The 72,089-nt window shown below is 37.0% G+C and overlaps 1 protein-coding gene across 3 annotated transcripts; it reads left to right on the forward strand.

Annotated features, from left to right (window-relative positions):
- The first annotated feature begins 613 nt into the window (after positions 1-613).
- On the forward strand, positions 614-45,871 carry LOC131078083 (uncharacterized). Of its 3 annotated transcripts, none has more exons than XM_058015726.2 (6): positions 614-1,432; positions 1,770-1,931; positions 2,152-2,202; positions 44,708-44,771; positions 44,971-45,227; positions 45,385-45,871. In XM_058015726.2, exons 1-6 carry the CDS (start codon positions 909-911, stop codon positions 45,410-45,412), a joined length of 1,086 nt encoding a protein of 361 aa, XP_057871709.2. In that variant the 5' UTR covers positions 614-908; the 3' UTR covers positions 45,413-45,871. The 3 variants fall into 3 exon arrangements, with proteins under 3 accessions (XP_057871709.2, XP_057871707.2, XP_057871708.2); XM_058015724.2 differs by having other exon boundaries at positions 618-1,432; positions 45,374-45,871; XM_058015725.2 differs by lacking the exon at positions 2,152-2,202 and having other exon boundaries at positions 620-1,432; positions 45,374-45,871.
- The last annotated feature ends 26,218 nt before the right edge of the window (positions 45,872-72,089 follow it).

Raw genomic sequence — 72,089 nt, forward strand, 5'->3', positions numbered from 1 at the left:
ATTATTTGAAAAATTATAAATCTAATTTCACTTTTAGATTGATGATGTCAAATAGAATCAACTAACACCAAATATAGGATATTCTCTTTAAGCAAGGATTCAACTTGCTACTCATTTTGGTTTTTATTCTATCAATAATTAAGACTGCACCTGCGAATTTATGCACCATGTTTGCTTGCTGTGTCAACTTGTCAAAGTGTGTGATTTATTGTTTTGAAAATAGTGGAAAACAACCTGTAAAAGTACGAACATTTCTTGTTGATTAAGGCTTAAGAAGGTTTCGCATGCAAATTGGTGACTTTGTGGTTCTTGCAGAGTTTAACGCTTGTCCGACAAATGCACATCAAATACTGGAAAAAATTACACGATCGCCTATCAGCGTTCCGTTGCACGAAAAAAACCGTGCCACTGCTAGTTATTATCATTTTACTTATACCTTTATTCCTTGTCAGCTCTATCTATCAAGTCGCCTATGATTTATGTGTGAGGTCATCTCTCATGATTTGTCTATATTTTATTTATTAATGCTACTGCATATCTTGAACATTTCACACTAGATATGCTATTTGATGAGTTGTTTGATGAATGACAACTCCAAATAAATGCTTCATAGCCGGCAAATTTAGCCCACAAGACTACTAATACCTCTCCTTGCATTGGCTTCATAGCCGGCTCAATTAGGCCGTGGAGTTGGATTTTCGCTCGTCGATTTGAATTCGACTTATGGTGAAGATACAAAAATAAATGGCGACCATCTTTTTCCTTCTAGCTTTGTTACGTTAATGAGCCACGTTGAAACCGGATGTCTCTGCACTTCTGGTTTTTATATACCCATCGCTATGGATTTCGGGAAGTGTGAAGAGGGCTATTCTCTGTGCTAATGCTCAAGAACGCTTATAGAAGTGCCAATGGCGCATCAAATAGTGCAGTCTGTGATGCCTAAGACGGAGAAATCCAATTCCTCCCACAACTTTGTGTGGATGCCTTCTCTCAAGGTTTGGATTTTTTCTCCCTCTCCCTCCCCCTCTTCCTCTTCCTCCCATTCTCCCTCTACTGAAAATCAAACAGATCGATCCAAACGTAAAATCTTGGAGCGAAAAACGGACCAGTCACCTGAACGACAGGAGAAGAGACACAAACATAGTAAATTCTCCTCAAAAGCATCTTCACACGGATGCCCAATATGTCTGGGAGACTTCCATCAATCGCAGCTGGCCGTTCTCACAGCGTGTATGCATAAATTCTGCTTGAAATGTATTGAGACATGGAGTTCACTGCAACGCAAATGTCCGCTCTGCAAACGCCATTTTGACGGTTGGATTTATGATGTACAAGGATCCTACAAATACAAAGAGATACGTCTGTCGCGCTTGCGGGAAGAACCCCAGGCATCTGTTGACAGAAACAATAGGGGTGAGACGGATTATCATAGGTCAGTTTATTAGGTCAAATATTAAGTTTTTAATTTTAAAATTATTTTCTTAATGCTTACTCGAAGAATCCCGGTTTTACAACATTAAATTGCCCTAATTCGTCCATTTATTTGATTTGTCTGTTGAATTTTCTTTGACCCGGGAAAAAAATTAATTAATTAATTTATATGGGATTTGCCAATCATAGAGGTAAAAGAAAATGTCTGTTTATGGCCTTCGATTTTTTTGATTCACTGGAGAAGATATATAAATTTTGTCGTGTTAGTTTTCGTTTTAATTATTCTCGTGATGTGGGCTTGAGGGTTTGATAAGAGGGTTTTCTGAATCCTAAAACAGAACGTTACAGCGAGCAAGAGGGCAAAATTTTGGAAGTCAAAGAAACACAAGGCCATTACCGAGACGGCGTAATTTTGGGAATTCCAGATTTATATCGTCTTTGGAGAAGCGTAGGATTGAAGAAGAGCGTGCTGCCAAAAGGGCCATCAGATGGCGAGCCAGGTAACTTTCTAATGCTTTAATCACTTTTTTTTCTTTTTTCTATATAATTCTTGGCTGAAGTTTCCGATGCTCTTTACTCTATTTTGGGTGAGCTTGGACCAGATTCATAAGATTTTAAACCTTGATAAGTGAAAAAAATATTTATCTTCTTCACACTACCATTTTAATTACTTTTTGGTTCTGTGTTTTGCATACCTACTCATGACAATGAAATACTTAGCCACGATACTTTCCTGGAGTGCGAGAATACGTGTAGAAGCAGTCGTTTCAGGCAATTTCTACTTTTATTTTTTGTTGCATTGTAATCTCCCATGTTTGGCTATTTTAACTAATACACCATATTAGTCTCCCCATTAATTTATTTGGAGCTTCTCCTGCTACAATTTCATTACATTTAACTTTGTCTATTTATTTTGCTCTATCTCTGTGGTGTGTTTGATATTATTCTAGATTAATGAGGTAAAATAATTCGTGGAAAATTCGTGGATGCTGCTATATATTGATTTTAACGTTTCAAAATTTACGCTGATCACTCTATAATTCACTAAAAAATCCTACCATATTTTGCACGGGATTCCATCTAGTCTTTTTTTGATTACGGAGGACCACCTTTAAAGATCTTTATTAGCTATGCGTAGGTGCAATTGTAATTTGGAGTTGTAAAATTATGATATGTTTTATTATTATAACATTCATTTAATTGACCAGTTTCAATTTTGTTTTACCCATGTTGAGGAGGCATCTGTATCAATTTTAACATCTGATGATTTGAGTGCAATTTGATAACATGCTATGGATAGCAACGAACCTTCATGTGGCACACATGCCAATTATATAATTGATATCAACTTGATTTATATATCTTTGTTTAAGATGTAATAGAGATATTTGAAAGGATGCATGTATCAATTCCATTCTTTCATATAATACTTCAAAAATATTTTCAGGATAATCCATTTCTTATGCAATGTTTATGTTTTTTTAGGCAAATGCTGCCATAGGGGGTAGCTCCCTGTATTAAACTTCAAAATAAAAGATACATATGAGTCCATTATAGATGTTGCAGTAGGAATCTGATCCCACCGCTAACCTCGTAAATCTCAGCTACTTGTACTAGAGTAAAAAGGTTGTCATCGTCAGCCAGGAAGGAGCTGAAATCCTCCATGTTATTGTTGTTAATTCCTTTTGTGAACAGGTCCCACGCTTTTTTTATCCTCTGCTTTTATGCCTTCAGCCTCTATTTTGAACAGTTCAGCTAGTATTCCGGAGATTGGTTTAACTTGAATATTGTGTTGTGGACAGCATCCAAAATTGCATCATAGTTGACGGGAGCAGTTACAGGCCTACCGATGCTAACACTCTGTATGTTGTTGCACAGAGCTTGAACCATATGTCTTCAGAGCCATTCATAGATTACTCTATCATGGACATGGCCCTGATCCTGCTCCCAAGTTGCTGCTCCAACCACATTCATGACAGCCTCTTTGGCCGGAGGGTCATCACTGCATTGAAACAACCTGGCAAACTTCTGGTCTCCCGGTTTCTCAGTGCAGTCGCAGTGCATGCCAAAATAATCCACCATGCTGCAATGCATAATTGATCAAGCGGTCTCCTTTTTAAGACCTGCTCGAACTAATTAGTCAAAAAGCATCAATGGTTCATTCAAAGCTGCTGCCCTTTGGTCATTTCGAGAGGTCCCGTCTATCCCTTGTTTCCTTAAGGCTGCAAATCCTTAGACTCATTGGAATGATTTTATTTTTTACCGCGCCATATCGAATCTTGAACAATCCAGATGATCACTCTATACATTCGCCTTTTCGCTGCTTGCTTGATTATTTTAGAGTATTCTGCTGCCACCAACGATTTGTTTTGTAGAGAACAGATTTCTAAAAGTACTTTGTTTGTTTGATTTTTTTTTAATCAAATTATTGTTATGTCCTTGTCAATGATCTCAGATAGATTTTGCTAGTCTTCAATACTATGTGAAATGACTTCTTTCTGCTCTTGGTCGATGGCTCAGTTTGCGAGATGGTCTGTGGCTTTGTTTGATTCACGATATACATGTGAAAAGGAAAGATCCTCCATCTTAACCGGATATAGTCCAATTCTTTCTATCCACACCATGGACTTCCAACTTGGGGAAGTGCGGTTGATGCTGGCATATTACAATCATTGAATCCCCCTCTATGTTAATATGCTTTATATTCTTTTCCTAGCATAATTTGATGCCAGCATGAAGAGCCACAAACTCGACTTTGTTGTTTGTTCCTTCTAGGAGTTTTATGGCTCCTGCCCATACTATCTCACCGATGTCATTTCAAATAATGAATCCTGCTCCCGATAAATTGGGGTTTCCTCATGATGCATCACCATTGAAGTTAAGTTTAATTCTCCCCGTGGGTGGTTGTTTCTATTGAGCATTAGCTCTCTTAGATGCTACTTTGATGAAATTACCTTTTGGTTTAATGAGATGTGGCCATCTTTTGATCATTTCATTGTCCCATGATGAGAAGTATTTGCATTGAGTGCGCATAACCTTTGTGTTCAGATGTTCACTGATCCCGATTTCTATTTTGTTGATGATTTTGTCAATTGAAGATTCCTTATCCTTAAAGATTCTTTCATTGCTTTCTTCCCAGTGGTGCCAAATCATTTGCATTGGGACTTCTTGACATAAACCCATGCATAGATTGCCTTTGTGAATGTAGGGCCATGCCAAGAAGAGGTTCATAAGGTCATTTTGTCATGGTCCATGCCACTCGAGATTGTTGTAGAAGTATGTCGAATAGTGTTGTTGTCATGTCCCCTCCTTAAATTGTTATATATAATCTAAACAAAACAATTATTATTATTAATTAATATATTATTTATTAATGTATGAGGATTGTTGATGATCTACACTCCCTTTACACTGAGGCGATAATTAGAGGCTCCTTAGGCAAAAATGTTAATCAAGGGCTAATTAAGCTCATCCCCAAGGAAGGGGACAAAACCCTAATAAAAAATTGGAGACCCATCACACTGTTGAATGTGTCTTATAAAATCTTGGCGAAGCTGGTTGCAAGCAGATTGGAGAAGATCTTACCTAAGATTGTTAGCAGTACTCAAACAGGGTTTGTTAAAGGAAGGTATATTCTGGAAAACCTAGTCACATGTTGGGAGTCCTTGCACTGGGCAAAAGAATCAGGACAGAGTGGAGCCATGTTGCTTATAGACTTTGAGAAGGCATATGATAGGATAGAATGGGACTACATCATTCAGATGCTTCATTCATTGGGCTTCCCCCCTGGTTTTTGTAACATGGTTAGAACCTTACTTTGTGATGCCAATGCTGTAGTTGAAGTCAATGGATTAAGATCCTCTAATTTTGAACTTACCAGATCTATCAGACAAGGATGTCCTTTAGCTCCTGCCCTGTTTGTGCTAGTTGCTGATGCAATGTTCTACCTACTTAAGGACTCCTCTGTTACCCCCACTATTAAGGGCATTACACTACCTAACAAAGAGGAAGTTTGTAATATCCAGTTTGCTGATGACACAACACTACTAATTAAGTTGGAGGAAGAAAATCTTACAGCCCTGATGAAAAATATTGATATCTTTTGTTTGGCATCTGGTAGCAAAGTTGCTCTTCACAAATCCAATCTTCTTGGCTGGGATGACAACCCTCCGGGATGGCTTACGAAGTTCTCGCTCAACTGGTTGGGTCCAACACAGATTGTCAAAAAGAAATGTGGGAATGGATAAGGAACAAGATAGATAGGAAACTCTCAAAGTGGAATAAGAATTTTCTCTCCTTAGCTGGAAGGTTCCAGGTCTGCCAAAAAAATTTAGCTTCATATAATATCTACTTTTCTTCAGCCTAGCTTTTTAAGAACTACCAATTTAATCATGTCCAAAAATAGATTAGGGAATTCCTTTGGTCAGATGGCAAGGGGGTTAAGAAACAACATGCAGTCAAGTGGGAATGGTGCACTATGAATAAACTACTTGGTGGGATGGGGTTGAAAGACCTAAAACTACAAGGCATCGCTCTTGCTTCCAAATGGATCCTTAAGGCTATGGAAGGCAATGAACCATGGAAAGTGCTTATATGGAATAATATCAAATACTCTGTTCCTAAAAAAGCCAAGAAATGGAAGGACCTCCCACTACTGGATAGTCTTATGGGGCAATTTGAGGTAGCTCCGGCGGGGTTTGATGTCTTCAAGTCTCTATGGAAGGCCTGGGAACAAGTGAGACACTTGGTGAATGTCACTAAACAGGGGAATATTGCTGAAAGCAGATCAATATGGTGGAACTTGTTTCATAATGGAAAACCGTTGGCAACACTTAAAGGCTGCTCTGCATTGAAATGGCATGATAGAGGTATTAAAATCTTTGAACCGCTGTTTGCGAACAACCAACTCAGATCGTGGGAGGAGCTGCAAGCCACCTTCTCTATCCCGGAATCCCATATCAGGACATATAATATCCTTAGATTGGCATTAACCTCTGCTCTCCCCCCCCCCCTCACCTCCCTCTCCCTCATCCCCCCATGACTGCGCTCTGCTGGACTGATAACACACCTCTCCTTTCCCTAAAAGCTAAATGTATCTACTCCACACTCATTGATTCCGATACCATCCTTCTGCACCTTAATGAATTCTGGGACCTAGATTGGGAACCAAAGATCTGGAAAGATTGTCTAAATAGGTTTTGGATGGCCCATAATGAACCTAAAAAACAATTCTTTGGATGGCGTCTTCTATTAAATAAACTCCCCATAAAAAATAAGGAAGGTGCCCTAATAAACTGCAGCATTTGCAAAGTTCTGAGTCTGTGAAACACATATTCTTTGAATGCCATTTTGCTAAGGAAATAGGGAGAATATTTGGTTTTAACCTAGAGTCTGGTTCTCTTGAGTTCATAGATGTTGTTCTAGGCTATGTCAAGGGCTGTAAGAGGATTGCTAATGTCTTTTGGTCTTGTTTTTCTTTGGAAGTTTTGTGGCTCATATGGAAGTATCGTAATGATGACATCTTTAATAGCAATACCAGGCACCTTAGTGAGTCTCTTAGGAGACTCATTGCTCATTCTATTTCTATGCAGGTCATTGCTGTACTGAAACTTGACTCGGACAAGTTTGATAGTTGGATCAAGGACGGGGCCACTACTGTGTACATCCGTGAACTATCACACGGGTTCACTTGGGAAAGAGATGAACCAGGCAAAGCAGCCTTTGAACAAGCCCTGATAGCCTTCATGCGGCAACTGGATCGTAGACAAATGCATATGGAGATCATCCAAGAGGAGGCCGACTTGATCACTGAGCGTACTTCACATCCTCATAAGAAAGAACTGCTAGATGGTAGAGTGGAAGTATGGCAGGAAGGAGCTTTGGGCTGGGTAGCATGGCTTCCACCTATGGGCCATAATGATTCACCCGATGCTGAAATTTTATTTCCTTAGCAGCTGATTAATATGCCATGATGTCATTTTGTTTCTAAATATGTATATCTGTTGTAATCCCCTAGTACTTGGAGGTGCACGTTAATTGTATATTTTGTATATGCACCCTCTACTGGTGCCCCATCTACTGCTGAAGTCTTTTTTTGCTGAAGCTATGTAATGCTTTCTTGATATCTAATCCAAAAAAAAATGTATGAGGATTTGAAGCTATTAAATACTTATTTATTTATTAAATATTATTATTAATTAATATTTTCTTGAAATATTAAAATAGAATAAACTAATATTATTGTATAAACAATGATATTACATACTTTTTAAGGTAGCGGTAGAGTAGTATTTATTAATTATAAGTTACAGGCAGCACATCTGTGTATTCGATGGGATGCAACAGCAACTTATATACATCAATTCGATAATAATCAAGCATTTAACCTGAGCGCTTTTATTCAATATCAATTCGATAGTCAACTACAAACTAATGGATATCTTAATTAAGAGGTACGTTTTAACTAATTATCAGTAATCATAATGATCAAGACACTGATCACATGTTAAGAGACGTAATTAGTTCGTAATGGGAAAAACACGACCCATTAATGAAGGGTTACAACTCTCAACGAAAAAGCAGAATGCAAGTATATAATAAAGGGAGAATTCATTCCATCGAAGGGGAATGGAATATATATATTATGGGTAATCATCAGATGGAATATAGATATTGGCAACCTGGGATTGTAAATATATCCAATTTGGATCATTTGAGCATTTGGCTGCAAAGGCCCAATCAGGCAGTAAACATCTTTGTTCTTGGTGGTATGCACAGGGATGTGCTTAATATATTTACAACCTATAATATTTTTATAAAGGATTTAATAGTACTATTTAATAGTAATGTTAATATACTCTATAATACGTAAGGCAGTCATACTTACCCCATATACAGTGGCAGACCAGATCTGACGCACGTCAGATCTGTTTACCCTTGCAGCTACCAGATAGACTAATGATTAGAAAATGGCATTGTTAATAATTGATATTGTAGGGAATATATATATATATATATAGTTTGATTAGACCAATAACAATATTAAATTAATAAATTGTATAATCAGAAAGAACTAAATAGTAATATAATTATAGAAAATAATATAATGATTATAATTATTATAATATTTTATAAGAACTGCTCTATAGTAAAATATTCATTATAATACTATCTGAAAATAAATATAAATATATATAGAAATATATGGAAATGGTAATTTGAATTACTGATTGAACTGTGGAATGACACTGATTTCATTCATGTTAAGATAGATTTGTCTCCTACTTAAGTTTGTTTAAGTCATAAGTGTATAGAAATAGATTAATTATGGTTAAACAGGTCTAAACCTAATAGGGGACATTACAGTTGTGCCACTTTACATTGTACCAATAGATGATTACCTGTTTCCTCCTGTTCTTTGCATAATGGGCACCAGTGGGGGCCTGCTACACCAATCTTTTGTAACCTATCTCTGGTTAGGATTTTGCTATATAGTGCTATCCATGCAAATGTGCCCGCCTTTGGGTGTACATATTGTTGGTGTCACCCTGGAACAACAACCTATAACCAAATAACCTTCACAACAGCAAGAGAGAATCAACCCAAATGATGACATTTCACTAAAAATGAGATGATTACAAATATACAAACTCCCCAAATATCTAATGGATGTGTAATGAGGTATTAGCAGCTGCCATCTAACTACCTCAACCCAAAATTAAATGCACTATAAACATTATTAAATAATGTCTAACTGATATCTAATAATGTAAAATGTTGGTTACCTAAGTAAACTTAAGTCTACACCAACACCCCCCTTAAAGTGCAACTCAGGGAGATTATTATGCAATATGAGATGCAAGATGGGTCTCAACAACTAAGCCATGTTAGGTATCCATGTACAACTATAATGCAATGCAATTTTTCACAAATGGAGAAAAGGAGGAAAACCTTGTGGGAGAAAACTCATCTCCAAAAGAGAGAAAATGAAAGACTAAGAAGCCTCCAAAAAGTGCCCTAAACAAAAATATGAAGAACATCATTGAAGCATGAAGAAGAATGACAGATCTACTGAAACTCTGTGTCACCAAGCAGTGCATGAAGGAGATGGTACAACATTTAAAGTGACCAAGAAAGTACCTACAACTAAACAAAGGGTGTGCACCAAAACTGCACACATGCATGAGGCAAGAATCCCAAAGATCCTATAGTTGTCGTGGAGGGACACATACTTGACAAAGCTATAATGGGTAAACAACAAAGGCTCTACACACCCCCCCATGTCACTTTATAATACAGTGCAAGTACAATAATATGGCACAACATTTGTGCAAAATCCCCGAAAATACATGAACAAGATGTGGCACTTTATCTCAATGCGTCTATGAAAGAAAGTGCTTACAAAAAATGCTCAAACTGTTCCACAAGGACAAAAAAGCCATATATACATATAATGTAGTGAAAAAGAAGCTATCCCATGCCAACAAAACATTCCCTAGTGCCAAAACAACCAAGCAATTAATCAGTGTCAAAACACAAAATCTTGAATTGATTGAACTTGGTGCAAAATCCAGAAAAAGTGCATGGATAAACTGAAAGTGCTCTGAAAGACCTTTCCAATGCTGCAAGAATCATGAAAAATGGAGAAACTAGTCAAAAGTCATGAGCTCGGGAGCCCAAAACACACTATTGACTTCGATAGGGTACAAAATGCACCAACAACGAGAAATGATCAAAATACCTGCACCATTGGATAGTGCATGGAACCACCTTTTCGACGATATCTTGTTTGCCAAAAACTGATGTTTTACGCCCAAGTTATGGCCAGTTGAAAAAATTTGCTTATATGGACCCCAAAAGTGGTAAAAAAGAGCTCATCCCCCTCTAGCACCTAGGGGCTAGGGTTTGGTCACCCATGTGACCTTGATGCAGCTAGTTAGAAAAAAAGAGCCACCAGGGGCAACAAAGCCACCCAAATTGTAGAGAGCAAATGGTGGTTGGAGACAATGGGGTGGTGGCTTCACGCGCTGCCTCCCATACTTATAACCATGAGCTATTATACTAGAAGTAAGTTGCACTCATGTAGATAAAGGACATGAAAGAGGCACCCACAATGAATGTGGGATAAAATCCCGAGAGCCAATGTTCAAACCACAGACCAAAAAGTCAAGACTCTCACGCCATCTTCCACAAATTGTGAACCACAAGCCCAAGACTTAGAGAAGAAGGTGATATACCAACAAACCATGGGCTATACCATGCACAAGCCTACATATCCATACCATTGAGCGCTGAGATACATAGACAGGCGAAAAGAGCATTCCATAGTCAATGTGGGAGTAAAAACCCCTCACACTAGCTAATCCTACGTACTATAGGCCCACCATGCGAATTGCATCCACGCGAATTGAAACCCTAAATGGCAATAATGGACATAAAACTTTAGAAAGTAATAAAGATTATGTATCATTGCCACAACAAATAAGAAAGGAGAGGGCTTGTGAGAAAAATCTGTGTGTGAGCCTTTGCAGTAAGGAGTTCAAGCCACAAATCTCCGGTTAAAATCTCAAGCCATCGTCCAATGCTCGACCCAGCTGGCAATACACCAGTCCCAAACAATACAAAGATGCTGATCTCTCTATTGCAATTCAGCCACACTACAATTGGTATGCAATAAATGAGGCCAATCCACATGATTAAAAACCGCTGACTGCAAGACACAGAAGCTGCCAATGGAAAGCATGGGCTAGCAATATATTGAATGCGCTTAGCCAAACAAAGGCGATCAAATCCAACTGAATGGAGCCTGGAAAACAAATGAAGGCAATCTCCAAAATAAATGAGGTCGACCAAGAATGGTTAATACGCTTGCTGAAGGTAAAAGTGCCTGCATGGAAATCAATCTACCAAACAAAAAGACCCACGATCGAAAGGGGCACAACTTAAGCCACTGTGCATGGTCTGATGGGTAAGGAAGGCACCAAATGGTAATGGCACACTAAGTGCTCACCCAAGAAATGAAAACGTTGGTTGTAGGTAACAAATTGTGGGCAATAACCTTCAACATGAGCAACAATAAATGAAACTGTCAACATAAAAAAAAAAATAGCTTGTAGGAAATATGGAGCCAACAGAGGAGAATACACTTTGTATCTTCAATAGAACCCGCAAACCCTGCAGGAAGCATACAACCCACAATACAAAGGAAATAAAGTGTTTGCTAGCACAAAAGAATGGGTTGATCACCAATGTAAAACCAATGGAAGTCAAAGACTTGCATATACAGTAACGGCCCAGCCAAAGAAAATCACGGGTGACCCAGCAATTTCAATGCAAGCCCCCACAACAACATCACCTGCCATCAACCAACAAGAAACACGAGTTGATAGCAAGAGGAGGATACGATGCATAGGATAAAACGAATCATGGGCTATATTGGAAACTCCCAAATTGAACGCAGGTTGAAAACTGTCATGCTTGCAAATTTGTCCTAACAAAACAACTTACATATATAAATTGCAGATCGTTGGTGTGCAAAGCTGACAGAGTTAGAAGATAATTGCTCTGGCCAAAGAAAAGAGAACGCAGGTCAATGAGGCTATAACCGACAGTCCACAAAAAACCGTCAGAAAACTGATTCAAAGGAATTCGTTGATTGAAATGAGTGGTTTGTTGGGCATTGGTGCCAACAACAAACCACAAAAAAAAAAGACACGGATCTAAATATGATCGCCCAACCACTGTGGACCTCAAAACACAAACTAGTGAAAACTCTCAGCTAGGAAGGGGTTGCCAGGTTGCTTGCTCTGATACCATGTTGGTGTCACCCAGGAACAACCTACATCCAAATAACCTTCACAACAACAAGAGAGAATCAACCTGAAAGATCAAATTACAAATATAAAACACCCGAAATATATAATAGAGTTGTAATGAGGTATGAGCAACTACCTCAACCAAAAATTACATGCACTATAAACATTATTAAATAATGTCTAACTAATATCTAATAATGTAAAATGTTGGTTACACACCAACACATTTTCCCCAACATAATTCCTTGGGCATGTACCTGTTGTATTATCCAATTTGGCAACGATATACCCCAATTTGATCGAGTATGAGCTTGACTTGGTGACACACCATATGATTTCATCACTTCCATTTCTTAATATTATTTTTCTCTTCTAATTCTTGCTTAAGGATGTCTTTGCTGATTGGGTCAACCATATTGAAATTTTTCCATTGGAGGTGTGAGATGTCATTTGAGCAAACGATTGTGAAGTAGTTGTAGACTTTCACACTGTATGCTTGAGTACACCATATGATTTCATCACTTCCATTTCTTAATATTATTTTTCTCTTCTAATTCTTGCTTAAGGATGTCTTTGCTGATGGGGTCAACCATATTGAAATTTTTCCATTGGAGGTGTGAGATGTCATTTGAGCAAACAATTGTGATGTAGTCGTAGACTTTCGCACCGTATGCTTGAGTGGTGTAATGTATTGTGTTTGCAAGATCAGGCCTAGAGTCTAATGGATAATGTCCATTCCAAGAATCATGCTAGAAGGAGGCCTTATTATTAGAATATTTAATTATATTTTAGTCACCTATATTTAGTTCCTTGTTTAATTGTTATTTAGCTTTTTAGTTAATTAGCTTTTAAGCTTTATTTAGCATTTAGCTTTCTTTTTAGTTAATTAGCTTTTAAGCTTTATTTAGCTTTTAGCTCTTTAATCTTTTACTTTAGCGTTATGTTCTAATTATAGAACATCGTCTTGTAACCTCTATATATACATGTGTATATCGTTCAATGTAATCATCCGATTATTGAATCATTCATTCAATTTATTTTTCATGGTATCAGAGCATGGAAATTAAAAATTTCGAAATTTTTTGTTATTAAAATTTTTTTGAAGTTTTTATTGAAGAGATTTTTTAAAACTGTTTATTTTTTTTTCTCTTCTAGGGCAGATTTTTTTTTGCAGGTTGAAAATTTTCCTAGGGTTTCTGCAATTTTTGACTAGGGTTTTGATCCTTCAGTTCAAGTCAAAATTTTATTCTGGTTGCAGATTCTTGGTGGGTTTTTTGAGACCTCAACTAGGTCATCATCAGATTTTTTGGGTGCATTGTTTTCCGTGCCTCATTTTTTGAGCCATCGGATCTGCATTCTATTTCCAGATTCTTGGTGGGTTTTTCGAGATCTTTTTTGGGTTGGTCTCATATTTTTCTGGGTGCCTCGTTTTCCACACCTCAAATTCTGTGCCAGCAAATTTGCCTTGGAATTTAAAACCAGTTCACAATTTCTGCTATTTCTGTGGACGTTGGGATTTTTGCTGTTTTTTTTGGGCACCATTTATGCTGTTTTAAGTGTGCAGAAAATTTTAATTTTTGGGTTTCTTCTGAACCTTGAAATTCGTGCCTTGGAATTTGTGCCAGGATTCTTCTATAGGGTTTCAGTTTTTTCAGCAGCTGCTTCTTTTCTGTCTCTTGCTTTCACTTAGTTGACCTCGATCAACCTTGGTTTCCGTGATGGCATCATTAACCAACATCATGTTGGAACACAGTCAGAAGTTCAACGACCGCTACTACAACACCTGGAAACAGCGTATGCTTACCATCTTTGAGTGTCGTTGCCTTGATCAACTTGTTTTGGGCAAGGGATCTCGTCCTACAACAACAGGTGATGATCAAGACAAACATGATTTGAAGAATCGAGAGGTTGTCATGCTTATCAAACTCTCCGTCACAGATGATCAACTCCCACAGGCGCCTTCAGGTAAAACAGCAAAAGAGATCTGGGATATTTTGAAGGATCTTCATGAAACGTCTGACAAGAGCCTAGCTTTCTTTTTGAAGAATATGTTGTTTTCTATCATGATGGATGAGAAGTCATCTATCCAGGCACATCATACGAAGATCAAGGACATCCGTGATCAGTTAGAAGCTATAGGCCGAACCATGGTGGAAGAGGATATGGTAGTGATCACGCTGAAAAGCCTTCCCAGATCCTACGAGCATTTCATTGATACGCTCAATATCTCCTCTACTAGTGTTGATTTGAAGTTTCCTGATCTTTGCAACAAGCTGCTACAACAGGATCGATGGAAGCAGCAGTTTGGAAGTAGCGCTAGTTCATCCACTAAATAGACTTTCATAGCCTCAGCTTCGCATAAGTACAAGGGTAAAGCTCCGTCCTTCTAGCAGAAAGGACAAGGTCAAGGTCAACCTCAACAGTCTTCCAAAAAGAAGAGCTTACAGTGTTCCTACTGTCATATATATGGCCATTTGGTGAAAGATTGCCGGAAATTGATAGCATCCCAGCAATCCAAACAGGGAGGGTCCAAGCAGAAAGCCAATTCTGCCACGCATCCTGATTAGAAGGAATCTGCCTTCTATGCGTTCATGGCCCAAACCTCCTCCTCTGATGTTCAATCATCAGCCTGGTACATTGACTCTGGAGCCTCTCAACATTTCACACATCGTTGGGATTGGTTTACAGAGTACACGCCTTTCACTGATTTAGTGATCTTTGGTGGAGGCGAAGAGTATACTGTTGTCGGCAAGGGCAACGTTCAGATTTCATCTGGTGGGAGGGATTTAATATTCCTCAATGTATACTTTGTACCTGGTATGAAGCTCAATCTACTGTCAGTCAGTCAGATCATGCAGCATTCACCACAGCTGGATGTCGTCTTTGGGTTGCACAAGTGCAACATTGTTGACAGGGAGACTCGCACTAAAGTTGTAGTTGGTAATGAGGATCATGGTCTTTATAGACTTGTTGATTCTCCTGGTTCTCAGGAGCTTGCCATGGCAGCTAGGAGTACTTCCATCAGCACTCTTTGGCATCAACGATATGGGCATCTCAATGTCCACTATCTCTCTCAATTGGTTCGAGATGATCTAGTCGTAGGATTACTTGAGATTCAAACTCAGAATCATGGAGTTTGCGGAGCGTGTCAAGTTGGAAAACAACATAGGACTCCGTTTTCAGATGGAGACGCTTGGAGAGCATCCAAGGTCTTGCAACTCGTTCATGCAGACATCTGTGGTCCCATGAACACTCCATCAGTCACTGGATGCAGGTATTTTCTATTATTTGTTGATGATTTCAGCAGACGCATGTGGGTTTATTTTCTTAAGCAGAAATCAGAGGTGTTCACCATGTTTCAAATGTTTAAGGCCTTAGTGGAAAAAGAGTCTAGCTGTCAGATAGTCACTCTTCGGTTCGACAATGGAGGGGAATTTTGTTCTACAAAGCTCACCAACTTTTGTGCATCACATGGCATTAAGCATCGGCTTACCACACCTTACACCCCACAGCAGAACAGTGTTGTTGAGCGCAGGAACTGTACAGTCACTGAGATGGCTCGGTCTATGTTGGAGCATAGAAATGTTCCAAAACACTTTTGGGTGGAAGCGGTCTTCACTGCAGTCTACCTTCTGAACCGGTCTCCCACAAAGGCCGTTAAGAAGATGACTCCAGAGGAAGCTTGGTCTGGCAGGAAGCCCAAAATCAGTCATTTGAAAGTTTTTGGCTCTATAGCTTATGTTTGGATTCCAGATGCCACGCGCACCAAACTGGATCCAAAGAGTCAGAAATTGATGTTCATCGGCTACAGTGACAACCACAAGGCATATCGACTGGTTGATATAGACACTAATCACCTCATATTCAGTCGAGATGTAGTATTTGATGAAGAAAGAGGGCCTTTTCAGCCTTCCTCTCCTGATTTGAGCACTGCGGATCACCCTCCAAAGGCTGTAAGTATGGGTGTTCGTCTTCCCTTAGCTCCACCTGATGGGAGGGATTTAGTTGACTCTGAAGTTGTGGGGTCTCCCAGGCATGACATTGCACCCCCTGACTTTCCTCAGGATCTTCTTGATCCACATCTAGAGGAGCTTGCTCTAGATATTCCAGGCACTCTTCATCCTGCAGCAGATGTTGGTACTTCTACTCTCTGGCCTAAGTGGTGGGCCAAGACCATTGGTGATCTTCATGATGATGAGCTCATTGAGGGTAGATCAGTTAGAGGCAAGAGCAAGCAACACACAGTTAATTTTGCTCTTATGGCCAACATTCACAGTATTTATGAGCCTCAAACATATACAGAGGCTAAAGGTGTACTTGAATGGGAAAAGGCTATGGCAACGGAGCAACATAGCCTTCTGAAAAACAACATTTGGGTATTGTCCGATCTTCCTCCAAAAAAGAAGCCCATTGGCTGCAAATGGGTGTTTAAAGTCAAGTATAAAGCTGATGGGAGCCTTGATAAGTACAAGGCTCGGTTGGTGGCAAAAGGGTTTTCACAGAAGGAGGGCATCGATTATGAGGAGACATTTGCTCCCACAGCCAAGATGAGTACCATTAGGCTTGTCCTCGCTCTCTCAGCTCAATTTGGATGGAAAGTCCATCAAATGGACGTCAAGAGTGCCTTTCTCAATGGTGATTTGCAGGAAGAAGTCTACATGACACAACCTCCAGGTTTCAAGGTTGCCGGTAAGGAACACCAAGTATGTAGACTAGTCAAAGCACTCTATGGCCTCAAACAGGCTCCTCGTGCATGGTACATCAAAATTGATAAGTACTTGATTGATCAAGGCTTTCAGAGGAGGCCTTCAGATCCCAATTTGTATGTCAAACATACTATTGATGATATTCTATTTCTAGTAGTCTATGTTGATGATCTCATCATTACTGGCAATGCAGGACATCTGATCATGCAGGTCAAACATAATTTGTGTCAACATTTTGATATGACAGATTTGGGACTTCTCCATTATTGTCTCGGTGTAGAAGTTTGGCAAACTGATAGTCACATATTCATTTCTCAGTCAAAGTATGCCAAGAGCCTACTAGATAAGTTTTGAATGCAAGATTGTAAACTTGCATCTACACCTATGGAGATAGGGCTCAAATTATCAGCCAAATCAGATTCACCTGTAGTGGATGAGTCTTCATTCAGGCAACTAGTGGGCAGCCTCATCTATCTCACCGCCACTAGACCTGACATTAGTTATGCTGTGAGCTATATTTCTCGCTTCATGTCAGCCCCAAAAGTTGAACATTGGGTTGCAGCGAAGCGTGTGCTTAGATATGTGAAGGGCACTCTTGATTTTGTCATTTTGTACAGCAGAAGCAAAGATCCTAGGCTGGTTGGTTTCCCAGACTCAGATTGGGCAGGTTGTGTTGATGACAGAAAGTCAACTTCTGGGTATCTTTTCAGCTTGGGTACAGGTGCAGTCACATGGAACAGCAAGAAGCAACAGGTAATAGCTCTTTACTCGACCGAAGCAGAGTATTGGGGAACTGTTAAGGCAGCATGTGAGGCAATTTGGCTACGTAGGATGCTGCCTTAACAATTATTTAGGTTGCTATGGAGTGCATTTGATTCACCATTGCCCCCCAAAGGATTATGGAAGAAGTCTACTCCCATTTCTTGAATTTTTGCTTGATCATTAGTTAAGCTCTTATCATTTTGTTTATATGGGAGATTTTGTTTGAACTCTATCTTATTTTAATTATACTATGAAAAGATTTGGTGTTTTGATCGCCTTCATCAAGCCATATTTCTCTAGATTTGGACCTCCAATAACATTCTTCCTTCGTTGGGATTTCCTAATAGTCAGCCGTCAACGTTTTTTCTCTCTCAAATTCATCATGTCATTCCATTCTGTATAACTATGTTGCTCAATGTTGCAAGTCCTGTTTCAATCCTGATTTTATCTTCAAAGATGTTGCTGAAAACCTCTTAATTCTAGATTTTTAGCTTTTCTTTTCGTCTTTTTAGGTTTATGTGGAAGAGATACATCTTGGTAACTCTTTTGTTAGTGGGCTCTTCCCACCATAACTTTAAGTTTGGCAGCAAATGGGCATCTCTGTATCACATTCGTTGAAATTTGAATTGCGGTTTTGCCCCTTTGAACACCTTTATAATCTTAATTTTTATTGGGAAGTGGTTTGAGATGGGAATGAGACAAATATGAGAGACAGGAAGCAATGGTTCGTTTATCCAATCTTATGAGATTAAAAATCAGTCCAAAGCAATGTAGGTAAAACCATTTATGCAATTATTTCATGTAAAATTACCATTGCTTGGGATGTAATCTATGAGGCCATTCTCAAAAACAAAGGAAGAGAAATCTTTTTGCAATTGTGCAACTCTTCCCAACCCACCAGATTTTCCCTTTAAATCTAAAATGGCATTGAAATCCCCTCCTACAACAAAATTGTCTTGGATGAGGGAGAAGGAATTGCTTAATTCTATCCAAACCAACTTCTTTTCCTCGGTTTTAATCAGACCATAGATGTTGAAGACCTTGAATTCTAATGGAGATTTTAAGCATTTGACGTGTCCGCCATTTGCCAATTTGGTGAAGACTTAAGAATCTCTACTTCAACAAAGCTTGGCCTCCACATAATGCCAATTCCTCCCAAAGCCTCCTTGGCCTTCTCAAACATCCCTCTCCACTGCTTACAGTGTTGGATAGAAAGTTTTGCTTCGTTGTTGGATAACTTGGTCTGTTGGAGAAGAACAATTTCGGTAATTTGAGATCCTAACTTTTGTTTTACCATGTGCCTCTTGTCAGGGGCATTTAAGCCCCTGACATTCCATGTGAGGATCTTCATTGCTCTCCAAGGGAGGGGTTTCCTCCCTTGGATCTGTTGAAATGGTTAGCTAGTTTGGATCATATTTTAATGTTGACTTGTGGCAATTAAAATATTATCTTATTGTAATAAGGTTAAGCGATTAATGTTTATAGGTCTGGGCCCAAATGTAACGTGTGGTTAAGCATTTCATAGGACTGGGCCCCAAACAGGAAACGTGTCACAAGTTGCAAGTTATGTAGGCCCCAAATTGGGCGCCAAAGTGCAAAGTGGAATATGTAAAATAAAGGAAATTAGTTAAGGCCGACTTAGAAGACTTGAACATGAATCTTGTATATAAACAAGATTCATTCTACACAACAAACATTGTTATCAAGTGCGATCAGCCTTATGCAAGAACAGTCAGCGAATCTGCATGTTAGAGAGCGAATCCATTGGACAACTTGTTGGGCAAGGTGGTGCGCTATACTTTAGTGATCTCCCTCTTCAATTGATGTCGATATTCTGCTCTCTCTGAAGATACACTACAGCTGCTTATGCTAGGTTCAGTCTGCCCTAGATTGGCAATCAAATCAGATAAGTAATCTGATTTATGTAATCTGCTTATAATTAAGAATCTGATTTGAATATTTCATGCTGGGTTTTTTCTCCCCGAGGGAGGTTTTCCCAGGGTACTTGTGTCTTGTGTTGTGTGTTTTTATTATTATTTCTGATTATTCTCAATCTGTTTATAACTTAAGTAACTAGATTAACATCTGATTACCTAAATTCAACATGGTATGAGAGCCAAGTTCAAATTAGGGGTAATCAGATTGATTGTGGTTGTTCCTCCTCCTTCCATTTCTGCGCTTATTATTTCATTCGAAATGTTGAACTGTCTCAGGGTTGAAGATAGATTGGATGGTGCATCCAACTTCACATCATGGAGATTCCGAATCATGCTTGCATTAAATGAAAGTGATCTTGTAGACTTTGTGGAGAGATCTTCCATTGAACCTGAGGCAGAAGAAGAAAAGACTTCATGGAGGAAGAAAGATTTTCAAGCTCAAAGAATGTTGGTTGACTCCGTGAAGGATCATATTGTACCTATCATCTCCAAGCTGAAGACTGCCAGCGAAATGTTCAGGACATTGGAAGAGATGTACGAAATCAACAATACCAGCCGTGCCCTAGCTTTGAAGCAGCAGCTTCATCACATCAAGATGATGAAAGGTGAATCCGTCATAGCATACTTCATGAGGATTTCTGATTTGAGAGATCAACTCTCATCCATTGGGAAGGTTGTTGATGACAGTGACTTGACCATGCTTGCCCTCAATGGTTTTCCGGCATCTTGGGAGTCTTACATTCAAGGAATCAGTGCAAGACCAGATCTTCCCAAGTTCGATCGTTTGAGAGCAGATTGCATACAAGAAGAGTCACGATTGATAGCAAGAGGAATTGAGCTTGATCATTATGATGTAGACAATCAAGTCCTTGCTTTGCATATGGTTAAAGGCAAAGGAAGGAAGTGGGATAGAGACAGAGATTCAGATGCTGCCCCTAAGAAAAGGAAGAAGGACTTATCTCACATCTAGTGCTTTAAGTGTGACATGTATGGTCATTTTGCTCGGGATTGTAAATTCAGGTCCACCCCTCTTGCTTCCTCTACAGAAGTTGGCATAGGGACATCTCAGGAGGAGCAAAGGTCAAATGACGACTTCCTTTTCTAAAAGAAGGAAATGTTAGAGGGAGCTTGAGATCATTAGCTTTAGAGGGAGCCAATTTCTTTCAGCTTCAGAGGAAGCCTCATCTTTTGTGTAATAGTTTTTGTTCCACCCTCTGTGAGTAGGTATGGTGGGTTTCATGGAAGAAATTCCATGATGAGTTCTTTCATCCATGGGAGTAGCCATGGTGGTAGCCACTTTGAGATTTGATTATTCATAGAATCCTCTCTAGCTAAGAGGGAGTGTTGAAATGGTTAGCTAGTTTAGATCATATTTTAATGTTGCCTTGTGTCTATTAAAATATTATCTTATTGTAATAAGGTTAAGCGATTTATGTTTATAGGGCTGGGCCCAAATGTAACGTGTGGTTAAGCATTTCATTGGGCTGGGCCCCAAACAGGAAAAGTGTCACAAGTTGCAAGTTATGTAGGCCCCAAATTGGGCGCCATAGTGCAAAGTGAAATATGTAAAATAAAGGAAATTAGTTAAGGCCGCCTTAGAAGACTTGAACATGAATCTTGTATATATACAAGATTCATTCTACACAACAAACATTGTTATCAAGTGCGATCAGCCTTATGCAAGAACAGTCAGTGAATCTGCATGTTAGAGAGCGAATCCATTGGACAACTTGTTGGGCAAGGTGGTGCGCTATACTTCAGTGATCTCCCTCTTCAATTGATGTCGATATTCTGCTCTCTTTGAAGACACACTACAGCTGCATATGCTAGGTTCAGTCTGCCCTAGATTGGCAACCAAATCAGATAAGTAATCTGATTCATGTAATCTGCTTATAATTAAGAATCTGATCTGAATCTTTCATGCTGGGTTTTTCCTCCAAGAGGGAGGTTTTCCCAGGGTACTTGTGTCTTGTGTTGTGTGTTTTTATTATTATTTCTGATTATTCTCAATCTGTTTATAACTTAAGTAACTAGATTAACATCTGATTTCCTAAATTCAACAGGATCTAGATCCTAAGCAAATAGGTTTTGATCGAAGTCTAGTCCCTTTTGAGGGTTTCTTCCTCCCTCTTCTACTTCCCAATTTTCCTTTAGATGTAAGGACTCTTTCCTCTTAAACTTTATCTCATAATAAATAAAGGCTCATACTTGCAATAATATAAAAACAAAAGATAATAAATCGATATTCATGTTAAGTGTCAAATACATCTCAATGACATAGTGCTTAATCTAGGTGGTAGCACATGAAAAAGATACAATAATAGTACAAAATTAGGCATCACATGCCTTATGTCTACATAATACCATATGAGGTACAATACAAAAGACACATGTGAGAAATGATAGAGAAAATATAGAACAATCAACTGCTAGCTTGCGAAACGAGAACTTGGCTGAAGTGCTTTTCCACCCAATCACAAGGCTTACGCTCCCCTAGAATATTTCATGAAACAAAAGATACCTGATGCCGCACGAAATGCCTAGCTACCTGATGCAATTTGATATATCTACATGCATTTGTTTGTATGAAATGCAATGTCCTATCCGGATATGGCAGAGAAACATTCTATTTCAATGAATGCATGACTTTGGTTAAAGTACCTTCAAAATATCAGGAGATCCTGAAAGGAGGACTGTCTTTTTCTGTTTACCCCATATTTAGCACCCATTCCAAGAATGCAAGCCGAACACACACAAGGGAAAATAAAACTAATTTTGGAAAGAAAACACTCATGCAAACACACACATGCTTAAGATGAATTCATTACTTTCACTTTCATGCATATGATAGGTACCATGCTACATGCAAACATTCTACTCTACGAGTCATGCAAGTTAACGAAGTACATATCCTCTTTCAATGCAAACTTGAACTCTAAATGACTTGCTGTGCATAAATAAGTGTATAAACATATTGGTCTATTAAGTTCATTCTAACCATATTGGATTCCCTTTTTGAAACAAGTATGAAAAAGATTCCCATAGAAAGAGAGGAAACAAGTAATTGTCTAAAATCGCATGTATATGGAGGCATGTATATGTTAAAAATAGAACCAGAAAGCTAAAAACTCAGATTAACTGCAACTAGGAAAACTTATAAGAACAAGATAAACAACTATTTATCCTGGGAAAACCCTCCACTTGAGGGTGAAAAACCCAGCCACACCAAAAATCAAGTTTTATTGAAGACACAAAATTAAAATACAGAGCTCTCAAGATTAATAATCAATCATCTAATCATGATTGATAGCACTTAAGAAACAAGAGGAGAAGCCGAGAATATTACAGCAACCTGAAGGCTTTTACACATCTGTGAGCAAATAGAATCACTGAAGAAGATATGAATCATAAATCTTTACACATATATGTAATCACCCGTATATGAATAAATATTTACTTTCTTCTCAGCTTCACCCGTCTCCTGAAAACAATCTGAAATACATGCGAAATGACCAAAAGCCAACTCCAGAATGAATAACGCGAAGGTTAAATAATACTTCAACACTTCACGCAAATACCACTAAAGACGGCGGTTACAAGAAATACGATACATGAACCGAGCCACCAAGGCAAAGAGAAACTGAAACTTGACGGATAAAAAACGCATTTCCAGCTAATACTCAGGTCGGTGACGGCATACATAGAACCCGATACATATACAGCTAAATGAAGTAAATAAAGGATTGACAGATTACAAAAAGAACAAATAATAAAACAGTAATACAACCAAGTAAATAAAATGAGTCTCCTGCAGCTACAACCATTAACAGTATACACATAAATATATCCCCATATATCTACTATATATATGCGGAGATGTGTGTATACCGATCTATGGCATAAGCCCTATTTTCATAAGAAAATGACTTAATGCAATTTGGAACTCATGAAGCAACTGGTTGTAAGTAAAGCTGAATTCTATTTACGATTTCTAACTTAAACAGTGCTGATTTTGTTTCACAGTCGCAAAGATTAGGAACAAAAAGATAGAAAAGAAGATTTAACTTACTTACAGATACAAAATACATAAAGGAATCTCTGTATGTATACATATAGATGTATTCCCATACACATATGTATCCATCCATTGAGCTGGATTTGAACTCAGATTTACTGGTTTTGATGTAACTCCATTTTTTTTTCATGATAAAATCAAGTATAAGATACTCTATTTCTGAATAAACTTGCAGAATTAGATAGTATATGTATTATGAATTCAGATATACACATACATATGTATATATTTGCATCCACATTACATAAAAGAGATATGCAGATTCAGATCTGTAATGTCCCCATCCTAGTCACAGACAGTGGTTTGAGGAGTTAGCCTAATTTTTGACCCTTGTAGGCTAATAGGGTATGGATAAGGGGGTCAGTGATGCAGTATCTTGAGGAGTAGTCAGTCTATGTGTTCTAGTTCAGTGTTGAGTTCAGTTTTGGTATTCGTTTCATCAGTTTCTGACATCATATGAGGATTTCCTATTTTTTAGGGAAAAACTGCTTAAAATAGACTTGGTCCTATTTTCACCGGCATGGCAAACTATGGCCCCAACTTCTGACGGATCAAGTTTTTGAGTGATAACGAGGGAGATATGAATTTTTAAGTGGTTCTCGCAGGCTATTAATTTTTTAATGAAATATTAAAATAAAATCATAAAGTGCATCACTTAAATTTATTTAAGTGAAAATTTTATATCTCCTAAGTTGGGAACCCTAAAAGCAAGTTATGATTTTTAAAACCCTAATTGCCAAAAATCGCACCTTTTGGGTATTTAGGCGGCCAAGATGAAATTAGACCTCATTAATTGGATATTGAGCATTTGACATTTCTTCTGAGCACTTGGCTATGGTGGCTAGGGTTTGGACCTGTTTTGGAGAACGTGCATTCTTAAGAATTCAATGGCTTTGAGATTGTGAAAGAACAATCAAATTGTTGCAGCTTGGTTGGCTTCATTTAGAAGTCAAATTGGATCGAATTGGAGGCAGATTTGGCTGCTTACAGGGCAGATTTGTTGTAGGTTTTCTATTTGCTGTTATTGCTGATCATTTTTCTGTGGTTTGGAAGTCTCTTTCCCAAACACACAGCTTGCTTATTAATTGGCGCCATCTTCTTACTATTTGGGTGTCTTATTATTAAATAAGAGCAAATCTGAATTGTTTTTTCAGAATAAAAATCAGAACTTTGTAAGTTGCTGGTTTGAATCTTATAATTTCAATAAATTGGCTAAGGACCTACGGGTATGCTTCTAAATTCTCCAATTTCTTGTTTCAGCTGATTAATTTCATGTGTTCTTTCAATATGTATTGAAAATTAAAGGAACCCCTTCTGCAACTTCTGTCTATTTCTGAAAAACCATCTCTAACAATAAAAAACACACCAAAAAAAATAAAAATTACAGCAGAATGAATTGAACCTTCAAGGGTTCATCACAAGATCGATTTAAATAAAGATTGAGACTTTGTACAGAACATTGCAAGAATTAATAAAGATAGATCTACATATGATAATACTCGGATCTGGTAATGCTTTAAACCGAACAGTTCACAGTTTTCAGCTGAAGCCAAAGAAAGCTCTTTACTTGTCTGTCAAATCTTCATATCACTGCTTGCAGTTAGTGATTTCTGTCCATGTGAATGAGGTTGCTGTGTATTTAGCTGGATTCTATTGATGCCTCCAATCAATCAATTTGCTCCCCATTGTGTATTCTTGGGCTGTGTGTCATGCCCCCTGCATACACATTGGCAATGACCCGAATGAAATGATAGAAGGACATCCAATGCATTTGGTTCAGCAAATGACAAAACCGTGTTAAGGATATTAATCACCACATATTAAGAAGGGCAACAAGTGCGATTTCTTAAGGTAATGATTTAGTCTCCCAAACGGTTGGTGAAAGTAACAAGTTAATCAAGAAAGCAACTATTAAGACATTAAGAGAGATGCCACTTTTGAAGGGAAAGATCCGTCCCGACTCCCAATTGACATCCATTCAGCGATGAGATACAAAATAAGAAGTCACAATGGAGAAAGAGGCATTAGAAAAATCATTAAGCAATTGGGAAATACAACTTCAGAAAGATAGCAATCAAATATCTCAACATCAGCTAAGACAAACATAACTTCAAACACAACAGGTATTACACAGGAAGCATATTTGTTGTGACCTTTTTCACACATCGCCCCATTGCAAATGGGGACCCCCCCCCCCCCCCCCCCACCCTTTTTTTGTTGCTTTTTAGGGTTTTGCTTTGGCGTCGCAACTGCTAATCGCCAATCTTTTTGCAAATGAGGAGTTAGAGTTTTTGAGAATTCATCCCAAGCCAAGTTGAGAAATCATGCTCAAAATCATGTATGAATGTTTTCAAAGTGCTTAGAAGGTCTGAAGGACAAGGATCACAATTGCTTTGGGTCATTTCTGACAACTTTCTATTTTTAGAAATTTCTGCTTCTTTGAAAGTTGAATCTGGGTTTTGTTCCTAAGATCATTTCATCTCTGCCCATGTTGTGGGAATTTGAAAATCTTGTTTCTAGGTATAAAAAGCAGGGCTTCAAAATTTTGGCTTTTTTTTGAGATTAGGGTTTTGTTCTTTAGGTCATATCAATGATGCCCATGTCTTTAGATTCGAATTTTTTTGCTTCTAAGTATAAAAAGCAAGGGTTTGAAATTTTTGCTTTTTTATGAGATTAGGGTTTTGATCTTCATGCCAAATTATTACTACCCATGTTCTCATATTTCGAAAATGAGGTCTCCAAGTGCAAAAAGAAAAGTGGAAACCCTAATTAGGGTTTTGTTCCAGATGAACCAGCATGGTATCAACATGGCATGAACACTGTTGATCAAGTATAGAGGAAGAATTTCGGTATGGCACATTGAAAATTTCGCCTAAGTTGGCGAAGTAAAAATGGTAGATGCTTAGACAAGCTCGTCAAGGCTCAAAGTCAGACAAATGGAATGACTGATGATCAATCAAATTTGCCTAAGGATGTCAAGTATGGAAGATGTTTAGGCAGGATCAATGTCCGCCAGAGCATAAGAAAGTTGTCCTAGACTCAGTCAGACTCACCTTATGATCAAGTAAAATTGTTCGACAGATGGTAAACTCTTACCAATGGTTAATTAACTCTTGGCAAGAGTTAGTTAAACTCCTACTTGAGTTTATACCATGTTAAAAACAAAAATAAAATAATAAATAAACTGAGGCATGCAAGTGCAAAGTAAGTTGGAAAATAAATTTGGCACATGAAATAAATTAAAATTATTTTCAAGGATTATTTTTCAACACTTAGAATTATTTCAAAAAATGATTCAAGAATTTTGGAAATTAAAAGAAAGTTCTAGAAGATTCCTTGATAAAGATGAATTTGAGAGATAAAATAAAACTTTCCATTTTGGAAAGATTAAAACAAAAAAACACAAAAAAATAATAAAATAATTTGAAAACAAAAATAAAACTTCTAAATTTAAAAATCCTAGACTATATATTTTCAACCAACTCATTTTCACAATTCATTATTCAAGTCGAGAATTTGGAGAGCAATAAAGAAGAAGTTTTCTCTCAAAATTTGTGAATTTTGGAGAGACTTTCTAGAAGTGAATTCTTCTAAGTGTTAGAAATCAATAAATTAAGTGCTTTTTTCGATTTTAAGACATAATTTTAGAGTTGAAGGTAAATTTCAGTCATAAAGGGGACCTAAAATCTGAATTTTCTTACCTTCCTGTCTTATTTTATCAATTTCTTGATCAATTCCTTCACTTTCAGTCTGCTTTTTCGCAGAAATTTAACTTTTTAATAGGCTGAAAGTAAAATTTTCAGAAAAGAGGATTAAAAATCAGAGTTAAAACCTGAAAATAATATTAAATTTTCATGTGTTTTTGCAGGTTAAGGCAGCAAAGTACCAATAAAGTTCGCTAGCCATAAAGAAAAGCATGATGGGAATTGATTAGAATATGGCGATTATACTTCTTCCAAATCCACCATGATGAAGACCAATTAAGGTTGGCAAGAGGTTTTCAAATTTCACCCAGCCTAAGGGAAATATGAGGAAGGTCACGACAAAGAGCAAACACAAATTGACAAAGCCTTTGCCAAGTCTGCTATGTCTAAGAACTATCGAAGTCCACCATGAACATGTCAAGACATCATCCAAGTTCGCCAAAGTTGGAGCATAAGCCTATGTCCAGAATTTGCCAAAGGATGAGCAAAGTAAGCAACTTCCAAACATGATAGAATTTGATCAGATTATTAGACTTCAGACATAGACGACAAAATTCGCATGGAGATAGGAAACAAAGCATTCGAAAAAGTTGACGGAAGCACTCAATAAGTTCGACATGTCCAAGACTCATCCAAGTTCGTCATAGACAGCGAATTAAAAGATAGTAGATTGGAAGTTTGATGAGCACAAAGACAAAGTAATATGTCTTAGCATATTCCAATCTAAGTCCGCATAAGAAGGAATGACTAATGATCTCCCAAGAACAAATCATTCATGTCCAAGATTCAAGAAAGTCCGCCCTACCAGGATTAAGGAAGAATGTTATCCAAATTCGCTGAGGAATAAAGCAAAACAAACTGTCTAAACTTCCAAGCAATCAGGTTGGATAATAAAAAGAGAAGGCTTGGAGAATGATCTTCCAAGCACATGACATGGAAAGAATAAATAAAGCCTAGTGATCAGACCTCCAAATCTGATCCATGAAGACAGGGCAATCCAAGTTTGCCTTGGAAGGAAAAGATTAGCCAAGGTTTGTCCAATAAAATAAGACACAAATTGAAACTTGTTCAAGGATGTGTAAATTCGGCCTTGCCAAGAGGAAATTTGCTAAGCAAGCATAAGGATGGCATGTATCTTCCAAGATCACCATAAATCAAGATCAAGGAAAATTGGAAAACAAATTGTTTGATCATATTTCCAAATCTGCTAAAGACAAGAAGGCTCATGACTATCCAAACTTTTCCAAATCCACCAAACACAAGGAGATGATTTTTCGAACTCTTTCCAAGGCATAAAACAGATTAAGGCAAATTAAAGGATGATTGTCCAAGAACATTCAAAGTCCAAGGGCAAACAAATTGACACGAAGCATGCCAAGGCATGGAAGAAAGATTAAAGCATAAACAAAGGTTGGCTGGACTTCATCCAAGTCTGCCATGCCAGGAAGAAATAAATTTGACAAGACAAGCACATGAAACAAATTCTACTCCAAATTCTAGGCATCAAGAAGTCCTCTGGCTTAGTGGAAATTCTAGATTTCTTGAAGTATTTCATCTCTTGAAGAGTCGAAGACAAGCTCCCAATCAAATGATGGCAAGAAGACTATTCCAAACAAATTTCCATACTTAGGCAATTTTTCGGCACAAATTGAAGAATTCAAAGAGAATATTCAATTGTTCTAAGTCAGCATGTCCAGGTTCATTGAACACACTGCCTCTCAGTAGAAGAAGGGGTTGCAATCCTTAAAAAATAGCATCTTGTGCCACTTGTCTCTCATCCGACAGATATTTGACCTATTTTGGGAAACTTTGATTGGGGTTAGGTTGTTTTAATCTTGGCCGTTGATTGGAAAGAAATTTTGGCCATTGAATTGTAATTGGGGAGCTTATAAATTGAGCTCGCCCCTCATTTGTAAATCATGGGAGCATGTTGCAAAACATGTTGAGATAAGCAATTGTTGCTTAGGATTGCCAAAATAATAAGTAATACATTGTTCAAATTGATGGTGATTATTTTTCTAATTTTGGAGTTTGCATGGTTTTTTTTTATTTTTATTTTATTTTTTAGGTGTAAACGCTTTTGACCTGGAGCTATGAACCAGTGAGGTGACAAATGGGGGACCTCATCCCCACACTTCACTTGTACAAATCCGCGAGCACAACGGCCCAACGAAGACACAAGGCCTTGCGAGCACAAAGGCCCAACAGGGATTTGAACCATGGTGGCCACTTCACCAACGAAGTGTTTTAACCACGACACTACATGCCTGCATAGTTCTTATCCCTCATCATAGTTTATATTTTATTTCATGTATAAGATGGATGGAGGATTTGATAGTTTAGATTGGTGAAACTTTTTGCTCATACTTTTGTTGGATGGATGATTTTCATTCAATGTGTAAAGTTTGCCTGAGTTTTTGATGTGGATGCTTAACTTCTACTTTGAGTAATATTGTTCAATTGTTGGTATTATTCATAAGTGTGAAAATCTTGAGCACAACCTTAGAAGATTGCACATACTTTGCGTAGTTGTCCTAAGTGTGGCGAAACAAAGTGTTGTTATTAGCTTCACCCAGTCTTTACCGTCTCTTGATTCTTAGGAATAGATTAGAATCTATGTTACTCGGGGACGCATCCCCAGTATGTTTTTCAGGCGTCCCCGTTTTAGGGACGTCCCGAGGACGTCCCCATAAATTCTGCATATTGACATTGAATTTTGATAAAGAATTCTATGAGCAATTTGACTTGACTCTCAATTTAATAGAAATTTGGCATAAGTACTTTGCTAGTTCTTATATGTTAAGGTTCTATAATGGATATGTGCATGCTTTATCCATGTTTTTGTATGAATATTTTAAATTTCCTTATATATTTTAATTTTTCCTATTTTTATATAGCTGTCCCCTTTCCTGTCCCCTAGCCATCACCAAAATTGGCAAAAAAAATCATCATCCCGGAAACGCGTACCCCTGCCCCCTGCCGTCCCCGTCTCGGAACTCGGGGTAACATAGATTAGTATTTCTAAACCTTATCTCCTTTTCAGTTTTCTTGAAGTCCATGATCCAAGTCCCAGATGATAGAGCTTCATTGTCTAAACCTCCATTGTGAATTGAACATGCCAAGCGTAAGTCCCTTTGTGTATTACTAGCATATCACAACGCCCATTGAGCTTATCCGCATTTCAAGACCTGACAAAAGAAACCTTGGAATCGCCATATGATCTTCTCGCAATCTTAACATAAGTGGTGGTTTTTCAAGAGAGGATATGGTGTCATTGGACATTTTATTCTAATGTTCGGTACATGATAAAACGTACACCAACAAGATCCAGCACCAGCAGAATTTCCTCCAAGTCATAGCAGACCAATTGGTATAATTAAGTTACTGTGGTAGGCAGAAATGATCTAAACATCTAATGCATTTAATGATATGACTACAATGATCCATCATGTAGGGTAAGGAAGGAAGAAACCTGGAATTAGGGAGAACAGCTATTAGGCACCCTACTGCACTGTGAAAGGGAGAGAATGGCTAAGGGCACCCTATTGCCATTTCCCTCCCAATCCCTACATTGAGGGACTGTTAATGAACTTAAGGATCTCTAGCCATGGATGTATGGAGGAGGATTGCATGAAGGGAGAGAACAGCTATTTTAGGGCACCCTACCATGCCTCCTTACTCCATGTCTTCCATGACTGAGATTCCCATACAAATCAGACTTGCTGTGTAATGACGAATATACAATTTCCATGCTCTAAACTTAGAATTATTCATGAATGATGTCTGCAATATTATCTAACCCTAAGGTTTATCATATTTATATGTATATGTGCATATGTTTTTCATGTGGTGATTGCAAGATTAAGATAGAGGATCACATTCTTAAAGAGAGATTTATTTGGTAAAATGAAGCCCTAACCCTAATTTGTTGCAATTGTGATTTTAGGGCAAATTCTAGGGTAAATTAGGAAGGGGACATCACATTGTGTGTGGATATTGGTTTCAACGCTATTTCAATGTCGCGTTCAATGCTGATTCAATGCTTTGTTTATTGCTGTATCCATGCATTCCTTTGTCAGAAGGCTAGTTTGATCTCTTTTATAGAGATCTTCTCCTATTCTTGCCATTGTCGTGGCTATTTCTGGCTCCTTCTGACTGCTAACTGTTCCCATCTTGTATTGCATGCCCTTGCATTTATCTCCTTCAGTTTAACTTGAGTTTTCTTTCATTATCGATTTCATAACAGTGTTAATTTCTTTTGCTATGTTTAGTTTTGTAGTTTTCAACTTAAGTTTGAGTTTCGGTTACATAACGTGGCATTTGAAGTATGCAAAGGAAAGCATATCGATTTCTTTAGAAAAAGTTTGCATTGTTTATAGTTTTATAAAAAGTCATTTTGTTTTAAGATAAAACATGCAATTTATTTTAGTTTTTAGTTTTTATTTTTAACTTTTAGTTTATTTAATTTTTGTTTTTATTTAAAACATGCTCTTTTTTAAATAAAGACAATAATATATTATAATTTATAATATTTAATTTAGAACTAAGAAATATATGTATTAAAATTTAAATCTTTAATATATTTATTAAAATTAAAACACAAACAAATCTTAATCTTTTTTTTAAATATGTCATTTATGTAATTAAGAAAATGTAAAATGCACAAACATCATTAATACAATAGAGTCCTACGTGAGTGTGTGCATCATACACTGGGTACCATCATGCATATTGTTGCCAAATGGCTAGGTCATTTCTACCTCAGTCAAGTTCTTGTATTCAACGTATATCTGCACTCTCCTGCACTTAGATTCACATCAGTAGCTCAATTCCGTAAATCATAGCAGAAGCACATGTGAGACTAAACTCATAATCACAACATGGTAATTGACATCATTTCCATTTCGATTTAATTTCTATACATTTGAAATTAAACATCGAATTTACCAATCACACATATAATTAAACATTTAATCAAGCACATAAGGTGATGTCCAATAGTTTCATCAAATATATAAGAAAAAGTAAAGGTAGCAAAGATTGAGATGTGACATGACCTCTTAATAGGGGCTTTGTTGATTATGTTGGCTGATGTTTGGCTAATACATCTAGGAGGCTAATACATCTAGGATCCATGATGTTGATATCATCCATTGGATCCTCCTGAAGACAGCAACCTTGCCATTATGGAAGTGTAGTCCCAAATAAGTGATTTAGGACTCGAGTTCTACCAATGGGTCTAAATCTTTGGTTGGAGTATTTCTTTTCCCACTTGAATTGATGTTTGTCCTATATGGACATATGTCTACCTTATTTGGATGGATGCCTATCTTGTCTGGATGGATTACTTGATTATACAGTTGAATGAACACATAAGAACTTAATAAATGATTAAAGTTGTAAGAAAAAAAAATGGTGAGAAGTTCCACCCAGCTTTTTTCGGTTGGTTGCAGTGTTAGGATTTGCTGATCATTAAATGTCTGCTGCTGTCTATAGTTTCTTCATTTTTTTCAGTGACAGTTTTCAGCCATCTGAAGGAGTGTTAAATAGCAGAAGCTTCAATCTTCTCATTTTTTGCCATGGTTGATCGCAGTTTTGTAAATGTATTTTTCAGACTCTGTGAAGGGTTTTGTAACAGATTCACTCACTTTGATATCCAAAAAACCAATTTCAATTGCTAGGATTTGGAAGTATTTTGTTGCTGATTTATTGATGAAAAGGGAGGTTTTCAAGGGCAGCTTTAAGGAGAGAAAATCAGTAATTTGCCATAACAGTTCTTTAAGCCTTCTCCATCACATACTTCTTTATCATTGTTGCCAGACTTCACTAGTTTGCTGATCTGAACAAGCAGTCAAGGTTTCAGTGTCTTTATCTGTCAAAGTTGCAACATGGAAATTGTTTCAAAATCATGAAGGCCATTCAATATGTCAGTTTGCTATTTTTAGCAATGGTTAATTCTGGCATTATATTTTTGGACAATGAATTGCTGTGTAATGTGAAGTCCAACGGGCTCATTGACTTCCCCTTCACATTCTACGTTTGGATTCTTTACTTTACACTTCCCCCAAAAGACTCCTATATATTTTGGGGATTGATTATTGTAAGCTTCTTGAGGAAGAACATTGTATCTTTTGCTCCTGTTCACAATAAAGATATTGTGTGTGCCTTTCCTGTAGATGTAGCCAAATTGATGAACAATGCAATCTCTGTGTCATTTTATTTTGTGCACTCTGTTTTATCTGCTCTGTTTTGTGATGTTTAATTCATATTAAAATTGCTCAATTATTTAATATGAATGAGGGCCTATTTTTAGGCTACTTTAGTCTGAAGTTATTTTATTTTAGAATAGATATGTCTTAAAGTAGCTATATCTCTGCGCTTTCTGTAGATTTTGGTGGTTGCTTTAAAACTTTAATTTTCGAGATGTTGAATTATTATTTTTTAATCCCTAAAAGCATATTCATTGTGACTTATACATAAGTGCCTTGGGAACAAATATTCCAAAACTGTAGTTTAACTGAGGCTTATGCTGCACAAATTAAATTATCATACATGTATTTGATCTGAGTCTTTATTTGTGTGCTCGTGCAAGATTTTATTAAGTGTATCATACTGAAGAACAGTGCTGAGCTTTGTATCAACACTGCCATTCATCCTAATAACTTGCTGTGCTTCTAAGGTTTGTTTTTTTGAGAATCACCTTGAGGTTGAATAATGTACCCCATGGGTTTGAACCATAGTTACAAGACTCGAAATTGGCTTGGACTTGGCGAGGGTGACTCGACTTGGGACTAGGCAAAAAGACTCGGCACAGACTTGGCAAGTGAAAAACCCAAGAAATTTAGAGTTTTTAAAGGATTTAAAACTGGTTTCATGCACCTTTTATTAAAAACTCAATAACATCATCAAATAGAAGCTCATTTGATCACATGCACAAGTATAGATCGATCACATAAGTACAAACACAAATTGTAGTTGAAGGAAATAGCACACTTAGATATATAAATTTTGTCAAATGTATACAAAACCCATGGAATATGAGATCCATGACATCAAATGTTCCAAACAAATATCAAAACAATAACTAGAAGTCTATGGCTTAGAGGAGCTTGCTTCCCTCCTACGAAGGCATCTAAGGTAGGTCCTCGGTGATGTAGCAGCCATGATATTTTTTAACTGTGAATATGCAGAGATTTTTTGCAACAAGGGATCTGTATTACGTAGATTTTTATGATCATGATTCATCATTGGCCTATTACTTGCTTAGCCTTATAGTTTGATGGGGGTTTGGGGGCAACACCAAAACGAGCCTGAGGGTAGCACCCCTCGTGGGGGGTCTGAGGGTGAGATTGAGGTAGGTCTAGAGTTTAGGGCAGATAAAGTGAGTGATGGGGAGAGAGATAGGTCTAGAGTTTAGGGCAGATAAAGTGAGTGATATAGAGAGAACGGGAGAATGCTGATAGGAGCTTACGGATTACTGAAATTTGACTAAATCTGAAAATTGATAAGATCTTCTAAAATCTAGAATTTGCATTATAACTCTTAGAGATTGGAAACCACTCTCAAACATCCTGCCAATATATACATGAAATATAACTTAAAGTATAAGTCTAAGAGAATGAGGCTGACTTGAAGACAAAGATGGGGAGTTTAATATTATGTTATGTATGTTCTAAGGGCATGTCATAAACCAAAAAAGCATTTAAATATTGAGATTTAAAAAGAAAAAAATCGAGTCTGGTCGAGTCTAGGAGACGAGACTTTGTAATGTCCCCGATATGGAGCCAAGGAAAAAGCTAAAGTGAAATTCAATTACATTTAATTATTCATATTCAATCATTAAATGGGGGCCACTTAAGTAATAACTTCATCATTCCTAGGCCAACTCATCATGGTGGCCAATTAATTATTGTTAGGCACATATTATTAAATGCCTAAGTCGCCAAAATCAAAGAATTAGAGGAAGAAATCGATGGCTTTTTGGCAGAAGATTTTATATATAAAGGCATCGATGGGGTTTAAGCTTCATTCTTGATCATTTGAAGTTTATGTTTTCTCTCTGCAAATTGTTTGAGCATCAGGACAAAACCCCTGAAGTTCCCTGTTCTGGACGCAGCCCCAGAGCAGTCTATCAGCATTACAATCTTCAATTCAGTCTTTAATTCCAGCGAATAAGGAGGCGATTCAATCAGTTCATAGAGGCAGTGAAATCGGAAAGTTACAAATCAAGGGTTTGATAGGTTCGATCTGCAAGTTTAGCTGCAATTTTTAATCAAATCGCAGTCCATAAATTGGTGATGAATGGTGTGATCTTCTGTCAGACATAGAGGCATCATACTTGCAAATCATGGCCCGATTCACATCTTCATGGCGTCCTGAACAGAGCATTCAGATTGCAGCACCATTGTTTCCTAAGGGAAATTGCAGACTTGCCCTTCATTAATCAGCTGTTTGGTCTTATCAACTCAGGCACTCAATGCAATTACACGGGTATGATCTGTAGGTTGTAGTTTGGTTGATTTGTAAATCGGCAGCCATGTTGAAGTCTAATAAATTTCCAGCTTAATGCTTAAATAATTTGCATGTTTCATTAATTTGCATGTTTCATTAAGACTTCTATCTTGTGTTTCCATTGCAAATCCAATTACTGTTATTGCATGCATTCAATGATCATATTCACAAAACAAAATTTTGCATTTAATTGAAACAAACACAAAAACTCCTATGAAAACTGTGGATAGATCATTTCAGACTTGGCGAGTCTGGTGAGTCCATGAGATTCAATGAGTCCCACCCAGACTTGTCCGAGTCTGAGTCCAAGCCCCTGAGACTTGTCGAGGGTCATTCGACTTGGGACTTGCCAAGTCTAGGCGAGTCTCATAAATCTGGTTTGAACCTCATGATGATTCTCAAAAATTAACTAGGCTTGGGCGATGAGGGGAAAGTTTGGAATCCAATACGCTTCTCTCAATGTCTTATCCAATTGTCAATAGCTGACTTTCCATTTCATTCCCTCTAGACTATAAAGAAAAATAATTTTCTCCATATGAGTGAACTTAGTGTCATTGGTATAGTAAACATCACAAATCCAATGGGAAAATGCCGGATCTCTTGACATGTAGTTAGTGAAGTCTCTACATTCTTTTGGAATCACTACCTGAATGTTGGCATTGTGTTGTCATTGATGTCAACCGGTATAGGATGGCAACCGGTATGGGAGATTGATGAGCAGTGTTGTCATTGATGCATACTGGAAATGGTGTCATTGATGTCATCTAGCATAATGATCATTGGAGTCATCGATACACAAGTTAGTGTTGACTTGTGTTGAATACATGGACAAGAGACTGGTATTGGATAACAACCGGTAAGTGGTATGTTGGCAGTGCATTGTTGCCAACCGACATGTGGGCAGTCAAGGTGACCTAGCATGTGGATCTGCAGGGTGAGCTAATGCAAAAATGCCAACCGGTATGATGTGTGGATGTGAAACAACAGGACTCCCACCGGATAAAGATGCAATCATCGGATGAAGAAGATATCACAGTTTGATGAGAAGACTGACAGAGAATGTGCCCAACCGGATCACATGTGCCTGTTTGATGATATGCCTGCTCAAACAGGGAAGCCAATTGGCGCAATGCCGGTTGCAGATGACGAGGATCCATTCCCACCGTTAAGTGGAGATTATCTCCTATTATGCATGGAATGCATCATAGTCCTCCGAGATAAGACAAAAGAATTGAAGGCAGGTGTTTGAAGGCTCTATTGATGTGTTTTTTATGCACATGTGAACACAGAATAAAATACCAAGGTATCTTATCCTCTCTTGAACAAAGTCTCTCACATGCTATGCTTCGCGATTAAATGAGACAACTCCAAGGTTACGAAATGTCAGGTCTTGATGTGTGGATAAGTTCAGTAGTTTGATGTGATAATGCTGGAATCACAAGGGGACTTATGTTGTACATGAATGCACAATCTTATCATGGATCAGGATAAGTATGCCGATAACTTAGGATTTGGCAATGAAGCTCCGGACTTAATTCTTACTAAAAAAAGGGGAAAAGGAATAGGGTTTAGGAAGTTTATTCTAAACCTAGGAATGTAAGAAATGATGAATGGATCTAGTGGAATCAAACGAGGCAAGGTTTCACAATCAGGTATTGACACAAGCTTAGTGCAATCGTCTAAGGTATACTTAAAGATTTTCAGGCTATCACCATCAAACATTGACACCATCTAGGTTGATGCTTGTCAAGGGATGTGTAATAGTTGAAGTTAAGCTTACTTAAAATTCCAGTTGACCACGCAAGGCGCACTTACCAGCGGCAAGAGGCTAGTGGTATGGATTAAGGATTCCACACAAATGAATTCAACAAATCTTCCACTCAATATAACACACATGAAAATAAATTCTAAACTAAAATTCTAATCTAACTTGGAGGAATTGAGAACCATGAATGCAAAGACAACATTTGAAGAGCAAAATCACCAACAATTGAACAATGATTAGGATTCAAATAGCTGTAGCATATACCAACAATTCTACAAAAACTCCCCTTTACAAATGAGAGACAAGGAGGCATATATAGAGCCTCAAAAGAAATGAATTGCTTAGATTGAGTCAAGATCAATGACCAAGATTACAAGATAAAACCCTAATTAGGGTTTGTACAACCACCATTACATTGGCCAATAAGAAACGAGGGTAGGTAAGATAAATAATATTTGATGTAGTGCCATGTGTCACCTATTTCCTTCTTGAATGAATGTTGACTTCGCACCCTTTGATTCAACGGATGGTGACTAGGATGCCATCTCAGCTTGCCTTGCACACTTAATCAATTTGCCTTGTACATTCTTTATCTTCACAATGTTTGGAATCCTTTATGATACTTTGCATTCCATCCTTATGTTAAGGAATTCCATGAATTGTTCCCTCTTTATGTTTGGAAAATTTCCCAATCTTGGAATCCTGAAATATTTCCTTCCTTGACGCACTTTGATATTGAAATTCCTTGATGTAGTTCTGGATTTCTTGATGTAAAATCCTTTGTGTTCATTTCTTGAACTTGCTTTCCTTCATTTGTTCACCATCAAAGTGAAGTCTTCTTCACGATTGATCTAGTCCTCACCTTCGCCTTTTGGAATCTCTATTCGGAAATCCCCATCCAATCTTTGAAGTATTGATCTTCCTTATCCTCATTGCGTGCATCCTACTTCACATCAAGCCCTGATCATCGTACTTCCTTTCCTTGTAACAGTCTTGCAAAACAAACAAGCATTGAATCAAACACCCATGTGATAAACTTGATTTCAACCTTGGTGGGAAATCCATCCGCATATGGACTGATCATTCCTCAAAACCATCCGCATTGTCCATTCTTCACTTGGTGGAAATTTGATGCCTATTTGGACAACTTCCTTCCTTTGTAATTCCGCCCTGCAGTGGAAATCCGACCCTCATAATTAGGACTTTGTCCTGACATTTGTCCCAACATGTGATAGGTAGTCTTAGAAAATTGTAACACCAACTTTGGAAAATATGAAGGTCAGGATTGAAATCTGGAAAATTCTCCTCAAGAAAACCGATTTTCAGACTTAGGATGAGTCTGATCATAATTGCTAAGTCTGAAGACATCCTTGTAAACTCAGAAAATCAAGTATTTGGAGCCCAAAAATGAATGTCTAGGTCTGGAAATATCACTTGGAGGTCTGAAAACACTTAGAAAGTGACTGATTTTTTATATCAAAGTTGTAATAAAAGTCTGATTTTCTGAGGACAAAGTCTGAATACGCCCTCCAATGTCTGAAAATACTCAGAAAATGGTGTATTGAAGTTTGATTTTTTGATTCTTAAGTCTGAATACACCCTCTGAAAGTCTGAAAATGGCTCCAAAAAGTCTGAAGACACTCTGAAAATGATGAATATCAATGGCTGGAAGTGGTCACAGCCATGTCACATGCTTGCACTTGAATTATTTTGACCTTCAAAACTCATAAGTCACATCTGGGCACAACTATGTGGCTGGAGATGAAGTTTCAGTCTGAAGACAACCTGGTATACTCAGAAAAATGTCAAAAATGGTGCCCGAAAGTATACCACAATTCTGAAAATGCTTGGAAAAGGGTGTGGAAAAGTCTGATTTTTAGTTCTTAAAGTCTGAAGACACCCTTCCAAGGTCCAACAATGGCTGCCCAATGTTTGAAGACAACCTGCAACTTTAATAAATCAATCATTTAAACTTGTCGCAGTCATAGGAAACACCTGTATTTGATGAATTTCACCTTCCCAAAGTGAAGTTTGTCAAATCTGGACACAAGGGGCTGGTAAAAAAATATCTAAGTCTGAAGACAAATCTGAAAATGGAGTTTTTGACTTAGATCAGCAATGGAAGCTCCACCAAATGCCCCAAAAACTCATAAGAAATGACGCCCAAGTAAAATTTTCCAAGTTGGCAAGTGGCTGGAAATGAAAATCAGTCTGAAGACAACCTGCAACTCTGGAGTTTCAGACTGTAACAACAATGGCAGCCCTTGAAAATGCATTGAAAACTCTTCCAAACAAACCTTAACCAAAATCGCCTTAGTGTGGATGAGCTGGGCAATGAAGAATAATTCTGAAAATGTGTTCCCAGCCAACAATGGAGGTCAAATCTGAAGCAAATCTCAGATTTGAAGTGAATCAGCGAGCTGGAAATGATGGCAGCCACCAAGCATGCATGAAAATCACCAAAATGTGGCACCAAATCACTCCCAAACTAAAATCGAAATTTTCCCAGCTATGGCGCCAAACAAAATTTTTGAAAATATCATCAATGGCAGCCTTGATTTGCAACAATGGAGGTCTGGAACAGCAAGCAAAAAAAAGGGGGAAAATATCACCCAAGTCTCCAAACACAAAATCGCCACTTTTCAACAAAAATTGCCAAATTTGGAAAAATCGCCAAACTTAGAAAAAATTGAAAATCTGGAACTAGTCTTTAATAGCAGCAAAGGGGAATAGATCAGCAAGCTGGAAAAAATAGAGGAGGAAAAAATCCTCAACCCAACACTTCACTTCAATCACTTGCTAAAATTCACCCAACTTGGAGAAAAATCGCCTTTCATGGAGACACTAGGCAAATTTAATAATAAAATAATGCTAAGGCTCCTCTCTTATACTTGCTTTTACCTCTCACTTTCACCACACAAGCAATGTGGGATAAAAGACTTGTATATATACTTGCTTGGTAAAAACCTAACTTGCTTCTAGAAGGTTAAAATATTAAATGATTATTGCAAGTTATTTAATTTTGCTTTTAAAATTTTAAATAATCGTTAATAATTATTTAAAAGCAATTAAAAATGGTGCTCATTTATTAAAAAATTGCAATTAAGTCCAAAATTAAGCCTCCAGGGGAAAATCGACTTGGGTTGGGATTGAAAAATCCCTTTAAAAATCATTAAAATTGTCAAAAATTCCCCATAAGGGAAAATCGACCCTAGCTTGGATAAAAATCCATGCAAAGCTTCATAAAAAATGCACACAAAAATCCCCAAGGGAAAATCGATGGCAGTCTGGATTGAAAATCCATACTCCAAACTCACTTAACTTGGAAAAATACTCCCTGGTGGAAAGTCGACCTCAGTCTGGATGAAAATCCGGACTCAAAATCCACAGTCACTTGTCACAAATATCTTGGTGGAAAATCGACTCAGGCATGGAATCATCCTTAACTTTGTCTGCACTCTTGGTGGAAAATCGATGGCAGTCTGGAAAAATCCTGACACTTAGCCAAATTTTAGCACTTCCAAGGGAAAATCGATCCAGGTATGGATAAATAGTGGGGGAAAATAGTAGCCAGTATGGATTTCAGGGGAAACCCATGTGTAGTGTGGATTTTGAGTGGGGGAATGGGTTGGGTAGTTTGGAATGTGAGGGGAAAAACATCTCTAGCATGGAATTTGACCCTTTAACCCTTGGAATATGAATTTCCCTTAGGATTTTATCATTTTAACCACTCAAAATCACTTAGAAACATTAAATTTGGACTGGACTTAGACTAATTTTCCAAAAATATGAGCAAAATGCTAGGAAATTGGAATAAAGTGCGAAACCAACTTAAATAATACCTCAGGAGCGAGAAAACAACTCCAAAAGGTCTGTGAATACCTTGGCACTTTATAATCACTGATGCGCGTGTTTAAAAACACGTTAACGCTCAAAAGGTCAACACTTAGGCAAAATTTAGGATCATTAAAATATCAACGTTAGCAACTTGATCCTATAACTTAAAAAACCCTGGACGACACTAGGCAAACACTAAGAAACTAGGCAAAACTTCTACTCTAAAAAGCGAAAAGTGGGGGTCCCCATTTGCAATGGGGCGATGTGTGAAGACGTCACAACAGGCTCATACTAGATCAACCAGTGAAACACTAAGTTGCCTTAGGTGCATGAGATCAGAGATATGCACCGGATCAGCCGGGTAGACATGATGTGTTGCGGGTACAGAAAAGGAAGGATACGTTTGTCACTTTGACAAACCAGTTGATAGGAGAACCGGTCTATTGATGAAGAAGGCAAGGTTTGAATAGTTGCAGACAAAGAATGTTGCCGGAATGAAGATGAAGTTTGGTGCCACTGGTGTGCATGGTATCTTACCAGCATACATGTAGAAGATACTACCGGTATAGATGTCAACCAGTAAGTTGACAAAGTGCAGATGGAGAAGGCTCCCAAGAGTGCTAACCGGTCTAGGTGTTCCTTCGGAAGAGAAGCAAAGTGCAAGGTTGAAGACATACTGGTTAGGGTATAACTGGCAGGGTTTGTGAACCGGTAGATGAACTTGGTTGTGTGGTTGGTCGGTTATCTTGTCTAGATCAACACAAAAGACTTAGCAGAGGTGGATGTCGACTATGATGACACGTAGGAGACAGGTGTCATGCACACTGTGGTCGGTGAGGGAGTTGGTGATTGGTCGACATTAATGTCGATAGCGTGTTTCATGGGTCGAGAGCAGAAGGGTGCGGCTCGAGACTGATTAGAGGACAAAGATCTGATTTGATGACTTCATGATCAAGGCCGAGTGTCAAGGTATTGATCAGGGTAGGTGAAGCTCTCTGTGTGATCGCTCCATAGGTGTTTGACAAGTGCAAACCGAAGGATGTGTCGTGTTTGTCAAATAGGGCAAACGTGTTCTGAACGCAGCAGGATTGGCAGAGTTTCATTGATTCGTTGTAGGTGGTCGATCTTTGGAAAGGAGATTTGATTGGATTTGGTTTGCCTCTGGGTTGATGAAGAAACCCTAGCGCGCGAGAAGTTTGAATGTCGTTTTGGCGGGAAGGCATAGTATAATTATGCAGATCAAAGACCAGATCTGCTGCTGCTGCTTGAGAGAGTGAGGCCAGTGAAGAGAGCAAATCAGTCAAGTGCTCAACGTCAATTAGAGAAAGAGACTGATTGTGTGAGAGAGAACCGGTCTGAAGAGTTCAACTAGCGAGAATGAGACAACCGGTAGCCTGCCATTGAGTTTGACAGAGGAATACACCGGTGGTGACTGAACCGGCAGAGAAGAGCCACAAAAGATTGTAGTGAAGTATCGGTAAGCTATGAACCGACAGTAATCAGATAGTAGACATCTGATTGAGTGAAGAAGACCGGTGGTGGCTAGCAGCAGTGTGACAGAGAGTAAATAGAACCGACAGAGAGCAAAACCGGTACAAAAGAAGAAGAGGTTGAACCAGTATGGTTGCAACAGAGAGTGAGTTGGAGCAGGAGACAAGGTTGCAATAGTGAGAAGGTGAGCATAGAACCGATAGAGAATGTAGAGAGGAGAACCGGTGGAGAGATTTGCATAAGAGTTACAAAGTTTTTTTGTAACAACGATATTACTTTTGTATCTGATATATGTTTATTGTAGATCATTGAGTTGGAGCTTGGTGCAGGGGTTGGTGCTCCTTGGGTTGGTGCCCAAAAATTAGGGGTTGGTGCTCCTTGGGTTGGTGCCCTAAAGAAGGAGTGGTACTCCTTGGGTTGGTGCCCTAAATGTTGTAACTGAGATTTTCATTGTGAGGCTGGATTGGAGCATTAGTCTCCAACAACACTTCTCACCGAGGTTTTTTCCCATCTTGGGTTTTCCTCGTACATCTGGTGTTATGAGATGTCCCTTTTGTGTGTGGTTGGATTTGTGTTATACTCCCATTTAACCGGTATGTCTACTTTATGTTAGATCTCTAAATCGGTATATACACATAGGATAGAAAAAGGAAAAGATTTGGAAACCACCGATACACCCCCCGTGGCATCTTGTGTTCAACACCTAATCACCTTGGCATTTTGTTTCTTTTTGTACAATTGGATGTAGCTATTCTAGGCAGTTTTAAACTTTTAATTCACCTATCCTAAGCTGGAGTATTATAGAAGTTCAATGCAGGAATATGTAGATACAATAATTATGGAATATGGACATAATTCTCGTATTGGCACTTGAGCCTACATTATCCCATGTTTTTGGTAAATGAGAATGTTAGCGGATGCAGATGGTTATTGGTGACGTGTGGAGATCCCCATATTTCAGGGGATGGCATGGGATGATGGAATCCTTGACATGATTAGTTTCATATCAAAAATGTATTTAAGAAATTGAAAAAGATGTCTATAAATTTTATTATTAATTAATACAAAATTAATGACTAACCTTAATTGAGGGTCCTTCACAAAGGTTAAATCCTCTTGTAAATGCAAAGAATTGATTTTTTCAAATGTTAACAAGACTCCGGGGGTATTCTGGAAAATTTTGGACATTTTGTCAAAGTGTTTAATTTCACTTTCAGGAAAAATAGATGCTCAGGTTGGAAAATTAGGAAGCCCAGGTAGAGGTTCGGGTTTGGAACTGGTTAGGGTCCAACCAAAATAAAAAATAGAAGGATGGAAATCAGTTTTACTCACAACAAAAACATTTTAATCTTTTGTGCAATGTTGAATGCCATGTTTTTGATACCCTGTGTACATAGTCAATCTACCCCTCTCCAACATGCTGTGGATACTCACAATGTAAGGGTTATGTGTCACATTCTCAGGGGTGGCTACCCAGGCAGCCCTGCCTTAGGCTTTACTATTTTCTCTCATTTTTAAACTATAGATAATAGTCATTGCCCATCTTAAAAAATCATAGTTTGTCTACTCCTTTTTTCTAGTGTGTTGACTTCTGTCTTGTTAATGTTATTAATTGTTGGACCAATGGTTATTTGCAATTTTGCACTGATTGTTTTACCTGTCGCCTTTTGGCAGCATATACAGTAAATGCTTGAGGGCTTTTCCACCTTGCCTTAAAAAGAAAACTATCATAAGACAGGTAACACAAACCATTCTTTTGTTATTTTACGGATAAGTTAATGATAATATGTTTGTCTTCTTGTCTATGAATTGTTGGTATATTGTGTACTGTTCCTTAATTTCCTATTATCAATTCCTGTCAAGAAACATGTACGTAGGGCGAATGTATCTATTTTTGATGAGGAACAAGACATTCTTATTGTTGATACCCTTCCCAGAATAATGCAGATAATTTGGCTGAAAGGAAAAGATTAGAGAGCCGGTTGGAACCTTGGATCCTTCGGGAACTGGAAGCGATCCTGGGAGAACAGGATCTAACAATCCTTGTTCACCTTGTATTCTCTCTTTTGTTTGCAAGCCTTGGAGAAAAAGCACAGAAACAGAACATGGATTTGATGTGCAGTGAAAATGAATTTATCTGTCAATTAGAGCCTTTTCTTGGGGACAAGGCATCTCATTTCTGGCATGAGCTGAGGTACATATATTCACCTTTGCTTGGGAAGTAACAATCTGCTGAATAATGCAATAAGACGTGTTTTTGTAAACATTGTGCATGGTGACGTTTTGTGCTTGCTCTTTGATGCTTTCATGTTGCAAAATCTAATGGGAAACCCTATATAGATGCTTTGCAGAGTCTCCTTTCACAATGGGTGCTTATGATTCTGTAGTAGAATATCAAAGACATCCTAATTGCATAAGTGGAGAGTGAAGATATGAGTACCTTATATTTGAGTTGCAGCGACCAGGAGGAATGAACATTTGTTTACAGAAAAACAACTTGGCGGATTAATTGTACAAAAGTTGCCATTGTGCTAATTTTTGTGATTCAGCTGTCACACATCATCATTAGCACAGTTAATTTCTCTATGTATTATGAATGTAAAGTAAATAATGTTAAAAAATAAAATAACTTGCAAGTTAAAAAAACTAAAAATAATATCTCTTGGCTTTTTTTAGATAGATTTATTTAAGATATCTATGCTAGTTATGAGCACAGTTAATTGTCTCTATGTAGTATGAACATCTCTGAGTCCACTCTGAAACGTTAATGCACGTGGTTGTCTAATTCTTTTACCTGGTTGTGGTACCTTTCTTAAATGCAAGAGTCCCAAAATCAAAGGAGCTTCCTTTGTTTATTAAGCTTCTGTTAATTTTTCTTTTTTGACGAATCCATAGGGCCTGTCTATACGTGAAACAAGATCCACCTAACAACAGTATAATTTGCAAAGTAATTTTCTCTCCTGTCTATCATTGCCCACGAATATGGTAATGTATTTGTCAACATATATTACTGAATGTAGTCTGCATATAAATTTCAATTTCACAAGAATATGCTGATACGCTTACTGGATTTTTTTTGTTGTGAAAATCAATAGGTTTTATAGAATCCCCACACAAAAAGTGGCACAAACCACTCGGGACAGGCACTGAAGTGAAAAGCAAAATTATACCTGGCAATTGTGTTCCTCTAGCTATTCTAGGCCAGTGAACTTTCAATTTTAAGGCTTAGCTATAGCCAAATCCAATGTGAGAGGAAAGACTAGCCAATCACCGTACATATAATGATTGCTATCATCTGCTCCATTAAAACTCCTGAACGGATACCGAAGCAGGTGTTACAAGGCTTAACCGAGTGTAATCCAAATGGCCCCTTGAGCCATATTTCTTAACTGAGTATAGTGCCCACAGGAACCCCCTCTGAATCTATATTCACCTCACTTATTGATATAGCCTAAGCGGACATCAATTGATATAGAATAGTATTAGTTATCATAATCTTTGTCATTGCATAGGATTATGATTTCTTCTTGAACTGCATTATGACAATATAAGGTGTATTCATGCGTTGCACCATCCCAAGGTTTCGTTGTCTATTTCCTAAGTCGGCCAACAAGGCAGCGGCATTACTATCTCCGAAAATATGTGAGGTCCTTACATCTTCAAATCTTTTACACAGGTTGCTGGCTTCCTTGATTAGAGTGCCTCATTAGAATCTTGAAGACAACACCCATTCATATCTTCCCATCTATTCAAATCTTTGACAAGTGTGAGAGTTCCACCTCATTGTTGGCATATGCCATGTTTAGCTTCATTTCTAAGCAAATCTCCAGCTCCAACTCCTGTATTACCTCGATATTCTCATTCAATTTTTTTAACTACCCTTTGGTAGGGGCTTCCATTTAACTTAAGCCCTCTTTTTCTTCTTAGAGATTTCGTCGTTATTAGGCTTGCACATATTGATGCAAGAGTATGGTAATATTCGTGTGGGTTATTTCCTTTATCCTGGATAGTTTGACATACACAGAAAAGTTGGTCATGGCAAGCTTTCATCGTGGTGAAACAAATGTATTTCTTAATGTAACCATCGCAGCTTTTTGTCTTGTTCTTTTGTGGCAGTGGTTGTCTGAAAGCAAGAGGGCATTATATCTTTTTCTTTCAACAGAATAATAGCGAAATATTAAATTTAGGAATTAAGTCTAATGAAGGTTTTGACATTGTTTAGACAGTTGTTGTCGACCTCTTCTTACCTTTACAAATTTATTAGATTTGTTTGTTGCCATGCGTTTCTGTCTTTTACTTGTTTATTCTTTTCTTCTATTTTTTCATTGATTTACTTGTGAATTAAGAGAACATTAAGTATCATTGCGTTCGGAACAGTATGTTGACTGACATCTCTATTTTTTGTAGTGGTATTTGCAGTTAAAATTATTTATGTTTGTAAATAGAGGGTGTAATTGGATGGTCGAAGAGAGGTTAGTCTTTTGATATAACAAATATGAACTCATCCTCAAGAGACATTGCAATTTTTCGCCGTGGAAACTCAACTCAATGTGCATGTTACTTCTGCAGAAAGTACCTTTAAAGTAGTTTGTACTGCATATTTATACTCTATATGTAACCTATTTAGGATTGGAGGATTATGGTGAACTCCAGAATAAAAAAGGCTTATTTTGAGCGGGTCCTTGCACTGCATGTTCGAGTAGTTGTTGGAAAAAATGGGAAGTTTGGATATTAATTCCAAACATATCAATATCTTTAAAATAATTGATAGGCGACAGGTTACCATAGTCAGCTTCTTTAATGGAAACCCATAATATGTGCTTAGTTTTCACGCCTTTTGGTATTAAAGAGGTATAAATGCAAAATTAAAAGTTTTAGGTTGCTTCGTTCTTTTTGGTCGATAAAGGTAGAGCCAAAATATTTCATGTTAAAGAGAGTTCATAATACACAATTTAAGCTTGAGCTGGTCCTTCCTGATCAAGATTAAGGGTAAAGCCTGAAAAAAAAATACATATATCCTCACACAAAAATTCGAAACAGCTCAGCTTAAGCTTAAGAGTCTACTACCAATCACTTATAACTAGCAAGTTGTTTAGGACTATACATAAATTCGAGACAAAAATGACCAAAAATACATATCTTTCTTTTTCCACAAACAAAATTAAACCCTCGAGGCACATCCCCCGCCCCTACGACGACCACGGCCACTAGCTTGACCCCTACCTCAGCCATTCCCACTACCACAACCACCCTCATTGGCATTCTACAAATCTGTTAGTTCTTCTCCGCTTGAGTGGGGAGGATCATTGTTTTCTGTTGCCGAAAGAAAGCCATTAGGGATAGCAAAATCTTTGAACACTCTTTCCTTATCCGGGTCTTGAGCACGATCTATTAATACTCTCCATTTTAAGTAGTCAACCGCCATGGCTGCAATTTGCCTGTGTCTCATCAAGGCTGGCCCCTTGAGATTGAGTAAGAAGGGATAGAAATTAATGGTATCTTCTGGCTCATGAAGCGCATCAAGATCCCTTGGCCTCAGAATTCTAGAGCTGGGCAAGGCATATTTCATGACCCTATCTAGGCTCCCTAACAATTCAGGCTCAAATAATTCGGACACAAGCGTTGTAGTCTTAGCTTTAGAGAAGTCGACATCAGGAACTGAGGCCACAAATCTTGATGAAATTTGCGAATTGTCGCTATAATACTCCCTTCTATCCAAATGACCTTACCCCAAGATCATTTTTGTTGCCAATATAACCAAGGGGTTTACAGTGCATAAGATACGCTTTAGTCTTAGGTTTGTGATTTCTTTAAAGCTGCATTGATGGATGGGGCAAGACAAGGATATCAGAGTGTCCACTCCAAAACATGCAAACGGGTCCGGAAATAGTCTGATAATAATCCTGGAGGAACCCGCTATTGCCAAATGTGGAGCGAAGACTTGCCTTTAGCTAATAAGAGAGAAATCCGAAAGATACAACATAAAAAGACAAAAAATGAGGAAGAAATAAGGATGGTGGGCTTAAAGAAATATGGAATTAAATGAAATGCCTTCATTAATGAAGGCGTCCGTCACCCTCAACTTGAATTTGCCATCTTAGTGAAAAACATTCTCTTGATGTGACTTTCCCGTCTGGTGCAAGAAAAGCATTAACTTATTCTCCCACTTAATTCGCTTTCCAAGGCAAGTGGGGTTATGGAATAGCCTTGAGTTTAGGAGCCGTTGGTGAGTTCGGGTTCCAAGAACCATTATCTTGGATCTCTTAAATTCTTGATCTCGGGTTTTCATCCACCAGAGCCATGTTAATAAATGCGCACTGACTGATTTGATTGAAAGAAAAGCTAAAAACCTGCCAAAATTAGAAATTACCCCCACCTTGTTTAGAGAATGATAAGTTTCGTCTAACTAATTTATTGGAGTCCTTTTTGAAGAAAGGACTTCACCAATTGCTCTGATAAGATGAAAGTGGAGAGATCCTTGGGGTTTGGCTTAATTTCCTAGCAAAGAGTACTTCTTCTTGATAGATCAATAAATGCGTCTTAACCTTGGGAGCTACAACTTGAGAGCTACTCAACATGACTGATAATTGACAACAGGTCTGATTGGATCAAAAGATCAAGAAGTATCCATTGAGAGTTAAAATTTTGCAAGGAAAATTAAATGGCGTGAAGCTACTGCTAATTTAATTTTAATTAAAACTTGATTTTTAAACCACCATCATAAGGTTGTTAGCCTTGTGAGAAGAATCTGGCAAATCAACAGATTAAATCATTGGTAATTCTTAGGAATTCTAAAATCGACCTCCCACCAAACCAATTCATGACCCTTTGCTGCTAATTTTGATGAAAGATCCGCTTTTGAATTGGCTTCCTTGTAAATATGTTTGCATGAGTAGTTCTCTAGTTTTCCCCAAAAAATAAAATTTTCTCCAGTAGGGCTTGCAGTCTCCAATTGGGGGATCTAATTGTTCTTAAAGTGTTTATGACAATAGCAGAGTCTCCCTCAATTTCGAGATGCTTGATTCCTCTCTTTGAGCATTCAGAAAGGCCATGCAGAAGCGCATTAAATTCAACAACATTGTTGGTGTCAGGGGGGATGAGAAGAGGAATTTTAACCTTAATGATTCCTTCACGATCCTTGACAATACAATCCACATCAAACAGACCCGGGTTGCCATTGGATGCTCCATCAAAGTTAAGCTTTAACCAACTTCTCTTGGGGGGAGATCAAACCGCTTGATTTCTTTTTTGATCTTTGCTTCCTATATAAGGGGGAACCTTTATCCCATTCCATCTATGACGAATCTTGACATCTCAATCTGTAAATTCTTTTTTAGGAATGGAATTCAGTGCTAGCTTGCAATTGATGTTTTCCACAATGGAGGTCTCTATGGATATGATGATTGATTCTAACCTTCTTGCTTTATTATCGAAAATTCTTCTATTGCGTTCCTTCCATATTTCCCAGATGAGGCTAGAGGGGTTGACTTCCCATAGAGAACTGAGAAGGCCATCTTTTGGCCTAATTGGCCATCCTTGAAAGAGGGTAACAATATCATTGGGGAGGGTCGAGATCCACGCTAGTCTGGCGCATAACCATCTCCAACATTTGGCTGAGAAAGGGCAATTAAGAAGTAGATGATCAACGGTTTCCTCTTGTGCCTTACATAGAACACACCTTGAGGGCCCCTCAAAACCCATCTTCTTAAATCTTTCTACTGTTTTTTTTGTTGAAATTGCCACAGGTATCATATATGCACTGAACATTTTTTCACACAACAAATATCCGCTCACACCTTGTAGACAATTCCCCTTGATCATAGCAAAATCGTTCTTTGAATGAGATCACACATCTCATTATGTATATGCGAGAGATGTCTATACACCAAGGGTTGCCACTCTTCCAAGTGGCACCAATTATTACATTATTAATATAATATAATAATTATAATTATACATTATAATTATAAATATAATTATATTATCTCATAATAATAATATAAATATAATCACAACCTTTGTGATATAAATATCGGCCGATGGATTCCGACCACAACTACAATAAAATCAGCACTCCCTCTTAGCTAGGGAGGAATCCTTCTTAACCTTTAATAAGTTACATCATTTCATTGTGATGATTGTCCACGATGACTACATCCATATGTGGGAAGTAAAGATATCACCTCACTGTGATATCAAGCATTATGGCTTATCCACGGATATCACCTTACGTGATATCCACCATGGATATCTCCTCATGTAATATCCACCATTATGGCTTATCCATATATATCACCTCACATGATATCCACCATTATTGTGAGATCGCCACCTCACAATGATGGTAAGATGCACAAGAGTTCATCATCGTGAGATCGTCACCTCACAATGATATTCACCAAGGCTCATCCAGAGGATAAACACACTAGTACAGGAAAAATCATCACAAATTCTCTCATCTGGTAATGTCATGGCGTCACACATGACATCCACCATGAACCATATCAGAGGGTGGTGATAAGGGCTTTCACCTCAAGTCTCCCTCAAAGAGAAATGCATTAATCAAGAGTTTGACACTTTAAACATCTTTTGAAAAGAAGAATATATTAGTATAACATATAACTAAATCAATGATACTGGGACTCAATCTCAGCTAGGGCTTCATTCTGTTGGAATAAATAATTCATATATTAATTATTCACTTAATTATATTAATACTAAATAATCGTTGCCTTAGTTAGTAATTAATTATTGACATTTATTAGTTTGTTAATTAATTAATTACGAATAATTAATTAATATTTATCTCCATGCATAATGCAATCTAGGAAAAACAAACTATATTTAGATTTTTGAGAGTTTCATGCATTAATTAGTTTATTATGCTTTTTGTGCATACTTAACTAATTCATGCATTGTATTTCAACTCTCAGTCTATCTTGTTGAATCCACCATTTAGGGTTTCTATCTTTAGAGTTAGATTTCTTTATAAGGATATCATATCCTTCATTGTAATCAAACAATTTCAAAGCAATACATTCAATTATTGTTAATTGTCTTCAATTCTGTTTGCTGTTCAATTTTTTTAATTGTGTGACAGGTATTCTTGTAGAAGATAACTATGGTTGTGGGATTCGCATTTTACGAATTCTAACACATTCTCCATCATACCAAGCTTACCTCGAAAGTAGACAAACTTTATTCTGAAAAGAGGCTTGGTGAGAATCTCCGTTGTCTGCTCATTAGTACTAATGTATCTTAAGTGAATAGCATACCTTTCTGCCATGTCTCTAACATAGTGATACTTGATCTCCACATGCTTTGACTTTTCCTGAAATACAAGGTTGGAGTTTGCATTACTCTTGGTGTATTCCAAGCTCACCAAGTATTCATCTATCTAGGAATATCATGACCTAAGAGTCAGCATACAGGCCATGGGACTCCATCACATGAATCATAGTCCTTTGACTAATCACTAAAGAAACCATCTTGACATGGTCCACTCCCTATGAACCAATATGACCAAGATCCTCGGATCAATCGAAGCACATCTTCTTAGCTGCTCCCTCTATCACAGAAGCATACCCTGCTCACATGGTCCCAATCATGGAAGATATTTTGTTCCAAGAGACTCTCATCATCTAGAAACAAATGCCATCAAATATAATCCTAGGAAGCACTAGCATAAGAGCAGTACAATGTGATTGTTTACCATACACAAGACTAACTACAATTAGATTGAAAGCTTCATGTATATCATCTGTCATAGTAACTATTTAGAGTGAGAATAAATTTGAACAGTGTAGCTTCTCGAATAAGAACATAAATGACTCCAAACCGGATGTACCGACAAAACTCTCTTATGCAGACTTTAGTTTCAATGCACAGTAGAGCCAACACTTTCAAATATCAAAGTAACAACCTCAAAAGGTACAAATAAACCCCGACCATCCAAATTAACCACAAATATTCCCATAATAGCCTTGTATAGTGGATTTGCCGTGTTGTAGACCGTGAGAGCCCCCAACCCATAGTTGAATAAGCGCGATTGCAAGCAAAACCTCTTGATAGAAAAATCCTTCCTTATCAAACAAATTCTATAACAAATCAAGCACCATAGGACCAAATGCGATAGAGCAACCACCAGGGTTTCAGTTGCACAAGGCGTATAAGCCCCCAAAGCATTTGGAATCAGCATCACCCATTTGCCATTCTCCACAGGCCTGTAGTACCAATCAACAAGTCCCTCCAACGCCATTTGGGTTTTCAGGAACAATAAGTTTCACAAGTTTTTGAGCACCATGAAATAAAAAACAAAATTTATGGCAGAGAATTTTGTTGAGTAGTTGTATGCATCGAAATTGGGTTGGTTTGGAAGTCGACCACGTACCTTGCCATTTTTGAATGGTAGAAATCCTGCTTTCTTGCGAATATGGTACCTTTTGCGGGCAAACTTGAGTTTTAGTCCATTGCTCGGTGACCATTGGGAATTGCAGTTAAATTGTCACCCCTTACCTCACTGAAAGCGACAACGATTCGTAAAATAGTTAAACCGAATATTCATTAAGAATCTTGAGCACAAGAGTCAAAGCACACTATGATTTTCAAATTTGGGTTGCTGGATTATTTTAAAATTTCATGGACTATAATAACTCTGCATCTCCAGGTGAAACTTAGACCATGTTTTGAAATAGGACAAAGAAACAGATAATGTTAGCATAACTCCATAAAGTGTTCACAACATGATGCACATAATCATCTCTACCTTGCAATCACACCCTTCCCTTTCGATGCTACTTGTGTGTAGCGTGAAAACAATATGAAGTCCATAGAATAACCATGGCATCAATACGTGAACCCAATAACGTGACTGTCATCGGAACACTATTGATTAACTTCGGGCTTGTCTCAATACGTAATGAATTAGCCAATCACCAATATAAACTGATATAATACTACCATTACACAACTGGTTGGCTGTGTCACCACTCATGGATAGTAACATTCATTTTGAATTCACACAGGCTGGAATTTAATCTCCATCAGAGCACAAACACAGGAGCGTACATTCCGCTCTGAGACCATGTTGAAATTGCCACAGGTATCATATATGCACTGAACATTTTCTCACACATCAAATATCCGATCACACCTTGTAGACAATTCCCCTCGATCACAACAAAATCGTTCTTTGAATGAGATCACACATCTCATTATGTATATGTGAGAGATGTCTATACACCAAGGGTTGCCACTCTTCCAAGTGACACCAATTATTACATTATCAATATAATATAATAATTATTGTATTATCATATAATATAATAATTATACATTATAATTATAATATAATTATATTATCTCATAACAATAATATGAATATAATCACAACCTTTGTGATATCAATGTCGGCCTGTGGATTCCGACCACAGTTACAATAAAATCAACATTTTTCACTGCTAACCAGACTAAAACCCCGACTTTTGGAATTAGTTTGCTGCTCCAAAACAACTTTTGTGGGATTTCTCAACTGTTATATATAGTTTGATTGTCTAAAAGATAATAGCCATCTTTGACATTATATTGACCCGTTTTAGGAGTCCAAAGTAAGGAGTCTTGTCCATTTCTTAAAAATAATTGTCGATCCTTTAATGTCTCTTGAAGCAACTGTACCTCATTAGAGGGGAGGGGCAATCCTTCAAAGCTCTTCCAGTTCCAATCCAAAGAAGAATTGTCCTCCAAAAAACTACATAATCCCTTAAATGAATACCCCAATTTTGTTTGAGCCAATTTCTTGTGCTTTGAATTGAAATCAAGCTGTCTAAACTTGGGTAACCACCCCAAGAGTCCTCCCAAAAAAGGCATGCGGAACCATCATGAACATCCCAAGAAATGAAATTCACAACTAGATTCCCGTTCTTAATTATGAAATTCCAAATCCTAGATCCCTTTGGTAGGCTGCCAACTCTCATAAAGTTTCTTGATTCTTCATCCGCAATATATTTAGCTTGCATTAGCCTAACCCATCTTGCTGTTGGATCCTTAATCATTTCCCATACAAGTTTCACTCCTAGAGCTTGGTTTTGAAGTTGCTGATTGCGGATACCCAATCCACCTAATAACTTCGGTTTGCAGATTTTATCCCAAGCAATTAAGGCTATTCTGTGCTTCTCCTCCATATTTTGCCAGAAGAAGTTCCTCATTTTTTTGATAATGAAAGCATTCATCCCTGCTGTTAATGCCAAATATGACAATAGGTAGATAGGAAGAGCTGATATAACCGCATGTAACATAACCAACCTGCTTGCCCAAGAGAGCCATTTGCCTTTCCAAGAGTTGGTGTTCGTCTCCAGTTTTGATTTCAAGGGATCCCATAATTTTGAGTTCCTTAGGCCTCTGTCTATTGGGATGCCCAAATAAATGCATGGAAGATTACCCTTCTTGCAACTGAAAATACTCGAAATTCTTCTTCTCTCCACTTGCTGTGGGGTTGAGAACTTTTTTCATAATTTATAATTTTTTAATTTAATTTAATTTAATTTATGATTTCTCCTTATTAACAATCTGGCCCGAGGCTTTATCATATGAGGTAAGAAGATTTAGAAAATGCTTTGCTTCTTTAACTTTAGTTGCACCTAGAAGAAGATTATCATCGACAAACTGTTGATGAGTAGCAATAAAGTTAGACCGTTGATCCACAATTCCTTAATAGCTCTACCAAATGCTTCTGCTGTAATAATAAAGAGAATAGGAGACATTGGCTCCCCTTGTCTAATACTCCTGGAGGATGAGAAGTAGCCTTCAGGTTTTCCATTAATGAGAACTGAGAATTTGGGAGTTGAAATGCATTCAAAAACCCAGTTTATTAACTACTAAAATAACATTTTTACCAAGTTCTTGAAGTACACTGTTTGCAAAAGCAAAACTGTTCCTCATACGTAAGTTGTTTTAACTCTACTTGGGAGCATGATGAAACAGTTTATTTGAGATCTACAATCAATGGAAAGGCCAAAGTTATAATTGCACAATTAAGGACTGAATCTCATCATTTGAGATATGAAACTGGAAGATGGAAGGTGCCCAAAGAAGATTGAGAAAAAAGGATGTGCATTTTTTTTTGCAGCAAGAGGGCAGTGAAAATTGAATGACATTTCATCAAGGAGTGTGTAGCTTACGAAGATTTTTAAAATCAGTTTCATAATGAAATAAAGGTGGACAATTTGAATGAGATTTTTGAAGAGACAAGGCTTCACAAAACAACGAGATTCTTACTCAAGATTCATAGGAGAAGAACCAACATGAAAAAGAACTTGAAACCTGATTAATTTGGTGCATCTTGATCCCTTGACCGTTGGGTCTCGGGGTCATTAAAATTAATTTCTTCACATAGGTTGGGTTGTATGGCTTAGCCTGCTAAATCTTTTTTGCCCCAAAATCAAATTGTCCTAAATGACAATTTGATAGTTGATCTTAAGATTTTTGAGCCTTTTGAATGTGATGATGAAATCGGATTTGATCCAAAATGCTCTGGAGATATGGCTATCTTTTAGATCTGGCAACCAATTCCCAATTTCAAACCCTTGCCCATGTGACATTCAATGCCCAACTGGGACGAAACAAAAGGCTTATTTTCTTAGGCACCTCGGACACAATGGTAAGCTCAAATTCGCTCAACTAATCTCCCATATGTACCTGCAATGTATGTCTTGGAGTCTTGGAGGTTCTTTGTATGACACATCCCATCACTTGGTTTGTGGAAGGACATGGACAATAGCGAATTGGATGGCTGAGAAGCGAGAAGGGGGAGTGAAGATTATAAAGTAAATCTAGACGGGTTACGTGGCCAACATGTCAACATACCAGACCCCATAAGCTACGTGACACTAGCCGCTTGCGCACTGCGGATCTTCATGAAATGGAGGTGAAGAGGCTGAATAGGAGGGATGGAAGACCGAGCATATAGAAGTGGAGAGAGGCTGAATTCAGTATTTTATGACTACAGTTTCATCGACACCCAATTTTCTTCCTTGATATATTAGAAAAGCTACACGTTTCCGGTTGATAAGCTTTCCAAGTACCCATATTATCCTTGGAAATCTCAATACTGATCACGATCTCTTCAAACGAGCAGGAAGAAGATTAAAGAGATCGGAAGAAGTTGGATGCAAATGCAACGTCTGGGCAAACGAATATTGGTTAGGCGAGGATATAACATATTCATTAGTCACGGAGGACTGGAGATAAAAAAAAGGGGGCATACAATAAAAAAAGAAGGGGCAAAAAATGGAAAAGAAAGAGCCAGAAGCAGAAAAAATAGGTGGCAAGGAAATAATTATAGTGCGAGGAAATTTATAGCTTGACATCTTAGTTGATGACTATGATTATAAGTTGTATATTTAATATTTAATATTTAATATTGGAGTTGAAACTTACTGACTATATGAATTACGGTTGTAGATGTTTTTTTAATTCAGTTGAGCCCTAATTGATCAATTTTGATTATTATGATATGATGAGTTTTCAGTCTTGGAATCAATACTAGATATATTCTTGTTAAGGAGTATTTGATTTAAGGAAAAGGCATTGGGTAGAAACCGGAAACATATTTTTAACATATTAATATTTCATTGTCAAGACGACTTAGAAATTGCAACATGGTTTCTCTGCTGAAAGCTTTTTTACAATTAATTGACTAGGTATTTTATTTATAATGGGTAAATAACATTTACATATATAGAGAATGGCTGAAAATATCACCATGATAATAAGAGATAAGAGGCATTCTAGAATGTTTGAACTAGACAAATTTTGAACCTTGTCATTTATAAATATACATAAGTTGATACATTGATAGTTTTTTAGTTATATCTATTTTTAATTGTTGCTCTACCTCACAAGTCACTATTGAAATGTCCATTCAACTTAGAGTGTCATTGCTAGTATAGATTATCTATGGGCAACCTTTGGCTTAGGTGATATGATGAAGTTTCTATTAGTCATTTGAATATAGCATTTTATCTACTTGCAACACTTAAATTACATGTCACAAGGATTTGAATATAAATTCTCACTACAAAACCTTTAAAATGACAAATGTGAGAACATAAGGTGAGATAATGCATGAGTGTGAGGAGAAATTATATTAGATTATCTCCATTAAATAAGATTAACAGAGAATCTATTTATTGAATATTACTATGTTTTTTTAATTTCCTTTTGAATACATATTTAAAGAATTTCATTTACATTTATATTGATGTGTTGTAGAGACCTATAATCCTAGGTCTAGTTCATTTTTTAAGTAGGTGGAATTCTACTACTTCTAGTATGACATAAGATCCCATGTTCCCCTATCCCTTTTAATAAGGTATTAGAGCATGTTGTTTTCAAGAGCCATTGTCATGATAGAATTTATATTTTATTGAGAGGAAATTAGTGCCATCAGATTTCCACAATCTATGAGACTAATGCTGTTATTTCTTGATTTGATTATGTAATATTTTAAGAACCAACATTTCAGATTACATTCGATGATCCATCATCAAGATGTTAGATAGCTCTACTTAAATTCATAGAGTGATCCAAATTGTTGATGCTTACACAATCAAATCCAAAAACAACAACATTGAGAAATTAGTGGTTAATTTACCTTATCAATTTTCCCATCTCTCTTTCAAAATTTCCTACAATTTTTTTTATAACTCCCCTACTCCCACTTTTAAATTTCTATTAAAAAATACATTTTATAATAAAAATTGTTTAAGTATGTTAAAATTAAATGGGGGTTAATTGTTTAAGGATGTTTTTTAAATTTAAGTTTTATTTTTTAATTTTAGTTTTTGATTTGCAACAAATAGATCAATCTCCTCCTTTTTAATGTACAATAGAGAGATTAGTAAATTTATGGATTTTTTTATTTGTCTATTTGTTTTGAATAAAAAAGTTTTAGATGATACCTAAAACATAATGAGAATCACCCTACCTCAAATGTCTCATTTTCTTTCTCCCTACATTATCGTAACCTACTACCCACTCTTTTCCTCTTGTTTTACCGTAGACATTCTTATCCTATTTAATTTTGTCAAAGCCTAGATACAAGGTAGTGGCTATATTGATTGACCTTTTTAGAACACATTGTTTACTAATGTAATTCCAACCACTAATTTTAAATGAAGCAATTCAAATTATTGGTTCTTTCACAACACTAAACACAAAATAATATCTCAAAATGCTACATTTCTATTTTATATGATTTTCAAGGATGTTACTCCACTAATTCAATTGGATCATCCTACACTCTTTGACATATTATAGGCCATTTCTCCCTAAAATTTGATGTAGTAATGGATGGATGGACCAATCAAGGATTATCCAACCATACAAAAAATGAAATAATGATGATAAGTGGGATTGATGGACCTCATCTTCATGAATCAATCTCTTCATGCCTAAAACAATAATGATCAATATACCTACCTCACCCCCAAATCTAGGCATTATAAGAGGTAGCAACAACAAATGAAACCTTTCACACCATGATATATGATGATGGATTGATTATTTCCTCCTAAAACAAGGCACACAACATAATGACTTAGAGACTCATGACACAATGAAAGTCAAATGAAATTAAAAAATAATGTAATATGTTTCTTATTGTTATAGTTATAAATAGGTTATAATTATCTTTCCAACATGCTAGGTCTAAGTGATTTAATTATAAATTGGAAAAAATATAGAAGTCAAATGATATTAAAATAAAATATAAAGTGATGCAATTTTTAAAATTTAACTATCAACTAAATTCATTCAAATGACTATGAGTAATTTTTATATAATATCTTATAGTGTTAGGATTGATCTTAGTCAATAAAAAGGTGGTTCAAAGCTAAATACCAAATGTAATGTGTAGTCGATCAAATGTGTGATGGAGACATTTGGAATGAATAAGGCGATTTTAGATTAATTAATATTGATGCAATTCACACCATAATATTTCCTCAATATTATGTACCTTGAAATGTGTTCCTTTATTGCTACAAACTTAAAAAAAGTTGTTTCAATCTACAAAAAGTTAAACTATGTGTTACCTTGTTATGCCTGACACTAGGTTAGTTAAATAAATTATAATTTTTTAGTGATTATAATATATTATAAATTAAAGATAATTTTGTAGGTTGTGTAGAACACATATGCCCAACCACAAAGAAAAATATGCAAGTGTGATGAAATATGATAGGATCTATGGTGATTACAATGTTGTTGAAAACCTATTAAAATACCAATAAGTAAAATAAAATAGTTTTAGTTGACATAATATTGTTGTTATAACTTGGGATGTTCTTGTATTAAACACTTTCATATTTTGAAAAGTGAGCCTCATTTTTTGAGGGCTAGAAGGAAAACAAGATGGTCTACCTTGGCCTTTAAAAACAAAGATGAATCCTCTTTAATCTTGCTTCTCTACTTCATCAAATAATTCTCATACTATTTTTTTCTATTGTTTCTACGAATCCTAGTATGTAAAATATCTTCAATCTCTTCTTTTTTGTTGTTGTGGTATCTCATTTTCTTATTGTGCTAATAAATCACCGTCTTTTGATTCTCCTTCATGATATTGAGAAAAACATGGAACATTTAATACTAGTGATATGCCTAAACCTTTAAATAACTTCACTTTACATACATTTCTTAAATTAGATATTTTTTGTTAACTCTACAAGAACCAAACTTCATTGAATATTTAAATTATTGTATGTCCTAGCTAGAAATATTTATTTTGTAAGTTACACCATTAATTCTTCTTGATTTGCAAGATCCACTTTTCTACTATTGTGGTTAAAAATATTTCTTCCTCCTTCATTGTAGTATATGTTGTTACTCTTCCTAGCTTCCCCATCTTTATTATGGGATATTTAATCATCATGTTGAGGTCTAATTCTTTAGAATATTCTTCCTCTTCCTCTTCATTGATTCTTGCTTTCAAATCTCTTGTTTAGTTTCCTTTATTTGTATTAAAAATTAAATTACTTCTATTGTTGTCTACCTTACCAATATTAGTTCTTCTTGAATACTTATTCTCAATCCATTGATATATTCTACATCTCTTTCCTTTCTTGCTTCACTCTATCCAATCTTAATGAGTATCTTGTAAAGTTCAATATATTCCTCATTGTCCTATATTTCTGCTTCAAGTTTTGTAACTTTACAATAATTCTAACTCATAGTCAATGAGAATAAATTACTTCATCAAATTTACAACCACTCTATCTCACTTTGTTGTATTTTATTTTCCCCCTTTAAAAAAAAAATCTTACTTCTTTGCATCAAACAAGATGTCTTTTCAACTTAGTTTTAGAAAATCTAACTCTTTTAGGATGCGTTTCTTCATATTCAAAATATTATTCTATATCATTTATCCAATCAATCAACCATTTAGGATTCAAATCACCAAAATAATTAAAAATCTCACTTATAGATCTCCTACCAATTATTTAAATAGCTTTCAACATATTTATCTAATTTATTTATTTTTCTAGGTTTTCCAAGTCTTTCTTAGCAAATTTCTCACCTTCTCTTTCACTCTCACCCTTATCACTTTCACCACTATTTCTAGGGTTTAACCTCTTTTCCTATATTGTTTCGCAATATCCTATCATACTTTCATTACACTTAATGTATATCAAACTTATCTTCCATTCTTACAATAATAACAGAAACACCTTGAACTCTTTATAAGGGCATCTCTACTTTGGATCTACTGTAAACTATCTTACATCAATGATTGATCTACCATCAGTCCTTGCAACTCCATCTTGCCAATTTGGTATTGTCAATAGTCTTGTAGGCTATCTTAATTTGGTGAGCTATTCCCAAGTAGAACCTTTAACGCGCCTTCTATTCTATCTACCATCATGGGGACTTGTCACCTCTTGTTTTCCCTCGTGTTTGGTCTCCTCTGCATGTGTGGGTTAATTTTCTTTAATGCCATTATCTATCTCTCATTCCCCATCATGTCTAGCTTCCTATGTGTGTGTGTGGGTACCTTGTCGTTGTTCAAGCTTTAGTCTTCCTTATTGGAGATATGCCCTATGCCACCTCGGTTATTGGAGTTTCGCTATCATCTAGGGTCTTTGAGCACCACCCTTTCTAATGGTATCTTATTTGTGAGCCTCCTAACTCTCCTCTAGGTGCTACTGTTGCCCCTTGTCATGCTCTCTATGCTAGGGTTTTTGATGATGTTGGTCCTATCAGCCCTAGTCCTTCGTTAGTGTTTGGTACTACTGTGAGGGCATGTAGCTTTTCTCAAGCAAATAGGTCTATTTCTTCACACCCTCAATGAGTGCATCACCCTCTACTATGTGATAAACCTTCTCCTATGGCGGTTTTTGATGCTAATATGTCTAAAAATGAATACTTCTATCTATGTAGAAGCTTGGTGTGCCATTTCTCCATTCTCCAACCTTCTCTCCCCAACTTACACAATTGGGTCTTAGATTCTTGGAAGCCCCTCTTAGATGGTAATATTGAAAATTTCCCTTGTATTTATGGGTTCTCATTGCTTTTTTTCCCTCGATTGAGGGTAGAAAAAATGGTGCTAGGTCATTCTTGGGTATGGAGAGAGCACTCTCTCTTGGTCAAACCATTTTCACCTTTCAATATGGGTTCAACTTCTGAATCTTCCCCTCTAGTTTTAGGAGGATCATTATTACAACACCATAGGAAACTTTGTTGGTAATTTCTTAAAGGTTGATGATTCTACTTCCCTTATGGGGTACTCTAATTTCTCACATTTTGGTGGATGTTGAAATATATATGCTTCTTCATGGGTGTGTGGTTTTGATGGTTGGGGATGAACCTTGGTTGCAATTGCTTGATTATGAGGGAATCCCCTTTAGGTGTTGTCATTTCTTTGATATTGGTCACTTGGCTTTGGATGATCACTTGATAATTGAGGTTTTTGTTTCCTTAAAGGATGGCTGCTCTCAAGATTTTTGTGAGCACCCTAGGTATCTTGAGGACCCTGTTGGGGTTTCTTTAGATTCATGCTCTCTTCCTATTTCATTGGCTTCTACTTAACTATAAACTTCTCAGGTGATTGATGATGACCTTTTACCTTGTCATCCTATTGCTCCCTATTTGTTTGATGTTGGTCATCTAGTTGGGAGGTCTCCTCTTGTTTCCCCATATAGTGGGATCTTGGATGATAGTATCACTTGGAATATAGTTTGTAGGAGGAGAAAGGTCCTTATCCCTCTTCCCACACTCTTCCTCCTGCTATGAAAGAGAGTTTTATTGTATAGGTTAAGGACCCTTGTTTCTTACTAATTCTATGCTTTGTTCAAAAGCATGTTGTCCTTGCATGGTTTTTTAGTCTCACACCTAGTGAGATTAGTTGCTCTTGCCTTGATGGCTATTTTTATTGTTCGGTTCTAAGTGTTAGAATATTGTCATTGATGTTTTTGTGATCCGACAACATGAGTTTGACATATTTTGGCACAAGTTCTACAAGCTCTGGTACTTACTTTTGTCTAACTTATTCCATTTTTGAGTCCGCATCCCTTCGCTCCATCAGATGTTCTTGCAAGGCTTCAAGACCATGTTGTAGATCTCATCTAATTTCTACATCTGAGATTCTCAGTGGTGATGCTTTTGTTATGACATAGTTATGGGTTCGGTAATGAAGTACCCTGTCTTTCAACTTCGTACAATTTGAAGATTTTGGTCCGGTTTCTTTTAGAATCATCAATAATATATTAGCTCCAGTGATCATGTCTATCTCTTAAGTTATGGTGAAAATGTTTTTATGTTTTGGTTGACATCTTCAATATGATAAGATCAGTAGCGTGTAAAGGCTTTTTAGGCTAACCTTTAACTCCGGTTAAGAAGACTTTATGAAGAGTCATTTGATAATTATTTAGATGCTTAGTGATGATTATTGTATGATCTTTGTAGATCATTTTGTTGTATGAACAACGAATGTGAAAGTTATTATAGTGAATATATATAGTGAATGTGTACAACGAGTGTGAAAGTGATTGTGCACCTTAGTGGAACTGTATCTCATGCATATGACAGATGCAATTATAACATTTCAATTTTTGTAATATTAGCATTAAGCCATCCTCCGATAGTGAGCTGTTATACTTTGGATAGGTGAGTCCATCTAGTAGTGAGCCACCTTTTGCACTATAATCGGTTACATAATATTGAGAGCTAATCCTCTTCGTGGTTTTTCCCATCTTGGGTTTTCCATGTATAAATACTGGTGGCATGTTGTGTACCCTATTTTTGCTTATTGTTCTTTTCATTTCTGCAATCTAGTTATGTTATGTGGATGGTTTCTTAAAAGTTTTCATAAATTCAAAGGAATACTAATCCACCCCTATTGTCGCAGTATTACAGATGTTCAACAATTGGTATTAGATCAAGGTCCTTTAGAAGAGTCTAGTAACTCGAAGGAGATCTAGAAAGTTGAACATATGGTGCCTAGGTCTACTTTAGATCATGATAGATATCTAGATACAAATGGAGAACTTATGATTGCCCTTGAAGAACTTGAGAATTTTGAGAATGAAAACAAAGATCTGAAAGAAAATGTTCAATTAGCAAATGAGTGTATCAGAAAGCTAAGAGAGAAAATTAGAAATTTTAAAGAAAGGCACAAGGAAGTTAATGAAAAACTAAAGTAGGCAAATGACACAATTGTAGATCTAAAAACCAAGAGTGATGAAGATGAAAAGACCAAGGAGTACTTGAATAAAATGGTGAAATGCAAATTAAAGTAATGTAAGAAGATTGAATAAAAAGCCACAACTCTGAAATTAGATTTGGAATAGACAAAGAAAGAGGAAGACAAACTTAAGATAAGTTCAGGTAAGCTTGATCAAATGTTAGTTGAGCAAAGGTCTCTGGAAAACAAAAGTGGTCTAGGATTTGAAACAAGTGAAAGCTCTCAAAGCAAGTCAGAAAGCAAGGAATGATCATCTCTGGTGATGGAAGCTGAATCTAGTAAGTTTGCGAAAGATGATAAAGGTAAGTCACTAGTCGAGCAACATGTAAGGAAAATAAACACTTCTTTTAATGGCTATTGTTTTAATTGCAATAAATTAGGTCATAAAATATTTCTTTGTAAAAATAGAATGAATTAGAAGGTTAGATTATTCTTTGGTAGGTGTTATAATTCTTAATAATTATTGTCATAAAGCTAGTCAATGCAAATATCATGATGTGATAGATCAAAACAAAAGTATTCATTTTATAGGTTGATGCTATACATGCAACATGTTTGGACATAAGGCTAACTCATGCAAGTTAAGACAAGGTCAAGGATATGATAGAGGTTACCACTGCAACAAACCTGGACACATTGTAAGACATTGTAGAATAGGAAAAGCTAAGTAAAATAGTCCAGTAAAGAAAATCAATAAGGAAGATGTGAAGGAAGAGATGGAGAATATTTGGAGGAAGAAATAAATTGAAGCTACACCTAGCTCGAGTGTAGACATTTTCATCGACAATTAAGAGTTAGAGGCTTTGGCTTAGGGGGAGAAAATCAAGAAATGAATTTCCCTTGCCAAAGAGCGCAAGGCTGTAGTGATAGCATGTCAAGAGATGTGTGTTGATGGAAACTGCAAAAAAAAGTATTACACTGTGACAAAATGCAAAAGCTTAAAAAGTCTTAGTGGAATTAATATTCAAAAAAATTGCATTTTATCTCTCACCGTATTTATTGCATGCAAGTGGGTTGAAAAAGGATAAAAGGAGAACTTGCTAAGTCTTTTGTCACTCGAAACTAAAGAGAATTCAAGAAGCAGAAAAACAAATCAAGGGTTAGGGTTTCCCAATGAAGCGGAAAAAGGTATTTTTCCTGCAAATTCATTGCTTTCAGTACTTTTCATCCATGGCTACTCCTACTGTCGTTGATGTTAGTAATCAAGAATGACTAAGTTTCAAGAAGTGCCTGATCAAGTCACTTGAAAATGATCTGACAGGTGCACTTTTAAGCATTCCCTTTGGGGTACTGTTAACTGAAGACATTAGGACATATATTCATGTAAAGTTGGAAGAACACGACCATGGGAAAATATAAATTATGGAATGATGACCTGATTGGAGATAATTTTGAAATCAAACCAGAATATCAAACTCTAGTTGACAAAAGGTTGAATGCATGAAGTCTTTTCATAAATTTCTATCTAGACGATAAATGGGTCAGGATGGTGATGAGTCATTTTCATGATGAATTCATATGGCTCAAAGAATCATTTTAGACCTCCAAGAACATGGTGAAGGTAGTAAACAAATTGTGTGATTGGGGTGCTATCTGTTGGAGATTGTTGCTACTAGGATATGTTGTTGTCATTGATGTCAACATATTCTTGTGATTTATTGCTCCGATGACTGCAAATTGGTTTATTGGGATCATGTTTTGGTGTATGGAGTATTTATAGTATCATTATATCTTTTTGTATTGGTTTTGGTAATCCATAAATCTTAATTGATCATATCATATGATCCGGTTTGCAGTTTGGTTTTTTCTGATCAGTGCTTTGCAGAGCTCGGTATTTCCGCCGGTATATTCTGGTGTGATCAGATCTTGAGCTGAGTTTTTGGGAGATTTTTTGGGATGGTCTTGTGTATCTTCATTTTAGATGGTTTGTGATTTGGTGCTTTGCAAGTTATCTTTCTTTGTGACAGTTACTTTTGTTTGAGTGTTTTTGAGGTTTAGATGTTGATCGATGAAAATTTGATAAGTGATGTTGGTATAGCTGTTACAAATGATTATAACATGCTTGCTGGTGTTTTCTAATTGTGTCCTATTTTTTTTTATGATCCGCATTGATCGTTGTGCAAGTTTTTGGTGATTTTGCTGAACCAGTGATGTTCTTCGTGTTATGCAATATTTATGGTGGTGTAGTGTGTTGCGGTTGATCTTGGCGTGATTTCTAGTGGTGTTGCGTATTTGAAGATTTGGTTTAGGTCTATGTTATATCACGTATATCATTATATTGGTCTGGTGATCAATCTTTGTATCGTATGATGTAATTTTGTAATTGACAGTTGAGGGTTTAGCCAACCTTCTTGTCAAGGTTGATGAATTGTATAAATAGGTGATATAGTCACGTAATTTGTGTATCGAGGTTGTGTCTGCATTATATGAGAGTGGTTATGTGTGAACAAGGGATTCATCTTTCAGTGTGGTGTATTGAGCAAAGATTGGTGTAGAGCAAACAAATGTGGTTAACCAGAACTGTCATCAGGCATTTGCAGATGCTATTATTGCAGTTCATTTCTTCTGGATTGTAGACCAAATCTAGTTGTAAGTTAGTGAGACTTCCCTAAGGGTTGTAGCCTTCTGGGTTATTGTATCTAGAGCTGTGAGCTCTAAGCAGTGTACTTGAACGCTGGTACATTCCTCATTGTAATCATTTTCACATACTACTGCAGAGTATCATCTTATTATGGGTAGGTTCCCACCGTGGTTTTTTCCTTAATCGGGTTTTCCATGCCAAAATATTGGTGTTGTGTGTTATGCTATCAATTTGATTATCTTTGTTATTACTGCAGTTTATCAGATTTGTATTTGTGGTTGAGTTTGTTGATCCGGTGAAAACTGATTCATCCCCCCCCTCTTAGTTTTCTTTCATTGTTGTTGCCAACAATTGGTATCAGAGCTAAATTCTCTGGAAGAAGCTTAACCACTTGAGGAGATCCGAGATGACAATTGGAGGTGTTATATTTAAGAAGGAGAGTCTAAGATTTGATGGAAGTAATTATGCTATATGGAAGAACTGGATGGAGGTGCACTTAAGATGTTTTGGAGAAGATTACTGGAAGATTACAAAGAATGCCTACTGTGTTCCTCCGAATGGACCAGTTACTGCTGATGAGATCAATGAAGCTAAAAATAACATTAGAGATAAGGAAGCATTGCTGAGCTCCCCGACTGATTAAAAAATGGCTAATGTAATGAGACTTCAGATTGCACATGAAATTTGGGGAAAGCTTGAGACCTTGTATGAAGGAGATAAACAAGTCAAAGTTGCTAAGTTGTAGAGTTTGAAAGGGAAGTATGAGATGTTGAAGATGGGAGAAGATACAGACATAAATTTCTTAATGGCTAAGGTGAATGAACTTGTCCTAGGTATCGGATGTGCCAGTGGAACCCTTGAAGAAGATGAAATTGTTGCTTTGGTGCTGAGATCATTGCCTCCTAATTACAAACATAAGGTAGCTGCTATTGATGATATCTGGAGTGTGACTACTATGACAAGAGATATGTTGGTTGGAAAGATTGATGCATTTGAATTGAGCAAGTTTGGTGAATCACATGGAAATTCTGAGACAACATTTAGAGCATCTATATCTGGAAAAAAGAAGTATGATCCTAATGAATGCAGAATATCCAGATATGAAAGAAAGAGAAGATAGATTCAAGAGAAAAAAAGAGAATTGGATGAGTTTGAATCATTGATTGCCCAAGGGAGCTGGTAAGTATGAAGGAAAATTGCCTTTGAAATGTTTCTCTTGCAATAAGATAGGATATTTTGCTTCTAGATGCACGAAGAGAATGTCTAAATATGATAGGCATGATAAATTTGATAAGTATGATACAAATGATAGATATGAGAAGCATGAAAAGTATGATAAGCCTTACAAGCCTAACCAAAAGTATGAGCATCAAAAGAACTGTTATTATGCTACTGATGAAGGTGTTACAGATGAATAAACAAAAGGAGATGAAGTTGTGTTCATTGTCATTAAATAATATAGACCAGTACTTGTTGATTCTACAAACTGCACTATTGAGGAGAAAGCTTTAGCTGCTAAATTTGAAGAGAAAGATTAATGGGTGATTGACAACAGTTGTTCACATCATATGACAGGCGATAAAAGAAAATTTGTGAGTATAAAAAGATATGATGGTGGAATAGTGAGATTTGGAGATGACAAAGCCCGTGTGATGCATGGTAGAGGTTCTATTTCCTTTGATGGCAAACACTGATGATGTCTTGTATGTTGAAGGTTTGAATCATAATCTTTTAAGTGTTGGGTAGTGTTAGGATTCCCACAGATACTGAGAGGGGGGGGTGAATCAGTATCTAATCGGTTAAAAGATTTTCTTGACTTAAAACATGTAAAGCATATTAATATTGTATATCGGTAAACAAGAAATAATGTAGTAAGCAAAGATAACAACAACCACATGAGAAATACACCATAACACAGTAGTTTAACGAGGAAACCCGATGTGGGAAAAAACTCAGTGGGATTTGTGACCCACAATATTCACTTACTAGCCAATAAGAGAATATTACTACTACAAGAGGGGCTTGCACATGCAGGAAGGCCAAGTGCCTAGAGCTCACTGCTCAATTACAAAATGGGAAGTCTCACTAACTTACAAAATGGATTATATAAATCCAATATCTTGTACTACTTCAAAATAGCATCTACTATGCCAGATCCAGTACCGGTTTATAGCTTTGCTTCATACATAAACCCTTAACCTATAATTCGCATAATAGGTCTGCCTTAGTTCGCCTAATTACATTCCTCCATTACATACTTAAGTGTTCTACAATGATCTCTTATATATATGAGTCATTTTACAATTTGCCAAGTCGGCTTACAATGATTTTACAATAATAAACAAAATAAATTACAATCAAAATTCCTGTCGGGTTCTGTGCCAGTATGCTTCCTTTCACTGCCGGTGCCGGTGTAGAATCTGACTTTGCTGGTGCTGGTGGATTGCCTTGCCGGTGTCATAGGATTGTAAGGTTGCCATCAATGACAAAAACTTCAATCACCTACAATGTCTCATTGGAGTGTGCATTTGCCAACAATCTCCCCCTTTGACATTGATGGCAACACTCATGAGAAAAAATTATAAGTGTATCCAAAAATTGAAGTCCAAAAATTGTTACCAAAAATGTGTGCTCCCCCTGAGCAGATGATCCTTAAGTTATTGGATTTTTCTCATACCACTACTCCCCCTTTGGCATCAATGACAAAGGTTGTCAAAGTGTCAATTGAGTGTGGTTTCCAGCTTCATCCTTGTAACCGGTTGGTTACAATCTGAAAAAGATCTACCAAAACTAGATTCAAGCTCTCAATGAACTTTTTATTGTCTTTTATTGCGGCCTCTGTCCTCTAAACTGTACCGGTGAGGTGTTGCATTTGCTCTGCTGGTGTTTTCTGTCCTTGAACCAGGGCATTGGATATTTCTTTCCTTAAGGTGGCGAGGTAGTCCAGTTGTGGACTTAGTCTCCATTTAAGATCCTTAGCCTTACCTTTCATTCTTTCCTTTTCTCTTTCCAGCTTAACTAGTTCTTTCTCAAAACTTGTTATATTCTGCTAAAAAATTGATAATGAATCAGATGAGTTAATGAAATTGTCAGCTAGTTGATTTATTTCCTCCTGTATCTTGCTGATCTTCTTGTCTATATCAACTGTCAAAAAGTTAGTCTTACAAGTATCTCTGTACAAAGTTTTGAATTCCTTTAATGTGCTACATAGTTCTGGTAGAAGTGTGCCAAACTACCTTGTACACTTCTTTATTTCTTCCTCAAAGAATTTGTGTTTTTCCTTCTCTAATCTCTCCTTGAATGCTTCCTCTTTTATTTGTTCAACTGTCACAGTGTTTTCAGTGATATACTTAGACAAAGTGTCAAGTTGACTCAAAGAATCTTTATTATCTACATTACATTTTGGAGCTATCATCTTTAGAATTGGAATTGTATCATCTATAGCCTTGTATGCTTGTGAGCTACAATCTGTTATTTTCTTTAAGGAGTCCAAAAGAACTTCTGTTACATTAGTTGATTTGAATCCCGTAGTTGAAGTGCCAACACTCTGTATCCCGCCGATGGGAGCAATATCCTTGCTTGTGGTGAACTTTGGTAGGTCAGTTTGTGTTTCTATTTCCTTAAGCAAATGTTTGTCTTGCTCAATTGATGCCGGTGGTACTGAATCTATGTGAATCTGTTGCTGTGATGGAGCCTTTTGCTCTGCTCGTTGTTCTGTGTTACCAACTACCGGTTTACCTTCTGAGTTATCAGTTGCTAGTGGTTCACTAGCCATATCTGTCTTACCAGTTGTGTCCTTGTCTACCACAATGTTAAATTTCTGAGTATCAATGTCAACTGTGTATAACACCTCAGAATTTGGATTTGTGTCCTCTTGTGATATCTCCATACTCTCATTAGCCGGTTGACTTTCAGTTGTAACTACCGGTGGAGTATTCAGAGGCGGTGGGGATAAGTTATCTTTTATTTTTATGCTCGGAGGTCCACCAACCTTGCATTTACCCTTATCCTTATCTTTTTGATATACTTTGATAGGTTTAGGATTTCTATACTCTTCCTGCTTTTCTTTCTCAACAAGGAATATGTCCCATGCATTAGCAGTTTCCTCTGCAACCTCATTTACTCTACCAACCATAAGTGCTACATGCCAGTGTGCAGTTGAGAATACTGTTCGGTTAGCCTCTGAGATCATATCATCTATCTCCTTTGGTGAGTTAACAGGATAAACAACAAGTAGTTTCTCAATTTTTATTTTCTTGTCAAGCTCTACAACAACTTGCCTTCTAGCTTCAAGTCTCTTAAATAGTTCTACCGGTACTTCATCTACAACTTGCATCAAAAATTTCTTATAGATATCCAAGTGTAGAATTACACTGTTTTCAACTTTCTCCTTGTCATCAACTGATAATGTATCATATAATTTGTTGATGTTTTTCAGCTGTCCATCCTTTGTTATTTCATCTAGTAGTTTGTCAATTGGAGCAATATTTTGTTGAGTCTTTTTCTTTGGTGTTAACTTTTTCTTCTTTGGAGTTATCTTCTTAGCCAGGGGCCTTACTGCCTATTGTTTTTGTCTGGTTCTTCTAGGCGAAGGTGTGGATACTGGTGAAGGTTCTCTTTTCCTCACAACTCTTGTAAATGCAACTGGCATGTTACTTTTCGAAGAAGTTGCTACCGGTGAAAGGTGAGTTTCTGGTTGTTGTTCTTGTAACTCATCTTTAGTGATACCGGTTTGTTTAAGT

This window comes from Cryptomeria japonica, chromosome 9 (genome assembly GCF_030272615.1).
Source record: "Cryptomeria japonica chromosome 9, Sugi_1.0, whole genome shotgun sequence".
NCBI lineage: Eukaryota > Viridiplantae > Streptophyta > Pinopsida > Cupressales > Cupressaceae > Cryptomeria > Cryptomeria japonica.

Bases quoted from the DNA above. Each gene is read 5' to 3' on its own strand.
- LOC131078083 (XM_058015724.2), top strand. From the start codon at position 909: ATGGCGCATCAAATAGTGCAGTCTGTGATGCCTAAGACGGAGAAATCC. The intron at 1,433-1,769 runs GTCAGTTTATTA...ATCCTAAAACAG, and splicing joins GGTGAGACGGATTATCATAG to AACGTTACAGCGAGCAAGAG. The intron at 2,203-44,707 runs GCAATTTCTACT...GCCTTTTGGCAG, and splicing joins TGTAGAAGCAGTCGTTTCAG to CATATACAGTAAATGCTTGA.